The sequence below is a fragment of the Homo sapiens genome, chromosome 21 (genome assembly GCF_000001405.40).
Source record: "Homo sapiens chromosome 21, GRCh38.p14 Primary Assembly".
Classification (NCBI taxonomy): Eukaryota; Metazoa; Chordata; class Mammalia; order Primates; family Hominidae; genus Homo; species Homo sapiens.
In genome coordinates, this window is record NC_000021.9 from 13,693,252 (window position 1) to 13,765,340 (window position 72,089).

Here is a 72,089-nt window from a genome sequence, read left to right on the forward strand (position 1 = left end):
CTCAGATCCTGGGCTGGAAGGCTGTGTATGAGGATGGTGGGTAGAGGAGGGTCTGTTTTTCTTGCCTTTAAGTCATTACTTGTCATTTTGGGGCAGGAGCACAGGCTTTGAATGCCGACTGACTGGACTTTAATCCTGGCTTTACTAGCTGTGATTGTGTGACCTCGTACATGTTACTTAAACCCTCTGTGCCTGTTTCTTTATCTGTAAAATGGAGACAATAAGATGACAAAGGACTGTGGTAAGAATTAAATGCTTTAAAAAAATCGCAGTTTGTATTAAGTCCTCAATAGATTGGGTTTAGCATCATGAGTGCATGTGTTTCTGCAGCAATGCTCATCTTGGGCTGGATGGTACCTACACAGAGAAAGACTCTGGCCTCTTCTCACCCACATGTATCTGTCTTATGCCTGGTTCCCATTCCCAGATCCTTGGAAGATCCATATTGCTGAAATGGTGAAGGGTGATGGGCACCTCAGGACAACTAAGCGGCTCCCCAAACATCTTCCCCCTCCCAAACTCTCCTGTGGTCTTTAGCATTTAACAGGAATCTCTCGACACTCTCAAGGGGTGATCTTCTCATGGAAGACCAGTGGGGAGGAGGCTGCAGGAAAGGTCAGGCACTGTGCACTTACTTCCCTGACAGCTGCAAGTGGTTCTGTTTCCAAGCCCATGGGTCACTATGAATAAGGCAAGTTATATGACATAATAATGTGATTCTTTGGTGCCTCAGTCCACACTGGCACTTTAATACTCCTAGAGTGGATTGCATGGTGGTCTATCAAAAGATATGTCTACCTGGAACTTGTGAATGTGCCTTTATTTGGAAAACAATCTGCAGATGTAATTAAATCCAGCACCTTGAGATGAGGGCATCTCATCTTGGATTAGGATGGGCCCTAAATCCAATGACAAGTATCCTTATAAGAAAAGCGGCAGGTAGGGCAGAGTGGCTCAAACATATAATCCCACCACTGAGGAAGGTCAAGTTGGGAGGATCGCTTGAACTCCAGGCGTTCAAGACCTGCCTGGGCAACATGGTAAGACCCTGTCTCTCCAAAATATATATAAAATATAACAGCCAGGCATGATGGCACCTGCCTGTAGTCCCAGCTACCAGCTAATCAGGAGGCTGAGGTGACAGCATACCTTGAATCTGGGAGATTGAGGCTTCAGTGAGCTGTGATCATGACACTGCCCTCCAGCCTGGGTGGCCCCTGGCCCCTCCACAACCTGCGCTAGAAGAGCTGGGCCCTGGCTCTGGGCACCATGCAGCCTCTAAGGTGGGGCTGAGCGCCAGTTCCTGCCCTCCTGCAGCTGGGGACCAATACCCTGACTTAGGCGCTGTGGAGGCTTCTGGCCCAAGGGTCCGCACTGCTGGTGGCACTGGCAGGGTCAGAGTTTGCCACAGCTGCTGCTGCGCGCCTTGTGCAGGTTACCACTGCAGCTGAACCTACAGCAGAAGCAGGCAGGGCTGGTCCCAGACAGCCTGGGGGTCTCTAAGTGCAGGGCCCTTTCACCCTAGAGTCAGCTCTTTCTTGCCGGCACCCATAGCGGGGTGTGCAGGCGCTGGGTACAGGGCAGCAGCCAGGAAATGGCTGAGCGGCCTGTTCCCGCCCTCCTGCAGCTGGGGCCTGACCACCTGAATTAGCCGCTGGGCGAGGTCTGGCCCTGGGATCCGCCTGGCTGGTGTAGGAGCACGGTCTGGGGTTGCCTCCAAGGCTGCTGCGTGCGCCATGTGCAGGCAAGGGTTTCCCAGACAGCCTCAGGGTCATGGAGTGGACCACTGTCCCAGCCTGGAGTCCGCTCTTCCTTTGCCTGCTCCCAGAGTTCCGGGTCGCGGGCACTGGGAACTGTGCCGCCAAGGGGACTGGGCCGAGGGCAAAGGTTTCTGCCCTGCTGCAGCTGCGGGGCTGACTGCCTGAATTAGGCGCTGAGGCGGCGTTGTCCCTGGTGTCCTGGCTCTTGGTGGTGCAGGCAAAGTGCCCGGTTGCTCTGCTGCTGCGGCGCCGTTGTACAGGTGGCAGCTGTAGCTGAGTTCTCAGTAGGGGCCGGCAGGGTTGGTCCTAGAAAGCGTGAGGATCGCCGAGTGCACTGCCCTCCCAGCCTAGGGTCCACTCTTCCTTGGCCCGAGCCCAGAGCTCGGGGTTTCAGGCGCTGGGCCCTGTGCAGCTGCCCAGAATAGGCTGAGCGGCAGGTTCCCGCCCTGGCAAGGGATCCAGCAGTGGAATCCTCACTGCTGTTGGCTGCGGGCAAGGTCAGCGGGGTTTCCATCGCTGCTGGTGGGAGCCACCTGGCGGTGGTAGCTGCAAGTGAGCGCGTGGCAGAGACTGGCAGGGCTGGTCCCAGACACCCTGAGGGTCTCTGGGTGCATCGCCCTACCACCCTAGGGTCTGCTCTTCCTTAGCCTGCTCCCAGGACGCGGTGTACGAGGGCTAGACTCTGAGCAGCCTCCAGGATGGGGCTGAGCAGCGGATTCCTGCCCTGCTGCAGCTACAGTCTGAATTAGGCGCCACCGCAGTATCTGGCCCTGGGGTACGTGCTACTGGGTGGCATGGACAGAGATGGGGGCTGCCACAGCTGCTATGGGGCTGAGCAGCCGATTCTCGCCCTGCTGCAGCGGGCGACCGCTGCAATCCCCAGCGCTATGGGACCGACCACCTGACTTAGATGCCTTGGAGGCATCCGGTCCTGGGGTCTTGCTGCTGGTGTCTGCGGGCAGGGTCACGGCTGCCACTACTACTGCTGTGCGCCATGGGCAGGTGCCAGCTGCAGCTGAGTCCGAGGCAGATGCTGTCAGGGCTGGTCTGAGGTTGCCTAAGGGTGGCTGAGTGCACCACGCTTCCACCCCAGGGTCCGTTATTCCTAGGCCGGCTCCCAGATTGCAGGGTTGTGGGCGTTGGACACTGTGCAGCCATGAGGATCTGGTTGGGTGCAGATTCCCGCCCTCCTGCAGCTGAGAAGCCAATCTCATAACAGGCGCTGCAGTGACCTCTGGCTCTGCGGTCCGCGCTGCTGCTGGAGCTGGCAGAGAACAGAGCTGCCACCGCTGCTGCTTCCAGGAGTGTGCAGCTGGCAGCTGCAGCTGAGCCCGTGGCGGAGGCTGGAAGGCCTTATTCCAGAAGCCTTGAGGGTCCCCGAATGCACCGCCCTCCCACCCTAAGGTCCAGTCTTCCTTGCCCGCGCCCAGAGAGTTGGATTGCAGGCGCTGAGCACAGTGCAGGTGCTGGGATGGGGCTAAGCTGAAAGTTTCCGCCCTCTGGCTGCTGCGGGGCCGACAGCCTGAGTTATGCGCCGCGGCGGCTTTTGGTCATGGGATCCGCACTGCCGGTGGCTTGCACAGGGTCGGGGGCTGCCACAGCTGCTATAGTTCACCGTGTGCACGTGGCAGCCGCCCCTGAGCCCACCGCTGAGGCTGCAGGGCTGGTCCGGTCCCAGACGGCCTGAGGGCCATTTGCCCGCGCCCAGATCCGGGTGGCTGCGCTGGGCACTGTGCAGCCTCCCGGAATCCGCTGAAGGGCACGTTCCCGCTCTCCTACAGCTGTGGGCCGACTGCCTGATTTTGGCCACTAGGTGGAGTCTGGCTCTAGGGTTTCGAGGCCGCTGGTGTTGGTGGGCGGAGTCCGGGTTTGCCACCGCTGCGCTCCATGAGCAGGTAGCAGCTGCAGCGGAGCTTTAGACCGAGGCTGGCAGGGCTGGCCCCAGACGGCCTGAGGGTCAGGGAGTGCAGGGTCCTCCCACCCTAGGTCCGCTCTTCCTTTCCCCTTACCCAGAGCGGGTTGTGCGGGCTCTGGGCTCTGTGCCGGCGCTGGGCTCTGTGCAGCCGCCGAGATGGGGCTGAGCAGCGGATTTCCTCCCTGCTGCAGCTGGAGGACGATTACCTGCACTAGCCGCTGAGGCGGCATCTGGCCCTGGGTTACTGCAGCTGGTGACGCGGGCAGGGTCAGGGTTGGTTGCAGGTGGCAGCTGCTGCTAAACCCATTGCGAGCCTCAGGGTCACCAAGTTCACCGTCCTTTCATCATAGTATCTGATCTTTGGCCCGCGCCCAGAGTGCGGACTGGCCTGCGCTGGGGACTGCATAGCTTCTGGGGGCCGGTCAGCGCCAGTTTCACGTCCTCCTGCAGCTGCGTGGCCTAAGGTCTTAGGCGCCGCGGCGCTATCTGGCCCTGCTGTCGACGCTGCTGGTGGTGGGGACAGGGTCAAGGGTTGCCACTGCTGCTCCCGTGCGCCATCGGCAGGTGGCAGTTGCAGATGAGCCCACAATTGAGGCTGTTGGGGCTGCTCCCAGGTTGTTAGAGGGTCGCCGAGTTCACCGACATGCCACCCTAGGTTACGCTCTTGGCCCGCACCCAGAGCGCCGGGTTACGGGTCCTGGGCCCTGTGCAGCCACGGGGATGGTGCTGAGTGCAGGTTCCCGTCTTCCTGAGATGCGGGGCGACCACTGGAATTAGCCTCTGTGGTGGTATCTGACCCTAGGGTCCGAGCTGCTGGTGGCGTGGGCGGGGTCGAAGTCGCCTCTGTTGCTGCGGCGTGCCATTTGCACCGTCCTCTGGTACAGGCTGGTCTGTGCTGTGCATGGTCAATGTAGTCTTCTCTGGGCATTCTTCACAGATATCTGCTGGCATGGCTCATCTTCTCTTTGATTTTGCATGTATTGTCACCCACTGATGAAGTTTCTGGTCACCTGCCATTTTCCTCTAGCCACCAAGACCTCACATTCTGAGGCCAGCATGTCCCACCAGGGGCCTCCACTGGCCCTGTCAAACCAGTTGTGAGTCCCCCTCCCACCAAGCTTGGAGAGACTGGCTTTTCAGACAGCACTCACAAGCTGAGAGTAAGGGAATTGATCTCTTAGGCACTTCCCCCTGTCCTGCCACTCTGTCATTCCTGGAACACCCTATGTGCACTAGAGAAGTAAGACATCAGCCTGCATATTTTCTCATCTTTCTTTAACTGTCTATTTTTTCCTATCTATCTGTATGAGTGAGTCCCAGGAAGATGTTGGGGCTGAATACCTGATCAGAGACACAGGCAGAGCCATAGTCACATCTCCTGGGAACTTTCTTCTTCCTGTGTAATTAAAAGCTCTTCTCTTCCTCTTGTTCATAGAAATTCCCCTTACACTAAACCTTTGACTGAAACCATCCCCTCAGCTTGATAAAATTTTAGACAGGATTATTTCTGATTCTTGGCTCCTGGCCTCTTTTATTAGCATATTTTAGAAATGTTATCATTGTAAATTCTCTCTCTGCCTCTTTGATATATAAATCTTTTTAAGAGCCCATCTGCCAGTTTTACACTTCAGAAATGTCCATTTCAAGGACCTCAGAGCCATTCCTTTGAAATGTAATCCTCAAGAAAGATAACACCATTATCTCCCAGACTCCATAAGAGAGTAAGAGCCAAATTATGGTGGGCATATTGCTCTGATTTGTAAAATTACCTTCTGTCATAAAGATAAGATAGTTTAATGTTCCTTTGGAAAAAGACAACTGTCAAAAACAAGTGGCCTATGATCACCCCCTCATCCCAGCTCTTAAAATCTCTACTGCTGTTTGTTTCAGTGGAGCTGAGTTCAGACTAAGTTCTGGCCTCTTTGTCCTTTTGCAATAGCCTTCAATAACAGCTTTTTTATGTGTTTAACTTTGTCTGGTGCAATTGTTTTCTTTGACACTTTCCACCCTAACTAGAACTTCCATTAAAGTCATAGTAGGATTCAAGGCAGCCAAACTCGACTCACATACGTAAAAAAACTTCTTAGGATGTAGAAACCCATATTCTCTTCAATAAATTGTTTCTTCAGACCATTGCCTTATTAAAAGTTTCTAGTTCTTATTTTGGCATTGAAAAGCAGAACACCAATTTTTAAATAAGTCTCTGCTCACTTTTAATTTCTGCTATAACAATTTTATTGCTTTCCATGGCTGAACAACGAGAAGACCAGAACACAATTTTAAATTAAATTTTATTTAATTTTTACTATTACAATTTTATTTCTTTCTCTGACTGAAAGAAGAAAACTCGAATAAAGTAGTCTAGTGTATAAAGTGAAGACTAGAACAAAGAATAATGTCTTATTAATACATTTCAGAAAGTTACCTCCATTTAACATCAATGGTGTCATTTAATATTCTTAACTTTCCTATCAAGTAGATGCTATTATTATCTCTATTTTATAGGATATTAAGTCTTATATATTATACATAACCAGCTGAAGGTCATGTAGCATGTAGATATGATAGGAATACAAAGAAACAATGACATTAGAAGCAGAGGAGGGAGAAGGATTACAAGGCTAAACCTAGGTCAGTTAAGAGAAAAAGAAAAACTAGGAGAAGACAAATTCTTGTTAGAAAAAAAAAATGATTGAGGCAGAGCAAGACAGTGGTGCAGACCTCTCCAGCTATCGTACCCCTATAGAAACATCAATATGAACAACTGTCCACATGTGAAATTACCATTACAAGAGCCAACAGAACCTCAATACATGAACAAGGTTATGAAGCACCTTTAGCCTGTGAAGATGGGTGAAACCATGGCTTATGCAGTGAGAGAACCAATACTCTGTGACTGTGATACTCTTCCCTCAGGCCGTTATGGTACCATCTGCAGAAACTCCCACAGGGCTTATAGTTTTTACACTGAAGAAAGTGAGCAGGAGTTTGATATTTGTTTTTTCCACTATATTGAGTTCTTTCACAGTAGCCTCACTCCTGTATCAGCCCACAAGTGGCACCATGAGTGCCAAAAGGGAAGAACCACCTGAGGCATGTTAATGACATAAGAGGAGGTGGGGCCAGCAACAGCCACCATGTGAAACATAATACACAGACTCTACAGGCTTGACGGCCTGACTTGTTCTCCCCCATAGCCAGGGGCTCCCTGTGGATCACCCATGGGCCCAGCCAGCAAATGTTGCATCAGTGGAGCCATTGGAAGACTTACGTCTAACATGGGATTTGGGCTCTCTCTAACGTTAAACTGGAATACGATGATAAGTCCACTCAAAATTTCTTAATAGGCCCACTTAAAAGTAGTCACAAGCAAACCCAGACTGAGAAGACTCAAATAAACATCTAATTCATCAATGTGTAGACAGAGATGTATATCTACATATAATAATGATAGCTTAGGAAAAGTTCCCTCTCCAAATGGACAAAACAAGGTGTCAGCAACTGAACTTAAAGACATACAGATGAATGATCTGGCAGGCAAATAATTCAAAATGGCTGTCTTAAGAAGAGCCTGAACACTGAGAAGCAGAGACACAATTCAGAAATTTACCAGAGAAATTCAACAAAGAAATCAAAATAATGGGAAAAATCACATGTAAACCCTGGAGCAGGAAAGTTCAATGAACACATTGAAAATCCAACGGAAGGCATCAACAGAAGGAAGAACTGATCAAGCAGAAGAAAGAAACATTGAGCTCAAACAACAGGCTCTTTGAAAATACATGGTCAGAGTAAAATGAAAAAAAAGAATGAAAAGAAACAAAGAAAGTTTATGAGATTTGTGGGACACCAACAAAAGAGGAAATCTACATATCATTGGTGTTAAAGTGGAACTAAGAATGAAAAAGAGATAGTTTATTCAAAGAAATAACAGAAAACTTTTTAAACCTGGAGAAAGATTAAAATGTTTAGGATGGTCAAAGTGCCCAATCATATTTAATCTGAATAAGACAACCAAAGACATATTATAATTAAACTCTCAAAGGTCAAAGACAAAGAGAAGACCCTGAAAGGACTAAGAAAAAGGAAACAACACATAAGAGAATTCCATTATGCCTGGCAGCAGACTTCTCAGCAGAAGCACTACAGGCCAGGAGAGAGTAGGATAATAGATTCAAGTGCTGAATTAAAAAAACTGTCAACCATGAATAAAGTATCCAGCATAGCTATCATTTAGAAATAAAGGAGAGATTGAAACATTCTCAGACAAACAAAAAGCAAAGGAATTCATTGTAATCAAACAAGCCTTACAAGAAATGCTAAATATTGTTCTTCAAACTGAAAGGAAATGGCAGCAATATGTAGCACAAAAAATCTGAAGGTATAAACCCACAGATAGAAGTGAGGATTCAGACAAATTTGGAATGCTCTAATACGGTAATAATTGGATGTAAACCACTTATATATCCTTAGTAGGAAGGTTAAAATACAATACAAATAAAATAATAATTACAATAATTTGTTAAGGAATAGAAATATACAAAGATGTAAATTAAGACATCAAAAATGCAAAATGTGAGGGAGTGATGAAGTTAAAGAGTAGAGTGGTTTCTTTTCCCCTTTTTTTGAATCAAAATTAAGTTGCTATCTCTTTAAAATAACTTACTGTAACCATAAAATGTTCTTTGCATGCCTTGTGGTAACCACAAAGCAAAAACTTTTAATAGATACTTTAAAAATTAAAAAAAAAAGAAACCGAAACACACTGATAGAGTAAATCACTTAATCACAAAGGAAGATAGTGAAATCAATCAATCAATCAAAGTATAAATTTTTAAAAAACATGAAAACAAGTAATAATATGGCAGGACCAAGTCCTTGCCTATGAATAATTATCTTGTATGTAAATGGATTATCCCATTTAAGACATATAATGGCTACACTGATTAAAAACAAGACCTAACTATAAACTTTCTACAGGAAATTCACTTCATCTGTAAATACACACATAAATTGAAAGTGATCAGATGGAAAAATATATTTCATAAATATGGAAACCAAAAGAAAGCCGGTATAGATATATTTATATCAGATAACATATACTTCAAGCAAAATCCTATAAAAACAGACAAATATGGCCATTATATAATGATAAAGGGGTCAATATCACAAGATAATATAATTGTAAATATATATGCCCTCTATATTGAAGCCCCTAAATATATAAACCAAACATTAATAGATCTAACAGGAGAAACAGCAAGCAATAAAATAATAGTAAGAAATCTAAACATTCCACTTTCAGCAATAAACAGATTATCAAGACAGAAGATCAACAAAGAAACATCATATTTAAAATGAACTCTAGACCAAATAACTTAGTAGTCATTTACAGAACATGTTATCCAACAATTGCATAATTCACAGTCTTCTCTACTGCGCATGGAACATTTTCCATGATGGATCATATATTAGGCACAAAATGAGCCTTAGCAAATTCAAAAAAGATCAAAATTATATCACGTCTTTTCTGACAATATAGAATAAAACTAGAAATAAACAACAAGAACTTCAGAAATTGTGCAAATACATACAAATTAAACAATGTGTCCTTAAACAATGGGTTAAAAAATAAATTTTGTTTCATTTTAAAATTTCTTAAGACAAATGAAAATGAAATCAGAACATATAAAAACTTAAGAAATACAGCAAAAAAAGTCCTCAGAGGGAAGTTTGCAGAAATACATTTCTATATGAAAAAAAGAAAACTCTCATTAATAACTTAAGAATGTATTTCAAGGAATCATAGAAACATGAACAAACTAAGCCCCAAATTGGTAAAAAAGAATACAAATAATAAAGAATAGAGCACAAATAAACAAAATGGAGACAAAAATATGAAAGATCAATGAAATGAAAAGTTATTTTTTGAAAAGATAAACACAATCGATATGTATTTAGTCAGATTAAGAAAAAGAGAAGATTCACATAAATAAAATCAGATGAAAAAAGACATTGAAATGGTTACTACAGAAATACAAAGAATCATGAGAAAGTACTACAATTATATGCCAATAAATTAGAAAACATAGAAGAAATAAATAAGTTTCTGAACACATATAACCTATCAAAATTGAAGAATGAAGAAACACAAAATGCAAACAGACCAATAACAAATAATGAGATTGAAGCATTGTCTCTCAATACAAGAAAATCTGGAGGGCCTGTCACAGTATCTCACACATGTAAACTCACACTTTGGAGGCCATGGCAAGAGGATTACTTGAAGCCAGAAGTTCCAGATTAGCCTGGGGAACATAGTGAGACCCAGTCTTTACAAAAATAAAAATAAAAATTAGCCAGGTGTAGTGGTGTGCACTTGCAGTCCTAACAACGGGAGGATGAGGCAGGAGGATCACTGAAGTCCAGGAATTTGAGGCTGCAGTGAGCTATGATTGCACCACTGCACTCCAGCCTGAGTGACAGAGGAAGACCCTGTCTCTAAACCAAAAATATTTAATAAGAAGAAGAAGAAGAAAGAAAGAACAAAAGAAAGAAAGAGAAAGAAAGAAAGAAAGAGAAAGAAAGAAAGAAAGAAAGAAAGAAAGAAAGAAAGAAAGAAAGAAAGAGAAAGAAAGAAAGAAAAGAAAAGAAAAGTAAAGTTCAGGATCCGATGCTTACACTGCTGAATTCTTCAAAACATTTAAAGAGGAACTTATAGTAATTATTTACAAATTATTACAAAAAAAGTGAAAAGGAGGAAACTCTTCCAAACTCATTCTATGAAGACACAATTACCATATTCCAAAATGAGACAAGAACAGTAAAAAACTAAACTACAGGCCAATATCACTGATGAACATGAATGCAACAATTCAAAACCAGCAATGCTAGCAATCATAATTTGGAAGTGCATTAAAAAGATGATTCACCATAATCAGGTTGTATTTGTTCCAGGGAGGCAAGGAGGGCTTATGATATGTCAATCAATAAATGTGATACACCACATTTGATAAGGGAAGATAAAAAAATAGTCATTTAAATAGATACAGAAAAAGTATTTGACAAAATTCAATGTTTTTTGTAAACATAAGATCTCTTAACAAATTAGTTATAAAAAGAACATAGCTCCATAAAATAAAGGCCATATATGATAACCCACAGCCAACATGATACTGAATAAGGAAAAATTGAAAACTGTGTCTCTAAGGTCTAGAACAAGACAAGGATGTTCACTTTAATAACTTCTCTTCAACATAGCACTGGAAGTCCTAGCCAGAGCAATTAGGCCAGCAAAAGAAAAGACATCCAAATTGAAAAACAAAAATAAAGTCAAATTGTCCCTGTTTGCAGATGACATGATCTTATGTATAAAAAACCCTAAATACTCTACTGAAAAAACAGAAATAGTAAATGAATACAGTAAAGTTTTAGAATACAAAATCAGCATAGAAAAATCAGTCGCATTTCTATACCCAACAGCATACCATCTGAAAAAGGAATCAAGAAACCAATCCCATTTAAAATAGCTATAAAAAAATGCCTGGGAATAAACTAAGCCAAATAAATATGTCTAAAATGAAAACTATAAAACATTGATAAAAATCAATTGAAAAAGATACAAATAAAGGGAAAGTTATCCCATTTTTATGAATTAGAAGTATTAATACTGTTAAAATGACCATCATACTCAAATCAGTCTATAGGTCCAATACAATCTCTAACAAATTTCCAATGTAATTCTTCAGAGATGTTAAAAAAGGTTTTAAAAATCGTTCTGCGGATGTTAAAAGGATTTTTAAAACGCTTTTTTCGTTCTGCAGGCGAAGGCTGTGGCCGTGCTCCCGCCGGCCAGTTCCCAGCAGCAGCGCATTGCCCCTGCTCCACGCCTTCGCTCCAGGCCCGCAGGGGCGCAGCCCCGCGGGAATCAGCACTGAGCCGGTCCCGCCGCCGCCCCAGTGTCCGGGCTGCGACTGCGGGGAGCCGATCGCCCAGCGATTGGAGGAGGGCGACGAGGCCTTCCGCCAGAGCGAGTACCAGAAAGCAGCCGGGCTCTTCCGCTCCACGCTGGCCCGGCTGGCGCAGCCCGACCGCGGTCAGTGCCTGAGGCTGGGGAACGCGCTGGCCCGCGCCGACCGCCTCCCGGTGGCCCTGGGCGCGTTCTGTGTCGCCCTGCGGCTCGAGGCGCTGCGGCCGGAGGAGCTGGGAGAGCTGGCAGAGCTGGCGGGCGGCCTGGTGTGCCCCGGCCTGCGCGAACGGCCACTGTTCACGGGGAAGCCGGGCGGCGAGCTTGAGGCGCCAGGCTAGGGAGGGCCGGCCCTGGAGCCCGGCGCGCCCCGCGACCTGCTCGGCTGCCCGCGGCTGCTGCACAAGCCGGTGACACTGCCCTGCGGGCTCACGGTCTGCAAGCGCTGCGTGGAGCCGGGGCCGAGCGGCCACAGGCGCTGCGCGTGAACGTGGTGCTGAGCCGCAAGCTGGAGAGGTGCTTCCCGGCCAAGTGCCCGCTGCTCAGGCTGGAGGGTCAGGCGCGGAGCCTGCAGCGCCAGCAGCAGCCCGAGGCCGCGCTGCTCAGGTGCGACCAGGCCCTGTAGCTGTGACTTGGCTGTGGGGCTGGCCCGCCTCCCTGACCCCTGTCAGGCGGAGCAGCTGGAGCTGACCCACGGGCCTGGGCTTTCGAGCGCTTTGTCCAGGCGCTAATGATGGGAAGGTGAAAGGTGGGGGTGGCCACACCCTGCAGTCAGGGTGGCAGGTGTCAGAGGCCACATGCAACCCACTGGTTTTGTCTTTTCCAGGATGCTGATAAGTTTCCCGCGGCCCCCGGAGCAGCTCTGTAAGGCCCTGTAATTGCCTTTCGTTCCCTTCTGCTCTATTGAGGAGTGGGAAGATGACAAAGTGTTTTTGCTCAACCCGAAGGAAAATGCACATGGGAGGACACACCGGGTTACTATTTGAGTAGCCCAGACAGGAGAGCAGCGGTCTGCTTCAGCCATGAGACCACCTCAGGCGAAAATAGACTTGTGGTTGTTTTACTTCTTTTCACCAAATGGGTCTTTTTGGGGTTTGTGGTGTGTCCCATGTAACGATGATCTCTTGGTTCCCCTTTCTCATTCACACCCGGGAGCTGAGGTGGGGGGTGGGGGGCAGGGAGTGGCCACCTGCGCCAGGTGTGAGAGAAGCCACACCTGAGACCAGCCCCTCTGTCCTCCTGCCTCTGCATCGAGCGTCCCTGCAGGAGGCAGAAGGGGTGAAAAGTAGCCTCGATATTAAAGTGCTTGTGTGTCCCTGAGGGGGTAAGCAAGTCACAGTCGGGACACTGGTTCCTGTCATCAGGTGTAGCACAAAGAAGGACCCCAGGACATGGGGTGCAGAAGGGAGCACAGAGAGGGTGGGTGCTACTGGGGTGCACAGGCAGCTTGAGGAGGATGCAGATGGCAAACTTCCCTTTGTCACGCCAGGTGCATGTTTAGGGCCGGAGGACCACCAGATCCCCAAAGCCTCCGGTGCTTCTGAGGCAGAGGAGAGGCAAGGCCAGTGGCTACCGGTGTCCAGGGACCTGGCAGCCACCACTGAGGCCTATCTGCTTGTCCCTCAGCCCACTGGCGGCCACACTCCAGGTCTCTGGGCTCTGCCTAGGACGTGTGTTTGGGCTTCTCTCCCGAGCAGAAATCATCTGCGTACCCTCTGCATCCCATGGATTTGCTTTGTTTCTGAGGGAATAATTAAGGAATGTTAGTATGACATCCGAAAATAGCTAATTATGGTGAAGAGCTAACAGGGCGATCTGGGAAGTTGTGGAGCTCTAGTTAGTGATGACAGAAGAGGAACATATTTGACTGTTTTGTGCTACACCCAGGTTCTCAGGAGGTGGCAAGGGAGGAGACTTGGCACTGTGCCATGCTCAGAACCCCTGGTCCCAGGGACTCTGTTTCCCTGTGGGAGTTTGGATGAGAGACAGTTGGCTGGGAAGCTCAGGGTGGAGTGAGGAAGAACAAGTTGAGGTTCTTGGGTTGGAAAGATCTAGTACCCCAGGAGGGGCTGGATGTGGCCTGCGCCCACCCCAAACTCACACACTCTGTCATGCTCACACAGACACACACACTCACACACACTCATAGGCCCAAGCTCACACACCACACTTACATGGCTTATTCACACACTTACACACATTAACACACATACGCACTCATATTTACACATCCACACGCAGTTATATTCCACATACACACTCATACTCCCAAGTTCAAACACCATTATTTCTTCACAAACATTCACACAATAACTCACATACACACTCTCACACATGTACACACTCACCCACACACTCTCCATTACACACATTTACCTGTCTGTTCTCACACACATGCACAAACACAAAGCCAAATTAGAGCCATTTTCCTGGTCCCACACAAAGAAAACTGATACCTCAGTTTCTTGGTCTTGACCAGAACTGGGTGCATGATTCCATCCAACCACAAGGTGGGGTGGGAATGAAATCCTATCACGTCCTCAGGCCGTGGAGAAAAAAAAAAAAAACTATGTCAGGCCTCTCTAATGCCTCCCACAAATGAGCAGGAGGGATTGAAACAGAAAAGGGGTTCCTCCTGACATGTGGCATTGATGGAGCCCGGTTCTGCCTCATGCCAAGCCCTGCCTTGCCCCTCGATGATGGAAAATGGTTGTGTGTCTTGTTTCCTGGCCCCCATCTCTGTCTCGGTACAGAGTAGAGATTTGAGTCTCAGTTTCAAAGACAGGAGTCCCACTAAGCTGACCCACCCACTGACAGATGAAATCTTGCCATCTGCTGACCAAGTTCCCCAAGGCCCCTTGAGACTCAATTTCTGAAGAGGGTCTGCTCAGAATTCCCCGTCCCCATGATCTGCCCGGCTGTCGGGACACTGGTGAGCCTGCTCAGTGGGGAGTCCCTTTTCAGCTCAGTCAGCAAGCGGCTCTTCTCTATAAAGAGGCAGGGGATGAACCTCCTCTCTAGTTTTAGCAGCAGAGGCCATGAGACCCATGGCAGAGGCCAGAGCTGTGCAGGCTGTAGGAGGTACCATGTCAGGGATTTCAAACGGAGGAAGGTACTTTCCAGAGAGTACTGCAGGGAACCAAGCCATATCCACCGTAGCTGCAATAAAGCCTCTGAGGCTCAGCTTAAACTCAATCTTAGAAATGAAGTCCCAGCACAAGCTTTGCAGGATAAGCAAAATCTAGAGAAGAGAAAATGCAGACCCAGTCAATGATAAATATAAGTCATCTGGACCAGCACAGAGCAGATACAGTGCCTTCTCCACATGCAGTGAATGAGGTTCTCACGTCTGTTAGTGTGTGGAATTGAACATCAGTATCAGAATCATTCTGTGTTACCTACAGCTGGTTTTATGTTGTTATGCCTGTCACCTGATGAATGTGTATCTTTAGCCAACCCTTTCACCCCAAAGCTCCTGCCCCAACCCCTCCTCCTGGAAGTGCCCATCGCTGGTCTCGGCAGGAGGCTGTTCTTCCCAGCCTGTGGGGTGGCCACCTTGCAGGCTGTAACCCTCTACAAGAAATAAAGTCTTCTCTCCTTTTCCAAATTTCGATATTCACTTAATCCTTAGCTTCTATTTTTCAAGATTTTAAACTGCTTTTAGGTCATGGCCTCTTCTCTGTAGGGTCTGGAGGCTGAGAGATGTTCAGCAGGAAAGAGCTGCTAACTAATTCCAGTAGCACTGCTCTTCTGCCTAACGGAGGTGTTTAAATGTTGATTTTGGCAAAATCTATGAGCAGGTTGCTCCCCATCTCCCGAGATCTCTCACAATACTTTGTAAAACCCAATTTAGCGCATCGTCTGTGAGAGCAGCTTTTACTGGTTCTGCAGCGATCTTCCTTACTCATAATCTATTGAAATATTGTAAAGCGATGCAGATTTGTGGCATGTGAGGAGAGCATGTAGACACACACTCCGCTGTGATTCAAAGTGCCCTAACACCTTCCTCTTCCCTACAGGCTGTGATAGGAGGGTGCTCTGGGTCACTGAAGAAGGGGAGTCATAAAGGAGCAGAGGCCCCACGTCGTGAGTGCCATCTCTCCTTGAGTGTGGCCTCTTGTTCTAGCCCACAGGCCCACCATGGTCTGACTAAATGCTGGCACTGCTCATACATCCACTTTTAAAAATTGAGTTGAACATGAGAACATGATCATTCATATTTTATCCATTTGCATGTATTCAATAACATCCTTTCCCTGTTCTCATCTCTGCTTTACTGCCTTTTTCTTTAAAGAATGAATGTTTCCATGTTTTATATCCACAGAATTTCTGGCTTTTCCCTTTGGAGTCCAAGGAGCAAGGGCAGAATGAGGAACAGGATGTTTCTTACAGACTCATGAGGCCGCAGCACAGAAACTGCAAGAAATGTCAGTCATAAAGTGTCCCAGTGCATTTTAAATTGATGATTATTAAAATCCTTCTTTATCTATAGGGGATCTAAAAAATTAAACAACTCATAATTTAAACACGGTTGCCAGGTAGCCTGAGTCAAAAATCAGGAGAGGCTCTGTGGTCTGAAGTCTCCTATTGCTCACCTTGATGAGGGTCTAGTTGCCTAATGGGTTGGTGTAATGATGTCATTCAACACAAGCAAAACACAACTCCCTTGGAGTTGTTCAAAAAATCAGGAAATAGAAAAAAAATAAGGGAGAATAAAATATTGACAGGAGAGAAAAATGAAGAGTTACTTGGAGATTTGAAGGAGGTGAAATGGGCAAAAAGTAAATTTAGCAACTAGAATTTAAAGTCAGTGGATAATTAAGTCGAATAATTTATTCTTATGTCCATGTACTTTGGTTTTAAAGTTTTGATTAATACTCATTCAACACTAATTTCTAACAAATTAGAATATTTCCACATTGTCTATTTTTACCAGTGAGCTTGTAATAAAGATCCGCTAGTAATTTTAGTACATCATAACCTTTCAAAAGAAGCCCATAGAATAAACTAATTTTTAAAGAGTCACATTTTATTCAATGTCTATTTATACATGTTACTAGCAATAAACTCTTTTATCTTTAATTTTGAGAAGCTTTACAAATACAGAAAAGTAGAATGACTAATAGAGCCGGTAGCCAGGACTCAGATTGGAAAAATAGGTCTAATCGGTTGTTACACTGTGTTTATGTCATACATTTCACTTATTTTTATCAAATAAAAATTAGAATTTATAAAATGTTGATTAAAAGGAAAACAGTAAAGTTTAGTCCCATGTTTCTTCCTCCAAATCTCTTTGTTCTACATTAACAGGTCAGGAGAAGTATGGATGGGGAGGCTGGAAAAGGGGCATCCTTCCCCATGCGGTCCCCAGAGCCACCTTCTCCAAGCAGGACTTGGGGAACAACCTCCTCCATCCAGGACCTAAGGGGTGTCCTTTTCTGTGCTTCCTTGGATGGCAGCCTTTCCTGTGCAGTCATTCAGAAAGTCAGGCTGACACATGTTGTCGTCTTGAACTCTGGGTGAATCCCTTCATGTTTATAGTGATTTACCATTAAATCACTGTGCCGTTTTTTCCTAAAATATATGGGGCGTGTTTTTTGTTCTGAGTTATCTTAGTCCTTTGGTCGCTAGCTCCAGTTTTTTGTAATTTCTTTTGCAACCTAATATGTGTCCCATTTGGTAAGTATTACATATACTAGAAAATGACGTATATTCAGCATTTGTTGTGATTTTAAAACCTTTTATAAACACGTAACATCTTTGTCTATTTCCCGTTTAAATTCAGAAGTATGGGTTCCAGCGTCCCTCTCTAGACCTGCTCTATCCTGTTAGTTTCTTTGTATGTCCTGGAGGCGAGGCCAGCATTGGACTTGACGTTGCTTCACCTACTCGGTTCTATTGTCCATCCATGTGCAGTGTCTATCCTGTTGTTTATTATTTCTTCCTTAAATTTTATTTGAACTAAATTAATTTTGTGATAGCAGCTTGCTTTCTGTGAATATTTACTTAAAATTTTTATAAAATTTTTATTTTTTTATTTCTTTAATTTGAAAGTGCTGCTTTGTTATTGATAATTTTGTATTTTAATATATGAGGTTAATCCCTCTATGTTTGGTAGGAAAAAGTGATATATTTGAACTTATTTCTATCATTTGATTTTGGATTTTGTATTTGCAAAGCTTTATCCTCAATTCTCTTTTCCTTTTTTCAGATTTCTTTTCTTTTCTCTTTTTTTGGGGGGACAGAGTTTTGCTCTTATTGCCCAGGCTGGAGTGCAATGGGGAGATCTCAGCTCACCACAACCTCCGCCTCTTGGGTTCAAGCAATTCTTCTGCCACAGCCTCCAAGTAACTGGGATTACAGGAATGGACCACCATACCCGGCTAATTTTGTATTTTTAGTACAGACAGAGTTTCTCCATGTTGGTCAGGATGGTCTCGAACTCCCGACCTCAGGTGATCCACCCACCTTGGCCTCCCAAAGTGCTGGGATTACAGGCATGAGCCACCACGCCCGGACTTCCAGATTTATTTTCCATCAACATTTCATTTTCCACTTCCTTCCTATGCTGGCTTGCAGGCTTTCCAGGCTATTTACCTTTATTTAGTGTCAAAAATTCTTTTGGGAACTTTTGAGTTGTCAACCAATAGTTGTAAGCATATTGGATATTGCTGTTTTTCTCCTGGTGCTCTGGTTATAATCTCTCCTATTAATACCTGTAGTCTTATTGTTGTAGTTATTTTTTCTATTGATTTCTGAGATATAATAATTAGAATTGTCAAATTGTGGATTTATGCATTTATCTTTTTAATTCAATAACTTTTGCTTCATGTATTTTGCTGTGTTTCTTAGGTGCATGCATGCTTATGCTTATTAGGTTTTCTAAGCAAATGGGCTTATTGGTATAAAACATCCTTCTTTATCCCTGGTGATGCTTGTCTTTCTTGCAGTGTGTCTTACCTGCCATTAATACACTGGCTGCAGTTTTTGATAAAAAAGATTGCATAGTGTATATTTGTCCATCTTTTCAGTTCGAATCTATTTATATCTTTATCTCATAAGTGTATTTCTTTTTAAAAGTGGATATTGAGGTTTCCTTTTTACCTACTTTGACAGTCTGTGTTCCGCCTTCCTGATCTTCTTCTGGATTATTGCAGTTTTGGTTTGTTTGTTTGTTTTATGGGGTTTTCTTTTTTTTTTTTAGTATGGATTTTGTACCCTGTTTTTTTTTTTTAACTATGACTTTGTTTCATTTATTTATTTTTGGTGAGTTGTTCAGAAATTAAAATATAAATACTTAATGTATATTAAATATCATAACACTGTATATAAAATATAAAAACCTTACCTTACCATCCTCTCATCTTTTGTGCCATGTTGTCATAGATTTTTCTTCTGTACGTGTTGTAATTCCTGGAGGATGTCATCCAAACAGTAATTTCCCCTCCACATATTTACTATTTTTGGCACATTTTCATCTTTTCTGTGAACTAGAATTTCCAATTATTATTTTTCTTCATCCTGATCAAGTTTCTTTTGCATTTATCGTGGTTTGGGTTCGATGGCAACACAGTCTCACAGACTTTCTTTAACTGAAAATGTACTTTTCTCAACTTCAGTTCTGAAGGCTGCTTCAGCAGGTTCAGAATTCTAGGGACACTTTTGACTTTGAACAGCATCTCTGGGTACCATCTAACATATTATTATATCCAGTTGTGTCAAATCTGTCATCGGCCATAGAACCCTTTGACAGGTGCTTCTTGTTGCTTCAGTTCTAAGTATTTCATAGTCTTCAGAGACATGGAGAAGTAGCAGTGCTAGTAACAGTACTAGTGAAACCAGGTTAAGCCCTAAAATAATTAAGAAGCCATTGCATGCACACACGTGAACGTTTGACTTCAGCTAAAATGCTTTCAAATGTACTATTTTATCTTTATACAAGGCCATAACACAAATTACAATTTTAAAAATACTTTCACTTTACATATGTGAAAACTGCAGCTCAAAGAATTTAAAAGACAAGATTGAAATCCCATGAGTAGGTAAAGATGGTCAAGTCTGGAGCCCGCATGTCTTGGTGCCCCCCACACCCTGTTACAGAGAGTGCGAGGCTTCACCAGAAAGCTCTTTCGGCTCAAGGATTAGCTCTGGGGAAGTGCAGCAGGCAGGCCTGCTTTGCAACCTTTTTTCCAGCAGAAATCCAATGTTTGTTCACGTTTCTAGTTCTTTTAGTTTTGTTTTGTTTCTTACCAGTATGGCTCTGGGAGTTATTTACAAAATTTAATTTTAAAAGAGACACTCCCCATCATTAGGGTTCCTTGGAAACTTATAAAAAAATAAATAAATACTGGTAGATGAGAAACTTCTGCAAAATTGTTAGTTATATGTGTAATACATCTAATTGTAACTAAAGAAATGTGTATTACGGTAATAATTTAATTTATTATTGTCATTTTCTTGCCAGATTTGAGGGCATTTTTTTAAGCTCTCCACATGTGGTTTACTGTGGACCAAACACTGGCAGCTTCAGGCTTACAATCTGCTGACAAATCCTTCTTAGTTCGTTCACTTTGAAGAATGTGAGCATGCACTGCTCATGTGCGTGGCAAGCATGCAACCTGATCAGGAGAAGGACAGTGGCCACTCACGTCATCAGGTGAACTTGTGACGAGGCCATCAAGAGGCTGCACATGTGCTCCAGAAAATGAAATTCCCACTATCAACCTATTTTCCATTTCCACCCAATGGCCCACCCCTGCTCCAAAGCCGTGTCTCCACCTCTTAGGAATGCTTGATTTTCAGTATTGCTGAACAGGGGTCAAAGAAAACAAACTGAACAAAGAAACAAATAAAGCCTTTAACCCGGGAGCAAAGACACAGCACCTCCCCACTCCGCAACAGCTCCAGAGCTGCACAGCTGCTGCCAGAGCCTGAGCACAGGCCTGAACTCTGGCCCATGGATCTCACCAATGCATTTCTTCCCTCTGTGCCAAAAAAAGTATCGATAAATGGGATTCATTTACTTGGGACGTAAAATAATGTATACCTATAGTTTTCTCCCAGAACTGTGTAAACCGGCATGCTGTCTGCCACAATACAGTCCTCACCCTGCATCAGGAGCTCAGATGGGGGAAGCCAGCAGGGCTGGATGCCTGAGAGTCACAGGTGCTTGGAGGGGAGAGAAAAGCACCACGGAGAGCCAGGCCCTGCCTACAAGTCACATTTCTAGGGGTCTAATGGTCTGGGCAGGCTGGGAGATGCTCTCTAAAGGAAAGGCAAGAAATATTGCCCCACGTCTCCCACCACCAAACAGAAAGTGCAGGTGGTCAGCCCCAGGGCTCACCTGCCCTTTGCCAGGGTCATGAGTCAGGCCCAGGCTGCGCCCTCCACACAATCCTCAAGGAGAGTTCCTGCCAGGCTGGGACAACTGCACTGGGACCTGATGCCCTGGGAAGGACAGGGTTGCATTTAACAGAAACAGCTAAACCTGAAGGGATGAGTTTGCCTTTCCCCGGGGCCATGGGATGGTTTATAGAAAGTTCTACCCATCAGGACAAGACCTCACATGACACCATCAGAGGAACTGATTTCACGCCACAGAGGGAGGAAGAGGGCACATGCCATAGGTCCACTGGTCACAGCACACACATGCTCCTGGGAGCTTCAGACCCAGCAGTGTGGCACAGGTGCCAGGTCAGGATGTGGGAGGACACAGTGTCTGCATGAATCTGTCACCTTTGTTAGCTGCCTTGTCCCACCAGGTAGAAGATGTGGCAATTGGAGCACAGCAGTAGGAAGCCCAGTGTCCCCCAACCTTCCACATCATACCCAGGACCTCTGAGGTGCATCTATATCCTGCACATCTAGGCTCTGAAAAGCAGGAGGTCCTGGTTTCCACAGCTGTGGGGCTTCTAGCCAGGGCAGGGCCAGGTTCTCTGAAAAAAACAAGCTCTGGGTGCTGCTTTGTCCTCAGGCTGCTCCTCCATGGGACCTGCGGGCAGAAAAATGGGTACCACCTGGACCATGGTGTCAGCAGGAGCAGGGCTGCGCTGCCTGGGGAAGAAAGGGCTCCACGCAAGTACCTCCTGGTACACAGCACTTGATGGCATGTGGACAAGTGCGGGAGCCCTAGACCAAGGACTCTGTGGTGGGCAAGGCTGAGGGCCCCTTAGGGGTGAGGGCCTGGGTTACACCACCAGGGGGTCACCAGGACCCTCAGCAGAAGGTGGAGGGGGTGGTGATCATTACCTGTGCAACCCTGAGATGGGTGGCAGCCACAGAACCTAGGGTTCATTGAACCCCCCTTTTGTAACTAGTGCCCAGGAAAAGGCCTAGAATTTAATAAAGACAAGGCCCCTGTCAGTGGAGTGCTGGATGGGGCGCACCCCCTGGGGCACACCTGAACCTCCCCCAGGGCCTTGGCTGTGAGCTTTGATTGTAGACACACCTATGCCACGGCCCCTTCAGACTGCTCCCTTCACCTCTGAAAAACCAAACAGGATGCTTCTGTTCCTGGAAACGTGAATGCCCTTCGTGTGTTTTTTACTTTGACTAGAAACTCATCTGCAGCTGAAATATATGCAGAGACCTCGTGTGCTCCCAAGATTTCCAGGCATCTCTGAGAGTTTGCTTTTCAGTTCCCAGAAGGTGTGAGAGCTCCAAAGCATGTGCTGCTGGTTTCTCAACTTAGTGTATTTTAGCTCCCTGTGGACAGCATGTTTCTAGCCCCCTTGCACACGCTTGGATCGGATTTTTGAAAAAGCCAAGGGTGGGAGGCAGAATGATGTGGAATGGGCAGAAACTATGACTAAAGGCTGGCCTCATCCCAGGAGGAGATAGAATGCATTAGCCCAGTGACAGTGCCAGGGAACCCATGCGGCAGCCTAGGGAAGGTCATGGAATGGAGCTGGGGTTTCGGCTGTCACCATCCCAGGGTTAGACTCAGCCAGGTGAACAGCTGATTCTCCTCCACAGAACCCTTGGGCTGGCACAAAACATGCAATTCACAGTGAGAGAAAGACCATTCCTGTCCACCCCTTGTAGCCTCCACACACCTGAGCCCATACCTGACATATCCCAGAACAAGACTCCACAGCCATGCATCTGTTCTCTCCAGGGCATTTCATGATGAGAGAGGGATTTACTTAATATGATGAAAATAGAAGAGGAAATGACCTTGACAAGTACATAGTTCCACACCCGCCATCCAGGGCCTAGGAATAGTGCTCAGCCAGGGCCCGGCCCTTCTAGGGCTCTGGGAAGCTGCAGTGAAGGTGGGGTTGGGACAAGCAAGAGTGGCCATTTGCAGGCAGTGTGGGCACCAGGCCATCTGCAGGGGAAAAGCCCAGTGGGAGGATGAGACGACAGCAGAAACCTCGCAGGGGCTATGCACCCCCTCCCCGTGGGAAGGGGATACCCTCCCAGGTGGAGCCACTGTTTACATTGAAATCACTCAAGTCCATCACCAGGAAACACAAAGAGGACTGTCTTGCCAGAGATTAGTGATCTGGGACTTAAACAAAATGCCAGTCAGCAAATGAGAGGATTCTTAGTTCCACAGGCCTCATGTCTATAGTTGCAGTAAGCAAGACTGAACTCAGCCATGCTCACCTGCAGACACTGAGATGCTTGCTAGGAGGCTGTGGGGTGGAATACAAGACACGAGGGCTGACAAGGATGGGAAGAGCATCCCTTTCCTGGCTAGGGGCCTTGGCCAATTCAAAAATAGATAACATGGGGTCTCAGAGCTCCTGAGGCAAGAGCTACGTAGGCATTCAGAGATACCTGGATGATGGCATTGTCTTCAGTAGAACCTTGAAAAAGCACCAGGGACTCCCAGGCAACTTAGCTTAAATCTGTCTTGAGTAGAGCTGGTCTTTGGGATCTCCATCAAGTGGGTGATGCCTTTACCACCATGATAGCACATTATAAAGTTGGCCTTGCTAGCAGCAGGGACAGGCCTGATGTCACTGATCCTGAGGCAAGCATCTTATAAACCCATATAATTTAATTTTGCAAAGGCTCAAGCTCATCACTGAGATCATCCTTTGTATGATGATCCATGAGGCCACCGTGAACAGCATGGATGGACCCAGGCCATGGAGGGGCCCTCTTCATCCTGGATGAGGAGCCCACAGTGGCCATTGCCCCTCAGTCAGAATAAAATCAAGACAAAAGCAATCAGAAGACCCATACACCATGAGGCTGAGCCATTTTTCAAAGATGTCAAAATAGGAAAATACTAAAATGGAAGAAAACCCAGAATCCCATCCCCTGACTTGCTCCAGAGGCCTCCCCAACTCCAGGCCACCAGGAGCAGGGGCCCTGCAGAGGAACTCTCCCTGGGTAGAAATTCGCTGGTTTTTGCCTTCCACCAGATGTTGGCAACTTCAATTTCATCTTTTTTGGCATTAGAGCTAATGTTAAAATGACTCAGGTCAAAAAAGAGTGATGTGCTGCAGCCCTGACAATGCTCCCAGTGAGAATTTGTGCAAAACTCTTCCCTGGATCTACAAAACCAGGTCCAGGCAGGGTGTTGGGGCTGTGACGACTGCATCTCTGCCTCCTCCTCTCTGCAGTGCGGCCTCTTCACAGGCAGAGCATTCATTCCTCTTTAGCTTCTCACCAGCCCAGGATGCAGGGAAGAAGTAGCTTATCAGCACAGTCTTGGAATATTTTTACCTTACCAGCTGGGCTCCTATGAACAATGTGTCCAGCTATAGGTAAACAATGTGTGCAAATAATGTGAGAGTGACAGCACCATGTCAGAACCATGCAAGAAGCTGGCCAGAGGCACAAGCAGCAGATGGGATGCTGATGGGGGTGACCAAAATACAGTATGGGGCAGCTGCGTGCCATGATCAATCTGCAGGGGTAGGGAAAAAAATAACTCTCGGCCTGGCTAACATTTGCATGTGAGAACATTGACCCAAGTCCCCAGGAGAACGTTGAAGAGAACCGCGGCTTATTGTCAAAGGGAAAAGTAACCGCAGAGTTTTCTTTCTGCTTCTAAGCAGATGGGAGGGGTGTAGCCTGCAGAACCAAGGGTGTGGGGGTCCTAGAATGTTGTTGGTGGTTGTTCAGCAAAGGGCTTCACTTCTCGGCCTGCAGAACTTTCCGCCCGTGAGTGTGGGTTACATCTATACATACACAGGAAATCATATACTCCCACTCAGCCACCCACATCTAAACATGGTAGTATTAGGAAAAATAGGAAAGCAACATCCTACTAGATTACATTGTTTACAGTGAAACCATTTAAACCCCTGACCCTCTGTGTCACCAATTAACACTGCGTGTAAGGAGAATGCCTGCCCCGTGGGGGTTTGTAAAGACAAAATGTAAAAATAAAATGTAGGCTGGGTGCGATGGCTCACGCCTGTAATCCCAGCACTTTGGGAGGCCGAGGAGCACGGATCACGAGATCAGGAGATCGAGACCATCTTGGCTAACATGGTGAAACCCTGTCTCTACTAAAAAAATAAATAAATAAATAAATAATAAATTATAAAATAAAATGTAGTGTGCTTGGTAAACTAAAGTTCTAAATAAATATTAGTTGTTACTATTACTATGTCAGAAGTACTAGTCACAAGACTGGAATACTTCACTTGAATAAGAACTCAGTGCAAAGAAGTTGGACAAATCGGTGAGTTTGAAACTGCAACAGGACTAAAAATATGCCAATTAATTTATTAATGTATTCATATTTATTAACTTATTTATATTCAAATGAATTAAATATTTAGTGCATGCTTGGACCTGGGAACACACAGCCATCAGTGCCACACGAACTCTGTCCTCACTGCAGTTGTTTTCAGATGACCTCAGAGGAAAATAAGAGGGAAACCACTGGCAATTTCCTTCCGTTGATACCTTAGCTGACTACATAGCTCATGTTAGGTCGGTCTTAATGAGGAAATCAGAATATTCGGGGTTTCAGTATTAAAACTACAAATCTCTATAGCAAGCATTCAGAGCTCTTTGGATTAGACATCAGTGGCTGCAGTAATGTTACCTGAGAAACCCACACACTTTCTGAACACTGGCATGAGTATCCTTTCCTTTCGGTCCACTATATATGGAAAAACACTTTCACCCATCACCCTAAGTGTCCCAAACTGCAGAAGAGGCAGATAGTAGCCAGCTAGTCCCTGTCAAAGGCCCATTGCCTTTTTCTGGGTCAGCCTGGTCCACCCAGCCTGAGGTGCTCTCTGAGACAGCCTAGCCACCACGCCACATGCCCTTCAGCCTAATCAGAGCATCAGGATGCTGTGCACGGCCATTAGCTGGGGTGACTCAGAATTATCTGCTGTAGAACAGGGCTCTGAGTGAAGGATGTGGTCACTCAGACCACGTAGATGGTTCAAGCTCTTACTCCTCTGTCAGCTCAGAGCCTGCACAGTGGAAAGGAAGTGCATCTATTGATTTCTTGGCCAAAAGAACTAGTTAATACATTTTTAAAAACTTTGACATTTTGTTTTAAAGCAACAGTGGGCCTTGTTTAACTAAAATCTCATTTCTCCAGCCTAATTTTGCTGGAAAGGCCCCAAACCAAGGCAAGCCCCTGGAGGAGAGAGAGCAGCTAGGATGCTGGCACCAGATGGCTTTGTTCCCCAGCCTTCAATATACTCAGTTAGAAAATAACCACATCAGAGGTTTGATAAGATTATCCCCCAGGCCATTTTTCAGGTCTAAATGTTACCATATTTTATACGAGAATACGGTATTTGAATCAACTCTCAGGGGACCCAGCCTTCAGGAGACACTGAAGGAATACAGACATTTTTTCTAGCTTCAAAAGCATGGTTTGCAAACTGGCTTGTTCTTTGCCGGAGAAAACCACACACGTGGCCATTGACGCCCTTGATTGGCAGAGTTGATGGGATTTTCTCTGGCTCTCACCTTGAGGGCATCATCAGCATCCTGAAGTCACTTGCAGGCCTCTGTGCAGATGTCCTTTCGAGGGGCTTCAGGCTGTGGAAGTGACCAGTGAACACAGGACCTGCCTGGACTCCCAGCCTCACAGCACAGCACCACAGCCTGGACTGCCCTCTGCCTGATACTTGCTTGGTTTGGAACTTTACTCCATCAAAGCATCCAAATAAAAATATGTAGACTCCCCACCCTATCCCATCTGCTATAGGGTTCTAATTCCCCCACAGCCATCCCATCACAGTGCTTTCCCCCATGACGGGGGACCCCTGCCCTGGACTCCATCCCTCCCCTACTGGAAAAGCACAGGTGCTGTGGCATGAGTTCAACCGACTGAAATTCCCTGATCTTCACAGTAATAATTCTAAAATAGGGCAACAATACCCCTGTCAGTGTTCTTGGAAGAACCTCTCATTACTTGAGGCCCCAGAAATGCAAACACCCTCCTGTTTTCCAGTGTGCTGTCAACCCTGGCATCAGAGCTGTTCCTGCCATGGACACTGGTAATTGACTTACTGGAGAAAGTCAAGCTTTTAAGTCCCAGGAATAAAGGGTTCCTATTTCCTTAAGCTGTGTTTATTTTTACACCATTGCTGGTAGAGTCAATGTGTACTGAGTGAAGATGAGGCAAAAGTGTCAAAGAGTGATTTCCAATAAGATGAAAAGTGATCTGCAGTTTCCACTTCCTTAACCAGCAGGAAACGTCTCTCCTGTAGCATCGGACAGTGGAGGCAGTGGCGCTCAGTGTGGGGCCTCCTGGCTGAAGGAGGGGACAATATGGTGTCCCATCTCCCGAGATGCTGTATGCACCTCACCTGGCTGGTGATTTACTTGAAAGAAACCCATGTGTGGAGTAGGGAGTGCTGCCTTTGGCATCTACCCATGTCCTGCTCTGGACTCTGCCTCTTAGCAAGGGTGACTTGTGGGCCCAACTCACCTGGTGGCTGTGAGCCACTGCACTCCAGCCTGGGCAACAGAGTGAGGCCTTGTGTGAAAATAAAATAAAATAAAATATAAAAATAAAAATGAGCCAGGAATGGTGGCTCACGGCTGTAATCCCAGCACTTTGGGAAGCCGAGACAGGCGGATCACATGTGGTCAGGAGTTGGCGACTAGCCTGATCAACATGGAGAAACGCTGTCTCTACTAAAAATACAAAAAATTAACCTGGTGTTGTGGCTCATGCCTGTAATCCCAGCTACTCAGGAGGCTGAGGCAGGAGAGTCGCTTGAACCCAGGAGGTGGAGGTTGCAGTGAGCCAAGTTCCCGCCATTACACTCCAGCCTGGGCAACAAAAGCGAAACTCCGTCTCAAAAAATAAAATAAAAGACTTTAAGTCATTCATCAATTTTATGTATCTACTATTTCTTCTCCCATTCCATAAAGCCTACAGTCATACAACAGAAAGGGAAAATCAGGACAGCCACATATAAATAAAGGTGCAAAGTTGAGGCAGGAGTGGACCTTAAGGGCCAAGCAGAGGTCATTGCTGAGCCCTGGTCATTTAGCCCTGGGCTTTCTGGAAGCCAGAGTGAAAAGAGAGACACAATCAGCTGCATAAGAGTTATCAAAAAGCAGGAAGCGCGCTGGTTTTCCTGGTACTAAAGCAAGGGCTTTCCAAGAATTTACCTCTAAAGTAATTTCTTTTGTTCTTTCTTTTTTCTCGCTCTGACACCCAGTTGGAGTGCAGTGGCACAATCAGGGCTCACTACAACGTCTGCCTCCCAGGCTCAAGCCATCCTCCCACCTCAGCCTCTCAAATAGCTGGGACTACAGGCACGCACCACCATGCCTGGCCAGTTTTTTGGTATTTTTTGTAGAGGTGGGATTTTGCCATGTTGCGTAGGCTGGTCTGGAACTCCTGAGTTCAAGCAATCCACCCACCTTGGCCTCCTAAAGTGCTGGGATTTCAGGCATGAGACACTGCGCCCAGCCTAAAGTAATTTCTTACTTGAGATTTTATTTCAGGCTACTGTGTCATGCACTGGGCAGTACAGCCTGGTGGGTGAGAGCACAGTGGTTTTTTTTGTTTTGTTTTGTTTTGTTTGTCTTCTGGGTTTGGGTTTGAATTTTAATACGTGCAATTTATTCTGTGCTTCACTTTCTTCATCTGTAACATGGAGATAACGGCGTCTACCTATTAAAGTTGTGAAGATTCAATTAGATGAGTTGTATGAATAAGTGTTAGCTGTTATTTTATTTTATTTATTTTTTTGAGACAGAGTCTCGCTCTGCGCCCAGGCTGGAGTGCAGTGACGCAATCTTGGCCCATGGCAACCTCCGCCTCCCGGGTTCAAGCTATTCTCCTGCCTCAGCCTCCCAATTAGCTGGGATTACAGGCGCCTGCCATCATGCCCGGCTAATTTTTGCATTTTTAGTAGATCCGGGTTTTCACCATGTTGGCCAGGCTGGTCTCGAACACCTGACCTCTGGTGATCCACCCGCCTCAGCCTCTCAAAGTGCTGGGATTACAGCCGTGGGTCACTGCGCCCAGCCAGCTATCAAGAAATCCGACTGCCTACTACTTAGCCTGCACAGTTTCAGGTGCTGGGGAAATAGTGATGAACAAGACAAACAAGATCCTCATCTTCAAGTAGCTTTTACATTCTAAGTGGAGTGAAAAAACAATAAACATTGAAAATAAATTTCAGAAAGTGCTGTGGAAAAACTTTACAACAGATGCAGGAATAGATTTCATTTGACTAGTTCTCCCAGTTTCCAGAAAAATCAAGGGTAGAATGTTAAAAGGCAACTCAGAGGTGAATCTGTTAGGGCCTACGGTAATGCAATCCTGGTTTGTGGAATTCCGCAGGCTAGTGTGGGTAGGTTACAATTTTGGGGGGAGGGCTTTATTTTGTTTGAAAATTCACTTCTTCCCGCTAAGCTTTTGATTAGGAGCTGAAGTTGAATCAGTTTGAAATTGTATTCTGGATCGAGTGCGGTGCTTCATGCCTGTAATCCCAGTGCTTTGGGAGGCCGAGGTGGGTGGATTGCTTGAGCCCAGGAGTTCGAGACCAGCCTGGACAAAATGGCAGAAACTCCATGTCTACAAAAAATACAAAAATTAGCCGGGCATGATGTTCTGCGCCTGTAGTCCCAGCTACTCAGGAGGCTGAGGTGGGAGGATCGCTTGAGCCCAGGAGGCGGAGTTTGCAGTGAGCTGAGATGTCACTGCATTCCAGCCTGGGAGACAGAGCCAGACTCTGTCTCAAAAGAAAAAAAGAAAAAAAAAAAAGAAAAGAAAAAACGAAATTGTATTCTGAATACATCTTCTAAAACACTACATTTACTTGCACTATATTAAACTGGTTTTATCCTGACCACAATTGCAGGTGAAAGATACCACTGTTGTTCTATTTTTCTGGTAAGTAGAGTGAGCCATGTCTTCCCCAGGGAAAGACGCCTCCTAAAAATTTGTAGGACCACCTTTGGTTTTCTTCCAGATATTTTTTTTGTCATCGCTTTTCCTGCGCCCAATTCCCATCTGTCTAGCCCTTCTGCCTCCGCTGGTCTTTTTCGCGAGCCTCTCCCCAGCCGCAGGTATTCGTCTGGGCTGCAGCCCCTCCCATCTCCTGGGGCGTGACCACCTGTCCAGGCCCCGCCCCCGTCCAACCCGCGGAGACCCGCCCCCTTCCCCGGACACCGGGTTCAGCGCCCGAGCGTGCGAGCGCGTCCCCGCTCGTCGCCCGGCTCGGCGTCGGGAGCGCGCTCTGTGTGGTCGCTGCTGCAGTGTTGTTGTGGCTGTGAGAAGGCGGCGGCGGCGGCGGAGCAGCAGCCGGACCAGACTCCCTAGTAGCTCAGGCGCTGCCCTGCGCCGGCCCTGGCAGGGAGCCTGGTGAGATGGTGGAGGAGGAGGCTGTGCCGTGGCTGGCCTTGCTGTGTCCTGCTGCCTGGTTAGAACCCCATCCCCGTCCCCCGTCTCCTCCGGGGGGTGAGGAGGAGCTGGAAGAGGGGCCGGCCTCTGTCCGGCCCGGCCAGGCGGCAGTCACCCTCTGAGGAGGCAGCGCCCGGGGAGGGGCCTCCCAGGCGGCCGCCGCCGCCAGGGGGAGGCGCTGGGAGTGGGAGTGGGAGCGGGACCTCAGCTGCCAAGCTCGGCCCGGACCCTAGGTGCGGGGGAGGCGGGGTCCCGGGCTCGGGCTGCCTGCCCGGACCTGGCGGGGATGGGCCCGTGCGGCTCCGGGTGTGGGACGTACCCTCAGAGCGCCCGGGGTTATTCCCACTGACTCCAGGGAGGTGAGTGTGCGCCCTTCGCTCCCTGCCGTGTCTGTGAGGGTCCATCGTTGCCGGAGACTGGAGGTCGGGGGCCATGGGAGCCCCGGGGCGAACGGTGCGGACATGGGCCTTGTGGAAAGGAGGAGTGACCGCCTGAGCGTGCAGCAGGACATCTTCCTGACCTGGTAATAATTAGGTGAGAAGGATGGTTGGGGGCGGTCGGCGTAACTCAGGGAACACTGGTCAGGCTGCTCCCCAAACGATTACGGTGTTATTTCTCCGGTAGAAATTTTGCTTGGTGTATGGCACTTCCGGACCCATAAGATGATGTCAGTTGTATTTTGGGCTGGAAAAATTATGTCAAAATTATGGGGTAGATTTTATGGACACATTAATAGACTCCCCTGGAGTTTGATAATCTCACTTGTGAGTTTTGGACATGAACTACTATTACATATTGATGTTCGAATGTCGTTTCCAGACCCAGACCTAAATTCTTACTGTTCTAGTATCTTGATATCCACTTTGTTTTCTGACATCTATTTTTCCACAACCCAAACAAACAAAACCCCAAAACCATATACTTTTCCAGTTGAGGTTCAACTTTCTCACAGTAAATCCCTGCCCATCTGGGATTACAGGAGTAATAGCAACACAGTGTGTGTTTATAGATAGCAGCAATAATACATTTATTATATATAATATAATAAATGTATTAATATTATATATTTGTATATATACAAATATATATAATTACATATATTTATTAAATATATAAGTAAAAATTTATTATATATAAATTTTAATTTATATATAAAATTACATATATAGTAATATGTATTGAAATACATATTACTATAAATGTAATATGTATTGAAATACATATTACTATAAATGTAATATGTATTTCATTTGTGTATATGTCAATATACACAAATGGAAGCAATGACTACGTAATAAGTGCTAAGTCTTTTTTGTTCTTGTTGTTTTGAGATCAAGTGTCACTCTTGTTTCCCAGGCTGGAGTGCAATGGTGCAATCTCGGCTACTGCAACCACTGCTGCCCGAGTTCAATCGATTCTCCCCTCAGCCTCCCAAGTAGCTGGGATTACAGGTGTGTGCCACCACACCCGGCTAATTTTTGTATTTTTAGTAATTTTCCCCAGTGTGTGGCTTGGCTTTTCACTCTCTAAATGGTGTCTTTTGATGAACAGAAATTGTTAATTTTATGAAAGTTTAATTTATCAATTATGGTTAGTTATAGTTATGTACAATTTGGAAAATCATTGCCTATCCCAACATTATAAAAATAATGTCCTACATTCTTTTTTAAGAGGTTACATTATTTTACATTTCTCAGCAGGGTCTCAGATCTAGTTGATGTGATTTTTTCAAATCACAAACTCACTTTTGTATAGGGTTTGAGGAGGGGTCAAAATAAATTTTTCCTCATAGATATCCAGTTGATCCAGCACCTTTTATTGAAAAGGCCATTCCTCACACTAAATTGTAGTAGTGCTTTTGTCAAAAATCAGGTGACTGTATATAGAAAGGTCTGTTTCTGATCTGTTTTCTGTTTTATTATTCTAGGTGTCCATGCTTGTTCTAATACCTTACTATTTGATTTACTTTAGCTTTATACCAAGTTTTGATGTTTAATCATGTAAATCCTCAACCTTTGTTCTTTTTCAAAGTTATCTTGGCTATTAAATTCTTGGTATTTCTAAATATAGTTTTAAAACAGTGTCAGACAATGCTTTTTTATTATTTAAAGATGAGATACTAAGTACCTGAACACAATGACAAATTCTATGATCTTCTGAAACTAACCTCCGGGTGTGAGAATTTGAAGGTTAGTGGATAGAAGATGGCCGAATAGGAACAGCTCCGATCTGCAGCTCCCAGTGAGACCAACACAGAAAACAGGTGATTTCTGCATTTCCAAATGAGGTACCTGGTTCATCATCATTGGCACTGGTTGGACAGTGGGTGCAGCCCACAGAGGGTGAGTTGAAGCAGGGCAGTGTGTCACCTCATCCGGGAAATGCAAGGGGTCAGGAGATTTCCTTTACCTATCCAAGGGAAGCTGTGACAGACTGTACTTGGAAAAATGGTACACTTCTGCCTAAATACTGTGCTTTTCCCATGGTCTTAGCAACCAGCAGACCAGGAGATTCCCTCCCATGTCTGGCTCAGTGGATCCCACGCCCATGGAGCCTTGCTCACTGCTAGCACAGCAATCTGAGATTGACCTGAGAGGCTGCAGCCGGGTGGAGGGAGGGGGGTCTGCTATTGCTGAGGCTTCAGTAGGTAAAGAAAGCAGCCGGAAAGCTCAAACTGGGTGGAGCCCACCACAGCTCAACAATGCCTACTGCCTCTATAGGCTCCACCTCTTTGGACAGGGCATAGCTGAACAAAAGGCAGCAGACAACTTCTTCAGACTTAAACATCCCTGTCTGACAGCTCTGAGAGAGAAGTGGTTCTTCCAGCATGGTGTTGGAACTCTGAGAATGGACAGACTGCCTCCTTAAGGGGGCCCCTGATCCCCGTATAGCCTGACTGGGAGACATCTCCCAGTAGGGGCCGACAGATACCTCATACAGGTGGGTGCCCCTCTGCGATGAAGCTTCCAGAGGAAGGATCAGGCAGCAATACTTGCTCTTCTGCAGCCTCTGCTGGTGATGCCCAGGCAAACAGGGTCTGGAGTGGACCTCCAGCAAACTCCAACAGACATGCAGCTGAGAGGCCTGTTAGAAGGAAAACTAACAAACAGAAAGGAATAGCATCAATATCAACAAAAAGGACATCCACATTAAAACCCCATCTGTAGGTCACCAACATCAAAGACCAAAGGTAGATAAAATCACAAAGATGGGGAGAAACCAGAGCAGAAAAGATGAAAATTCCAAAAACCTAAGCACTTCTTCTTGTCCAAAGGATCGCAGCTCCTCACCAGCAACAGAACAAAACTGGACAGAGAATGACTTTGATGAATTGACAGAAGTAGGCTTCAGAAGGTCGGTAATAACAAACTTCTCTGAGCTAAAGGAGCATGTTCTAACCCACTGGAAGGAAGCTAAAACTCTTGAAAACAGGTTAGATGAATGGCTAACTAGAATAAATAGTGTAAAGAAGACCTTAAATGACCTGATGGAGATGAAAACCACAGCATGAGAACTTCGTGACGCATGCACAAGCATCAATAGCTGATTCAATCAAGTGGAAGAAAGGATATCAGTGATTGAAGATCAAATTAATGAAATAAAGTGAGAAGACAAGATTAGAGAAAAAAGAGTAGAAAGAAATGAACAAAGCCTCCAAAAAATATGGGACTATGTGAATAGACCAAATCTACATTTGATTGGTGTACCTGAAAGTGACAGGGAGAATGGAACCAAGTTAGAAAATATTCTTCAGGATATTATCCAGGAGAATTTCCCCAACCTGGCAAGGCAGGCCAACATGCAAATTCAGGAAATACAGAGAATACAACAAAGATACTCCACGAGAAGAGCAACTCCAAGACACATAATTGTCAGATTCACCAAGGTTGAAATGAAGGAAAAAATGTTAAGGGCAGCCAGAGAGAAAGGTCGGGTTACCCACAAAGAGAAAACCATCAGACTAACAGCGGATGTCTCAGCAGAAACCCTACAGGCCAGAAGAGTGGGGGCCAATATCCAACATTCTTAAAGAAAAGAATTTTCAACCCAGAATTTCATATCCAGCCAAACTACGCATCATAAGTGAAGGATAAATAAAATCCTTTACATACAAGCAAATGCTGAGAGATTTTGTCACCATCAGGCCTGCCTTACAAGAGGTCCTGAAGGAAGCAATAAACATGGAAATGAACAATCAGTACCAGCCACTGCAAAAACATGCCAAATTGCAAAGGCCATCTACACTATGAAGAAATTACATCAACTAAGGGGTAAAGTAACCAGCAAACATAATAATGACAGGATCAAATTCACACATAACACTATTAAATGTAAATGGGCAAAATGCCCCAATTAAAAGACACAGACTTGCAAATTGGATAAACAGTCAAAACCATCAGTGTGCTGTATTCAGGAGGCCCATTTCACATGCAGAGACACACATAGGCTCAAAATAAAGGGATGGAGGAAGATCTACCAAGCAAATGGAAAGCAAAAAAAGCAGGGGTTGCCATCCTAATCTCTGATAAAACAGACTAAACCAACAAAGATCGAAAGAGACAAGGTCATTACATAATGGTAAAGGGATCAATTGAACAAGAAGAGCTAACTATTCTAAATATATATGCACCTAATACAGGAGCACCCAGATTCATAAAGCAAGTCCTTAGAGACCTACAAAGAGACTTAGACTCCGATGCAATAATAATGGGAGACTTCAACACCCCAATCTCAATAGTAGATCAATGAGACAGAAGTTTAGCAAGGATATCCAGGATGTGAACTCAGCTCTGCACCACATGGACCTAAATAGATATCTACAGAATTCTCCACCCCAACTCAATAGAATATATATTCTTCTCAGCACCACATCACACTTATTCTAAAATTGACCACATAATTGGAGGTGAAACATTCCTCAGCAAATGTAAAAGTACAGAAATCACAACAAACTGTCTGTCAGACCACAGTGCCATCAAATTAGAACTCAGGATTAAGAAACTCACTCAAAACTACACAATGACATGGTAACTGAAGAACCTGTTCCTGAGTGACTACTGGATAAAAAATGAAATGAAGGCAGAAATAAATATGTTCTTTGAAACAACATACCAGAATCTCTGGGACACATGTAAAGCAGTATGTAGAGGGAAATTTATCGTACTAAATGCCCACAAGAGAAAGCAGGAAAGATCTAAAATCAACAGCCTAACATCAAAATTAAAAGAACTGGAGAAGCCAGAGTAAACAAATTCAAAAGCTAGCAGAAGGCAAGAAATAACTAAGATCAGAGCAGAACTGAAGGAGATGGAGATACAAAAAACCGTTCCAAAAATCAATGAATCCAGGAGGTGGTTTTTTGAAAAGATCAACAATAGATAGACTGCTAGCAAGACTAATAAAGAAGAAAAGAGAGAAGAATCAAATATGCTCAATAAAAATGATAAAGGGGATATCACCACCAATCTCACAGAAATATGAACTACCATCAGAGAATACTATAAACACCTCTATGCAAATAAACTAGAAAATCTAGAAGAAATGGATAAATTCCTGGACATACACACCCTCCCAAGACAGAACTAGGAAGAAGTTGAATCTCTGAATACACCAATAACAGGTTCTGAAATTGAGGCAATAATTAATAGCATACCAACCAAAAAAAGTCCAAGACCAGATGGATTCACAGCTGAATTCTACCAGAGGTACAAAGAGGAGCTGGTACCATGCCTTCTGAAACTATTCCAATCAATAGAAAAAGAGGGAATCCTCCCTAACTCATTTTATGAGGCCAACATCATCCTGATACCAAAGCCTGGCAGAGACACAACAAAAAAAGAGAAATTTAGACCAATATCCCTGATGAACATCAGTGCCAAAATCCTCAATAAAATACTGGCAAACCAAATCCAGCAGCACATCAAAAAGCTTATCCACCATGATCAAGTGGGCTTCATCCCTGGGATGCAAGGCTGGTTCAACGTACACAAATTAATAAATGTAATCCATCACTTAAACAGAACCAATGACAAAAACCACATGATTATCTCAATAGATGCAGAAAAGGCCTTCGACAAAATTCAACAGCCCTTCATGCTAAAAACTCTCAATAAACTAGGTATTGATGGAATGTATCTCAAAATAATAAGAGATATTTAAAACCCACAGCCAACACCATATCGAATGGGCAAAAGCTGGAAGCATTCCCTTTGAAAACCACCACAAGACAAGGATGCCCTCTCTCACCACTCATGTTCAACATAGTGTTGGAAGTCCTGGCCAGGGCAATCAGGCAAGAGAAAGAAATAAAGGGTATTCAATTAGGAAATTAGGAAGTCCAATTGTCCCTATTTGCAGATGACATGATTGTATATTTAGAAAACCCCACCGTCTCAGCCGAAAATCTCCTTAAGCTGATAAGCAACTTCAGCAAAGTCTCAGGATACAAAATCAATGTGCAAAAATCATAAGCATTCCTATAATGTTGCCGGAAGTCAGGGACCCCAAACAGAGGGACCGGCTGGAGCTGCAGCAGAGGAACATAAATTGTGAAGATTTCATGGACATTTATCTGTTCCCAAAATTAATACGTTTATAATTTCTAACACCTGTCTATACTGCAATCTCTGAACATAAATTGTGACGATTTCAGGGACATTTATCAGTTCCCAAATAGTACTCTTTGAATTTCTTATGCCAGTCTTTACTTTAATCTCTTAATTCTGTTATCTTCCTAAGCTGAAAATGTACATCACCTCAGGACCACTATTGTACAAATTGATTGTAGAATATGTGTGTTTGAACAATATGAAATCTGATTGTAAAACATGGGCGTTTGAACAATATGAAATCAGTGCACCTTGAAAACGAACAGAATAACAGCGATTTTAGGGAAGAAGGGAAGACAACCAAAGGTCTGACTGCCTGCGGGGTCAGGCAGAATAGAGCCATATTTTTCTTCTTGCAGAGAGCCTATAAACAGATGTGCAAGTAGGAGAGATATCGCTGAATTCTTTTCCCAGCAAAGAATATTAATAATTGATACCCTGGGGAAGGAATGGATTCCTGGGGGGAGGTCTATAAACAGCTGCTCTGGGAGTGTCTGTCTTATGCGGTTGAGATAAGGACTGAAATACGCCCTGGTCTCCTGCAGTACCCTCAGGCTTATTAGGGTGGGGAAAAGATCCCGCCCTGGTAAGTTTGAGGTCAGACCAGTTCTCTGCTCTCAAACCCTGTTTTCTGTTGTTTAAGATGTTTATCAAGACAATATGTGCACAGCTGAACATAGACCCTCATCAGTAACTCTAATTTTGCCCTTTGCCTTGTGATCTTTATTGCCCTTTAAAGCATGTGATCTTCGTGATATACTCCCTGTTCATACATGCTCTCCCCTTTTAAAGTCCTTAATAAAAACCGGCTGGTTTTGTGGCTCAGGGGGACATCACGGACCTATTGTTATGTGATGTCACCCCCAGAGGCCCAGCTGTAAAATTCCTGTCTTTGTACTCTTTTTCTTTATTTCTCAGGCCAGCCGACACTTAGGGAAAATAGAACCTACATTGAAATATTGGGGGCTGGTTCCCCCGATACTATAAACCAGTAACAGACAAACAGAGAGCCAAATCATGAGTGAACTCCCATTCACAATTGTTACAAAGAGAATAAAATACCTAGGAATCCAACTTACAAGGGATGTGAAGGACCTCTTCAAGGAGAACTACAAACCACTGCTCAATGAAATAAAAGAGGACAAAAACAAATGGAAGAACATTCCATGGTCATGGATAGGAAGAATCAACATCATGAAAATGGCCATACTGCCCAAGGTAATTTACAGATTCAATGCCATCCCCATCAAGCTACCAATGACTTTTTTCACAGCATTGGAAAAACTATTTTAAAGTTCATATGGAACCAAAAAAGAGCCCACCTAGCCAAGACAATCCTAAGCAAACAGAGCAAAGCTGGAGGCCTCACGCTACCTGACTTCAAACAATACTGCAAGGCTACCGTAACCAAAACAGCATGGTACTGTTACCAAAACAGGTTATATAGACCAATGGAACAGAAAAGAGGCCTCAGAAGTAACACCACACATCTACAACCATCTGATCATGGCAAACCTGACAAAAACAAGCAACAGGGAAAAAATTCCCTATTTAATAAATGGTGTTAGGAAAACTGGCTAGCCATATATAGAAAGCTGAAACTGGGTCCCTTTCTTACACCTTATACAAAAATTAACTCAAGATGGATTAAAAACTTAAACGTTAGACCTAAAAACCATAAAAACCCTAGAAGAAAACCTAGACAATACCATTCAGGACATAGGCAAGGGCAAAGACTTCATGACTAAAACACCAAAAGCAATGGCAACAAAAGCCAAAATAGACAAATGGGATCTAATTAAACTAAAGAGCTTCTGCACAGCAAAAGAAATATCATCAGAGTGAACAGGCAACCTACATATTGGGTGAAAATTTTGCAATCTACCTATCTGACGAAGGGCTAATATCCGGAATCTACAAAGAACTCAAACAAATTTACAAGAAAAAAAACAACCCCATCAAAAAGTGGGCAAAGGATATGAACAGACAGTTCTCAAAAGAGACATTTATGCAGCCAACAGACACATGAAAAAATGCTCATCATTACTGGTCATCAGAGAAATGCAAATCAAAACAACAATGAGATACCATCTCATGCCAGTTAGAATGGCAACCATTAAAAAGTTAGGAAACAACAGATGCTGGAGAGGATGTGGAGAAATAGGAAAGCTTTTACACTGTTGGTGGGAGTGTAAATGAGTTTAACCATTGGGGAAGACAGTGTGGTGATTGGTGATTCCTCAAGGATCCAGAACTAGAAATAACATTTGACCCAGCAATCCCATTACCGGGTATATACCCAAAGGATTATAAATCATGCTACTGTAAAGACACATACACACGTATGTTTATTGCGGCACTCTTCACAATAGCAAAGACTTGGAACCAACCCAAATGTCCATCAGTGATAGCCTGGGTTAAGAAAATGTGGCACATATACACCATGGAATACTATATAGTCATAAAAAAGGATGAGTTCATGTTCTTTGTAGAGACATGGATGAAGCTGGAAACCATCATTCTCAGCAAACTATCACAAGGACAGAAAACCAAACACTGCATGTTCTCACTCATAGGTGGGAATTGAACAATGAGAACACATGGACACAGGAAGGGGAACATCACACACCGGGGCCTATTGGGGGGTGGGCAGCTGGGAGAGGGATAGCATTAGGAGAAATACCTAATGTAAATGATGAGTTGATGGGTGCAGCAAACCAACGTGGCACATGTATACCTATTTAACAAACCTGCACTTTGTGCAAATGTACCCTAGAACTTAAAGTCTAATAATAAAAAAAACAAATTTAGTGGACAAAGTGAGTAGCTATCTTTTCTGCTTTCATCTCACTAAACCTAGTTTAATAATCAGATTGCAATAACATAATAAATTTTATAGTAAGATTGTATGTAATTACCTATATATTGGAAGACAAGGGAAAATTTATAACTGTGAGTGCTGATGAAGCTAACATATTACCTGCATTTTGAAGTGTGAATGAACATTCAACAGGAATGCACTTATTTCATGGAATAAGATGTAAGATGTAAGAGATATGAAAGAAAAATATGAGTAATGTAATAAGTAATGCTTTAAAAAAAAGTAGGGAAGCCATTAATGTACTGTGACTGTTACATTATGTTCAAAATGAGAACTAAAGCCATATTCAACAGATGCCTCCCACACTTTTATCATACTCTTCTTATATCTGTACTTTTTTTTTTTTTTTTGAGACAGAGTCTCTCTCTGTCACCAAGGCTGGAGTGCGATGGCGTGATCTCAACTCACTGCAACCTCCGCCTCCTGGGGTCAAGTGATTCTCCTTCCTCAGCCTCTCGAGTAGCTGGGATTACATGCATGTGCCACCATGCCCAGCTAATTTTTTGTATTTTTAGTAGAGATGGGGTTTCACCATGCTGGCCAGGCTGGTCTCAAATTCCTGACCTCATGAACCGCCCGTCTCAGCCTCCTAAAGTGCTGGGATTACAGGCATGAGCCACCATGCCCGGTCTTAGATCTGTACTTTCTAACAGAGCAACACAACCAGCATTTCTAACAAATGCTGCAAATCTTAAAGACGATGGTGTTCAGCATAATCTAAGAATACAGAGCATAAAAACCTATTTTGGAAAAAATATTAAAAGCATAATGGTAAAATTCAACACTTATTTTTAGAACCTACTGTGTGCCAGGCACTTTAAAAAATGTTTTTAATACAAGGATGAGCAAAATTGGTGAAATCTCTGCCCCTGTGGAGTGTCCAGTCTAATGAAAAAAACAGCAAGTTAAGAAGCAAATGCATAATATAGTGTTAGGTTGTGATAAGGGCTATGTGGAAAAAATAAAGTGTGGTTGAATATAGAATGACACAATGTGTGTGTGTAGAGAGTATTGTTGGAGAGAAGGCTCAGAAGTGAAAGAAATGATGAAAGAACCACACCAATATCTGATGCAAGAGGGAATAGCCAATCAGAAGCCTTAAGGCTGCAAGAGCTGGGAGGTTTAATAAACAGCAAGAAAAATAGTGCCAAAGTGATATAGAGTGGCAGAGGGAAAAGTAGTAAGTAACAGATACAAAAGATAAGCAGGGCCTAGATTCCCTGTGGCCTGGGAGATAATGGTGAAGACTTATGGATTTGTTTCATGTGGTGAAAATCTGTTGTAGAATTTGAGCAGGAAATGATGTGATCTGATCTACGTTTTTGAAAGAATCATTCTGGCTCCTGTTTGGAAAATAGCTGGGATTGGGTTGGAAAAAAAAAAAGTAATGGAAATAGAGGGAACAATCAGAAATGACTGCTGTAATTTAGAAGAGAGATAACGGAAACATGGCCTCGGGTAGTATCTACAAAAAAGGTGAGAACTCGATTTAGGATGTGTTGTGAAGGTAAAGTTGACAGGCTTTGCCAATAGAATGGATTTGGAGTGTGTAAAACATAGGGAATCCAGGCTGATTTTTAAATTGAGGGCCAGAGCCACTGGATAGTTAGAGATGATATTTCCACTAAGACTGGAAGTGAGGGGGAGCATCATATTTGGGGCAGGGAGGAATCAAAGTTTCTGTTTTGAGTGGTTAAATTCAGAATGCTTCTCAGATATCCCAGAGGAGGTGTTAATTTGGCAGTCAAGTATCTGAATCTGGACACAGAGGGGAGGTCAAGGCTGGATGTGTTAGTTTAGAAATAACCAGCATTTGGGTAAGATTAAAACCTATGATATAGGATAAAATTATCTAGAGAGAGCATTTACTCAGAGAACTCTCAATATTCAGGAACACAAGCCTATCCAGACTGGCTCAGGATAAATAAAGTTTTATGTAGAAGACAAATAGTTGCCCATGTAGAACCAAAGAAAAGGCGCAAATAAATACAAGCCCATCATCTCTCTTGGTTACATAGAATACATGAGGCAGTAAAGGATAAGGATTAAACTTTCAAGATGTGAATGTCTTGAATTCAGATGTCAAACAGAAATGAATTTGAATCTGTTTCCCACCAGCCAAATGAGTGTTTGATGAAGATGACCATGATGATGATAATGACTTACATTTCTTAATGTTTCCCGTATGTATGTAGGACTTTTAAACTTGTTCCAGTACAGGTAGGGAAAGAAAATTCACATTAGTTTATTCACACACATATAGAGAGAGTTGGGGTATCTGCGTGCTGCCCAGGCTGGGCATTTGAGCCCATTCCTGGGCTCAAATAATCCTCCTGCCTAGGTCTCCCAAAGTGCTGGGATTACAGGCATGATCCACTGTGCCCTGCCCTAAATATATTTTATATATAGCAGGTAATAAAACAAGAACATGAGGATTACAATTTTTAATCACAGAGGGAAAGATTTTGTGAGAATAACATAATTTCATATTCAAACAGCAAGTCTTTAGCTAATTCTTTGATTAAAGTATTGACAAAACCATTTTGAAAAATGTTTCTGAGGCACTTTTACCTGTGAAGTTTTGAAAGATCTACACTTTTTTTTTTTTAATGTTTTTTTTTTTTATTATACTCTTAAGTTTTAGGGAACATGTGCACATTGTGCAGGTTAGTTACATATGTATACATGTGCCATGCTGGTGCGCTGCACCCACTAACATGTCATCTAGCATTAGGTATATCTCCCAATGCTATCCCTCCCCCCTCCCCCGACCCCACCACAGTCCCCAGAGTGTGATATTCCCCTTCCTGTGTCCATGTGATCTCATTGTTCAATTCCCACCTATGAGTGAGAATATGCGGTGTTTGGTTTTTTGTTCTTGCGATAGTTTACTGAGAATGATGGTTTCCAATTTCATCCATGTCCCTACAAAGGACATGAACTCATCATCATTTTTTATGGCTGCATAGTATTCCATGGTGTATATGTGCCACATTTTCTTAATCCAGTCTATCATTGTTGGACATTTGGGTTGGTTCCAAGTCTTTGCTATTGTGAATAGTGCCACAATAAACATACGTGTGCATGTGTCTTTATAGCAGCATGATTTATAGTCCTTTGGGTATATACCCAGTAATGGGATGGCTGGGTCAAATGGTATTTCTAGTTCTAGATCCCTGAGGAAAAAAAAAAAAAAAAAAAAAAAAAAAAAGAGAATAGGCACAGAAGTGAATTTGCCTTGTAAACTTGACTTCTGAGCTGCATAAATATTTTACGTAATTACAAAACAAAAAATAAAAAAGCAATTTTTACAAATCTTGTGTGTTCAGTTAGGAGCACACCTTCACAGAGAGGAACTCTTCCCAATGGCTTTAAGGCACAATTGTTGTTGTTTTTAAAAATATCTTAAATAAATTTTTATTTTTATAGATTTAGAGGGTACAAGTGCAGGATTGTTACATGGATAAATTGTGTGGTAGTGAAATCTGGGGCTTTTAGAAGACACAGTAATTTGACTCTCCATCCCTAGTGCACAAAAAAGAATTAAACAATTTCCAGTATTCAGGATCCAAATGAAGTTCATACAGTGATTGTTTGAAATAACTTTTAAGTCTCTTATAATCCATATTTCCACATTTCTTTCTTTCTTTTTTTAATTTATACATTTTTCTGCTTATTGAAGAAAACTAGTTATCCTGTAGTTTTTCCTACAGTCTGAATTTTGCTGTTGCATCACCATAATATAGAAATAAAAATGATGTATGATATTTATGAGCTAATTGGAAATGTGAACATAGACTGGTTATTTAATGATATTAAGAAATTATTGTTTATTTTGTCAGGTGAGACTATACTGTGGTCTTATTAAAATGAGATATATACTGAAGAAAAAAAAAAAAAAAAGAAAGATCTACACTTGGTAAATTTAGCATCTTTTAATTTTTCTTCCCCTACAGTAATTACAAAATTCTGGAGGGGGAAAAATGTAATATTCTCCAGGAGTGAGAATGGAAGACAATACTTTGAGCTATACTAGACATAATCATTTTTGTACATGCACTTTCAGAAGAGGTCCCATGCTGTGGACTGAACTTGAAACGAAATACAGTAATTGTCTCTGGCATTAAATACCCATAGGCATATTTTTACAAGAACATACATTAGTATATGCCTGCTAGATACATAACAATGTGTGAGTATATTTTAAGAGAATCTTAATGTGACTAACAAATAGCAATCAAATTGTTCACAATTTCAGGCTCAAAATTGAAAAGAAGAGGAATTTTTTTTACTAAAAAATTATATACACAGAAAGAGTGATTCAAAGTTGAGCATTAATGCAAATTAGGATGAAATACGAGAAGTAATCCTTGCCAACCATCTGCCTAGCTTCTCCCCACTTCTACCCTTCCCTAGCAGGGGTGAGCTATTTTACCTCCTGGGGAGATGGGAAATGACAGAGAGTGAGAGGCTAATCAGAAGTTTCAAGCACCCCCTTCTCTAAAAGCAGGAGGCTGTTGGTGAGTACTGGAATTTTGTTTTTCTAATTTGGTCTTGAGGTTTCTCTCTGGAAAATGGCTGTGAATTCTAACCCTGCACTGAAAGGGCTCCAGTATTTGGGTCATGGATGTCTACAGTGACTTCTTTATCCTAGTGGATGGCCTAATGCCTAAGTGTTGCCTAGTGCCTAAGCGTCCAACCCATGACCAGGTGTCCCACTCACAGGAAACATGCTTATACCAGCAGGCACCCTCGTGGCTCTTGTCTGACCTATGTCCAGTTTATTTCTACCAAGATATCCATTGTCTAGGAGAGCTTTCCCTTGGAAAGAAACTAGGTTCAGGTGTGTCAGTCAGGTGAGATGCAGAGGAGGCGATGCAACAAAAACCACACAATAATAGGAGGAGTTTATTACTTACAGATTAGAGAAAAGGGCAGCACTCCTTGCAGAGCTGATGGGAAAGCAGAGCCATTCCAGATATACATGCTCTACCAGAACCACAAAGTGCAGAGCAAAAGAGAGAGTGAGGGACCTGTGTGCTAAAGCTTTTATTGGAGTCCAGGGTATTATTAGGTGGGTTTCCATGGGAGTTCTAATTTGCGAGTTTAAAGCAAGCTGTTCCAAGTCCTATGTGGCCACGCTGTTACTGAGAGGTTGTCGCTGCAGCATATCTGTACAGTCTATGGGGGATGGAGGAGTCAGTGGGGTAAGCCAATAGGTGGTACCTAACTGTCCCTTAGGGAAGGTGGTCAACAGCAGACAATTGTATAAGGGAGATATCTGGATTGACCATATTAAGGAACTGGGATGAAACAGAGAACTGGAAATTGTGCCAAGGGTGACTAAACCATGTTTCTTGTATGAGAAAGTCCAACTTATATTCAAAATGAATGCCAAGGCAATATAAAATTACAGGAATTCACTACCATGCACCCCCATGCTCCTGAATTTTCAAGTCCAGACTCCCTATATGTAGCTGATAATATGGGTGCCAAGTAATCTGGAAATTCCTGGAATTTCTGCTGCTAATTGGAAATCCCAGCCCATTTCTTTCAAGGTAATCTGTCTTTGGGTCCAAAGTCAGCATTTTATGACACTTAGGTGCTCTCATCAAAGGTGTGTGTATGAAATGGCTTAAGGAAAAAATAGACACAGAACAGCTTGCCTTTGCCCTGTAGAGCTCTCAGGTAGGTTCAACCCATCCTGGGAATTGGAGTGATTTCAGATACTCTGAATGCCTTTGGTTCCCAAACTGCCATGGGCTTGCTGGTGGAACAAAAACAGACCTTGATACCCTTACTATGAATTATATATATGATTGGCTAACTGAAAGCAAAACCATAATGGAACATGACTGCAGACACGTATATATTCTCCAGGGGTTCCATGTTTTGTTGGGGAAAACATATCTCACCAGGTGAATGGCCTCAATGGCTGAAGGCAGCATGAACCCTAAACTCTTAGATACTTGGATAATTCATTGGGAACAACAACAGACAGAGTTGAAGCTAGTCTTTAAGAATATTCCCTACAAGCCAGCACAGGCAAAAATCTTTCAGGTATAAAATTCTCTTCTTTCTTACTGTAGTGTATCTTTGGCAACATGGGTATACAGACTATGGAAAGCTTAAGAATGTAAGTTACATTTTAGTAGCTCTGTTGGTGGAATATATATGTGTCCAAAGAGCTTTCTTAATTGGATGTGGGCTTACCCTGTTCTACTTTAGTCCAGATTCCTTGTTATTAAGCTTTTTATTGCTGCAGCATATTCTCTAAATATAATTTACTCCTGATAATAATTAATCAACATTACAGAAGAAAGCTATAAATATAAGGTGATAATATAAAATATATATTTATATGTCATATATTACATAGTAAATAAAATACATGTTAAATCAAAATAAAATAGTATTATAGGCTAAAATATATATGTACACATAAACATTTAGTGTAAATGTGCATATAAAAGGAGAAAAAAGGAAATACATTAAGATGATAATACTGTAGGTAGGTAGGGAGATTTTGGTAGTTTACTTTTTCACATATTCCAAAATATTTAATTACTATTTTATAACTTACATAAATTGTAGAATAACTTCTCTTGTTTAGTAACAGCATAGAGAGGGGTAAAACTGGCAGAAATGGATATGTTTGATCAATGTTGATCCTTCAAACTACAGTGATCCACTTCTGAGAACAGGGACTCATATTTAATGAGGGAGTAAGCCAGGTTCTTACAGAGCGTGAGATTCAGCTTCTCCTGTCATGAGATGGGGTCAGGCTCTGGGCCAGGAGAGCAATGGCCAGCTTTGGAAGCTATATCTCAGGTCACATTCAAAAGCACACATTTCCAACTCTTTTCCCAACGCTGCTTTTGTCACATTAGAATGAAATTTGCCCTCTGTGTTGAAATATTCTATAAAAAACACAATCTTGCTTAAGTTAAAATTTAAAGTTAGCTTGTCTGACAGCTGGGATGTAAAGAGACAGTGAAAGGATTCTGACTTTTGGCATTGTCAGCAGTTTCCCTTGAGAGTGGAGCCCTGTCTTTCTGCAACCTGCAGCTCTCGCTTTCCTGCTGTGACTGAGCCAGTGGGATCGTCGGCCAGGAGAGGGCGCCTCACTCAGTGAGACATAAATCCAACGCACCCTATGAGGGCACTAGGAAGGTGAAACGCAATCCTCACCTACACTTGCTCTGCTCTCTGCCGTTTCAGCATTCCACCTTAGGGCGTCAGGCTTAACTTTGCAGGTGTTAAATCTCCGTGTGTCCATGAAACACTTCAAGTACTATTTCAGCAGCTTGGAGAAATCCCAAACACAAGTCAGGAAGTTATCTCCGTCAGAGGCTTGCCGCCTCACCCCTGCATGGCTCTCAGAGAAAGCTTCCTTTCTGTAAGACACATTCCAATCATCACACTGTGGCTAAAAGGCTAAATATAGGAGAGACATTTGCCAAGATATAGCAAAGCCGATGTTGGTTTGCCTAGGCAATTTGATAAATGATGATTGTGTGCAGGTGGTGCCTAAATAGACCATAGACTACATATTAAGATAACTTATGAGGTCTGCTGGAGAGAATGGGAAAGTGGGTGTGTGTGGATGTTTGGCACAGCCTGGGGCTATGGCTATAAGAACCTGAGTCTAGGATTTGCCATAGAATATTCTGTGAGCAAAAAAGACACCTACTTCTCAGTTATAATCCTCATAAGAATTTTTATAATATTTTTTAAGCTGTGCAATCCACAGCTGTGTAACTGAGAAAAATCACTTAACCTGTCTGAACCTAGGTTTCCTCAAATATATTCAGTCTGCACTCCCAGGACCTCACTTTAAGAGAAACCTGAATCTCTTGAGCACGAGCATGTGGATGGGTGTTATTCCCTTCCTGCACACCTTCTGTGCTTCAAAGAGAGAACTTATGTAACCTTTTTCCTCATGTATCCCTGCTTTGAAACCTGTAAATTTCTATCTTTCTCTGCCCCTTTCTGACTTCTTTTATTATTATTTTCAACCTCATCGATTTCTTCAAATTACTTTCCATCCACTAAATATTTCTAATGAGCCCTGTACATTTTTCTGTACCACTGTGGAAAAAAAGTAAAATAATTTCTGTCTTAACAAAGGATTGCCGCACCCATCTGGCATTAAAAGGAAGAAGAAAAAGCGGGACACATTAAAAACAATAAGCGTTGATTTCTCTGGCTGTACCTACAGACCTGTTACTGTGAGGCCTTTAATCCATCTTCACCGCCGCTTTCTTCCCTTGCTTTGTCTTTTAAAGTTTCAGGGGACTGTCACAAACAGGGTCTTACTCAGGGCCTCCTGCTGCTGCTCTGTGGCCTTGTTGAGCCCGTGGGGCTGGTTCCTGTGGCTCCTCCTGGCCAGTTGTCCACCGCAGGTGCCATGGATCCAAGAATTACCTCTGCTGGGCACCTCCCTCCCACACAATGGCACCCTGCTTCCAGGACATGCTGAGTCCTATCTCAAGGCATTCTTGGTCTTCCCTCAATGTTGCAGAGTAATATTATTTTATCTAGAACATTCCTGTGTTGAAGCTCAGTAAATGTCAGCACAAGTAGGCAAAAGTGTATTGCTTTGGGTGGTAAACTTTCTCCATGCTCTCCCCGGACCCCTTCTTATCCACTTTACCAGCCATGTGAATGCATCCTATAGCTTCTCTGTGCTTTGTTCCAAATGGCCTGCCCCTGTGACCTTCTTCAGAGGCTGACCATGGGCCAGTCCCTCCCTCCCAGAGAGAGCCTGGAATGCCTGGTAGTGTAGTTCTAGGGAAGCCTATAGCCAATGACTGTGCAAGATTCTGAAAGCCTGACTCCCTTTCCTCAAAATGGGGCAAATTCTGACATAATTTATGGTCTAGAGCTCCCCAAAGATCTGGCTAAGGCCAGGGAGTTGGCTAAAATTGTGCCTTTCTCTGTTCTTCATTTCCTTTTCTCTTGTGTTCTTCTCCTGGCCCTTAATAAATACCCTGTTCATGATCTGTGTCTCAGAGTTGGCTTCTGGAGGTCCAGCCTTAGGTATTTGGTTAGGAGTGCAAGGATGATTTTTGGAGGCAGATTCTGAGGATGGGATTCTAGAGTTAAGTCACCAGCTAAGTGGCAATAAATACCCCATCACAGGGGGTATGTGGAGCCCAGAGGGGCCCTGACACACTAGAGCATTGCAGTTGCTAAAACTTTTACCTGGAGCGAATTAAGATGATGTCATGGGTTGAATTATGTAACCTCAAAAGATGTTGAATTTCACCCCCAGTACCTGGGAATGTGATATTACTGGGAAATAAGATATTTGCAGATAATCCAACTAGAATGAGATCATTAGGGTGGGCCCTAATTCAATATCACTGTTGACCTCACAAAAAAAGTGAAATTTGAACATGGAGACATACATGCTTAGAGGAAAGATGGTGTGAAGACACAGGGCATCCACAAGAACAATTTGAGGCCAACAGGGAGGTCATGGAACAGATTCTTCCCTACGGTTCTCAGAACCAACCTTGCCGACACCTTGATTTTGGACTTCTAGTCTCCAGAACTGTGAGATAATAAATTCCTCATGTTCTATGCCACCCAATTTATTGTATTTTGTTATAGAAGCCCTAGGAAACTAATACAGAAGGGATTCTGACAGAACAGGTATGCTAGATTGTGCAATTTTCTTTGGCTTTTGATGGTACAAGGTAAATGGTCATTACAAAGGCTGTGGATGGGTTCCATGATAAATAGACTCCAGTTGGTCAGCATAAGGCAAAGTGAGAAAGTCAAAAAGTCCCTTGGCAGCTCTTAAACAAACCCCCTTTTTCTATAGCCAAGGGAGACCATGCTGAAGACCAGGCCAGGACCAACTATAAGAACAGTGGACCTTTGGTGGCTCAGGCCTGTAATCCCGGCACTTTGGGAGGCCGAGGCAGATGGATCACCTGAGGTCGGGAGTTCAAGACCAGCCTGAGCAACATGGAGAAACCCCATCTCTACTAAAAATACAAAATTAGCCAGGCATGGTGGCATATGCCTGTAATCCTAGTTACTCAGGAGGCTGAGGCAGGAGAATCACTTGAACCCAGGAGGCAGAGGTTGCAGAGAGCTGAGATCACGCCATTGCACTCCAGCCTGGGCAACAAGAGCAAGACTCCATCTCAAAACAAAACAAAACAAAAACAAAACAGTGGACCTTCAGGGACACCCAGTTTACATCCTCAGCAATCCCATGCAACAGCCAGGAACTTGGTAAGGAAGAAATGGCTTCTTAAGACTTGGAATCAGAAAATGTGAATAGATGTCATTGATAAATGTGAAACTGCAGCTGTCCCTGAATCCTCTGGGCCTGCAGAATGGGCCCACATCTTCTTTCTAGAGGGCAGAGCTCTCTTGCTTGAAGATTGGAAGCAAGTGTACAAATGTAAGCAGAGAAGCCTAACAAGAGATTAATTTTATGGCTTATATCTTTATTAGAACTTAAATCCAATATGTTTATTAGACCTTACAGTTCTGTCTGAGAGAAAAGAGGGATATGTTAAAGTCCTCACTCCACAAGATTTGTAACCATAGGCATAAAACCTTTAAAGGATATACTTTATGGCAGTGCATTCCAAATTTACACGTAAAACAGATTTCTGCTATTGCATTTCAAATTCAGACATAAAACAGATTTCCAACTTCTTTCACCTGTTGGGCTGGTCCCATGTCATATACTCAATGTGCAGTACTCACTTCTTTGAGCCTCAGTAACATGTGAGTAGAAATGGGATCATTGTAATAAATCTACTTGCATCAACATATGTTCCTTGTCTCATAACAGCCATTTATCCCCAACCTTAATTAAATATTTCTGAGGGGTAACTAAAGAATACTGGATTGCTGTTGGTTTCAGATGAAATCTGTGCAGAGTCTGTGCCATGAAGGGCTCTGCCTATATTTTGGTTACAAAAGTTATCTTATTTTGGCAGGGTGCAATGGCTCATACTTATAATCCCAGCACTTTGGGAGGCAGAGGTAGGAGAACTGCTTGAGCCCAAGAGTTTGAGACCAGCCTAGGAAACATAGAGAGATCCCATTTCTACAAAAAAAAATTAATTAAAAAAATTTTATAAATTTGTAAAGCTCTTTGTGCATATATTGCCTGATGTCATATTCTCCTCAAGCAGCCCCTGAGATGAGGAGTCATGTGGGAGTAATTTATTAACAAGGTGATCTCAAAGGAAGACAGGGAAGGAGAAGGGAAAGAAGGATATGGAAAAGAGAGAACCCAAGAAAGTGTGTGATTTTGTCAAAGTCCAGCTTCAGCCTCATCCAACTTGAGGCCAGGGAGTCAGATTGTCAGACACTTGGACCAGTCAGTCATTGCCTAAGAACTGCACAGAGGGTTAAAGCTCCCCTCTCCCAGCTCCATGCAGAGATCCTTAAAGACAGTCCCAGTTGCGGCCGGGTCTGGTGGCTCATGCCTGTTATCCCAGCACTTTGGAAGGCTGAGGCAGGCGGATCAAGAGGTCAGGAGTTCGAGACCAGCCTGGCCAATATAGTGAAACCTCATCTCCACTAAAAATACAAAAATTAGCCAGGTTTGGTGGCAGGTGCCTGTAATCCCAGCTACTCAGGAGGCTGAAGCAGGAGGATTGCTTGAACCCAGGAGGCAGAGGTTGCAGTAAGCTGAGATCATGCCACTGCATTCCAGCCTGGGTTACAGAGGAAGACTCAGTCTCAAAAAAAAAAAAAGTCTCAGTTGCAGGCCTTCGGAAGCAAAGCACAAAGCAGTTGGAAGAGGCTTACAGAAAGAGCAAAAGAATGTGGGGTATCTGTGTGTGCTGTCAACAGTGCTATTACTGTGAATGAATATCTGTGTCCCCCCAAAATTCATATATTGAAGCCTAACCCCCAAGTTGATGATATTTGGAGTTGGGGCCTTGGGGAGGTGATTAGGTCATGAGTGTGGAGCCCTCATAGGTGTGATTCCTGCCCTTATAAGAAAAGATGATCTCTCTCTCCGCCATCTAAGGATACAAGAAGACAGCATCTGCAAACCAGGAAGGGGGTCTTCACCAGTCACAGTCTGCTGACACCCTGACCCTGGACTATCCTAGGCTCCAGAACTCCAGAAATCAATCTCTGTTGTTTAAATCGCTCAGTCTATGATATCTTGTTATAGCAGCCCAAACTGACTAACACAATTATACATGTCAAAATCCTTTCTAATCTGTGGATCTGGGCTTTGCAACTTTGCATGTCTCACAGCCAGCAGAGGATTCTATTATTAATGGTAATCCATGTCAAATTTAATACTATAAGAATTTTTCATAAAATCAATTTGTTTTTAACCTTTTGGCTATCAAACTAGTTGTAATTTGAAATCCAAGACAATTAAATCTTTGTAAAATGTGGGTCTTTTTGTAAGATGACTTTAACCACAGAGAAAATGTAAAATTTTAGGAAGGGTAAGACATGTAGTTAGCACTGAGATTACTATGTGAGGCCTAATGTTATCTATGTGTAAGGCAATCATCAGTGTTACATTTCATTAGAAAGATGGCTTTTAAAAAACAACTAGCGCCAAGGTGGGCAGATCACCTGAGGTCAGGAGTTCAAGACCGGCTTGCCCAACATGGTGAAACCCCATCTCTATTAAAAATACAAAAAAATTAGCTGGGTGTGGTGGCAGATGCCTGTAATCCCAGCTACTTGGGAGGCTGAGGCAGGAGACTCGCTTGAACCCAGAAGGCAGAGGTTGCAGTGAGCCGAGATTGCTCGACTGTACTCCAGCCTGGGTGACAAGAGTGAAACTCTGTTAAAAAACAAAAAAAAGAAAAAAGAAAACTAGCCAGCTTCACAATGGAGGCAGTTCCATAATTTGTTGGGATTTTGGAATGGCAGTGAGCTACATATCTTTTCTTTCATGTTCTAACATATAGAAAACAAACTAAGTCTTTGTATATTAGCTAACTCAGCAGAACAGTCTGTGGGAGATTATATTGATCTTGAATACACAGTGCACATGTATTGGATATTGATGCATAATTTGGGTCTAATTTCTTCTCGTATCTAAATACTCGTAAACATTTAGAATGGTTTAAATGTACAGGCTCAGAATGACTTTAATAGGACCTTTAAAATTTATATTTATATATTTAAATAACTGCTGATGGCACTGTTGTTTATAATATTAGGTTTCTTGCTGACCTCTCAGAATTTTCCTTAGAGCCTGAGACAGGCCGACTGGTTGGTTCCCTATCTTAAGATTGTCTGAAGGAAAAGGATAAAAGCCCCTCAACTCAAACTCTAGCTTGTCTAACTCTCAGCCAATCAGCAATAAAAGACCAAGGAAGCTATTAATTGCAAATTTCTATTTCAGGGGGCTAGAGGCTTTCCCAGAGTCCCATATGTGGAGTCAGACTTAAACTCCAACCTAAAGTTATCTTTTCCTCATTTCAACACTAAAGTTCATGCCCAGGGGTGGAGATTTAAAATTCTAATGCTACATGCAATGTATGAAGAAACATGTTGAGCCATTGTGCAGGTGCTAGCAAAACTCTCCCTATACATTCCCTGAGGGAATCCTTCCCTATGGAAAGACCCTATACCTAACCGAACCACACAGTATCTTTGGGGAACAGCCCACTCCTTTTTGCTCTCTCATGGCTGGCTCCCTGAGAGGTAATAAACTCTCTTCATTGCTGCCTCTGGTGATCTCTCTTGATTTCTATCCTGAGAAATCACAAGATCTCAGGGCACTGGTAAGAAGCTTGTCACAGATTCTTTGAATTTCCTCAATGGTTCTGAAACAGGAGTGTTCCCTTGACCCCTTTGCAGGACTTGTGACATGAGTGACTTGTTTACTTGTTTACCATGCTGAATCCCTTATGGAAGGAAGCACATGAGTGGATGGGTGTGGGAACCAGAGCAAATGAATGTGGAACTGGCCTGTGGCTCCTCTCCGGCGGGAGCAAGCTTTGTGTGGGTTCTGCAGCAGTGTCAAAGTGTGTTACAATAGTCTTTTAGCTCTGCGGTCTGGGAGGGGCTGTCTGCGACCCCCAGAGCCCCAGAGGGCATGTGTTACAATCAGTGCTCCTTTAACATTTGCTGTCTGTGGATGGCTAAGTGTTAACCAGCTCAGTGGAAGGTCAGGGTGACAGCCTTTTACACTTTGCTGTCTTGGTACCTGAGTTCTGATCCAGCGTCCAGGAAGAATCAGGTCACATGAACAAATTGAAGGTGGTGAATGTGGAGGACTTTATTGAGTGGTAAAAGTGGGCCTCAGTGGGAAAGGGAGCTGGAAAGGGGATGGAGTGGGAAGATAATCTTCCCCTGGAGCCCGGGTGTCTCCAGCTGAACTCCTCTCTGACCATAGTTCCTGACCTCCAGCTGCTTCTTCTCATCTCAATATCCAGACACTTCTCTCTTCTGTGTGTGTGTCCACTGAGTCTGGGGCTTGGGGTTCTTATGGGCACAGGATAGGGGGTGGTGTGGGGTGGGCCAAAAGGCAACAATCAGGTGGGAAAACAGGGATAGTTCTCACTTTGGGCTGAGGGTCCAAGCTTGTGGGTGGAGCCCTTGCCAAAGATCCTGCCCTTTTCTACCAGTATTTGCCTGCCTTCTGTCCATTTCAGTTCAAGACAGTTTGTGCAATTTGGAAACAGCCAGATCTAAACAGTGTAAAATCTGGATAGTCAGGCAGAATAAGGCTGGAAAAAATATATAATTATATAGAATAAAGCTGAAAAAATTCGCTGAGTAATACTCTGTGTGTGCACCTACATGCACATGTAACAAAGTGATAATTTCTATTTCCTTAGATGTTTCAAAATGTATCTTGAACATATGACAAATATTTAATGTTTTCTGGGTGACTACATTGAAGCCCACCACTCACTTGGGACAGAAAAGTCATTTTTTGGTGTGTGATTATACTTGCTATCTTATGGTCACAACTTTTAATACTACATAGAAGCATTAATATTTTTATTTTTCCTTTAGATCCTTCACTGAATTCAACCCAGTCTACTCAACAGTTCACCAAGAGTCTTGCTATCTCCAATTTCAGGATATGCTTTCCATCACCAATACCCAGGTTAATGGACACTCCTCAACCCTTTGTCAGTCCCTGCCCAGTGTTGCCTTTGAGACTGAACTCTGGACAGCCTTTCCATGTTCTCTTTTCTGTAAAAAGGAGACTTTTTATTTCTGGCAGCACTTGCCTAGGAGATAGCAAAGTTAAATGTTGTGTTTCATCACAATCAGTCTCAACTAACTAAAACTAATTAAACACTAGGGATTTTGAGTAACCCACCTACCCTCACTAGACCCTTTCTTTATCTAACTGAAGATGTTCATGATCAAGAAGCAAGAGGCTGTCTCACAGATCTCAGCCTTGTATGAAAGGTAGTTCTCAGTGCTTAATTAGCACCAGCAGCATGGCCCTACACTTCATAGCATTTAAAACCTTCAGTTTTGCCCTTAAGTCCACCTATGCAGTTGTCCCCTAATAAGCTCAGCTCAGCTCCAGGCCACCCCTGGCTCTGTGGCCCATGGTTTTTGTATTATTCTTTGTCATCTCTAATTAGCCTCTTCTGCCTCACCACTACTTAATTATTTATCCTTCTCAGAACTTCTGGCGTGTATTGTACTATATTTTACTTTTAAAATATGTTGCCAGTGTTCTCAGTTTGTCATTTATATGACATGTTCCATGACAAAGTACATCCCTAATACAAAGCCTTAAGCAATCTCATTAAGGACAGATTGCTGATATCTAATTTCTTTTCCCATTCCTAGAGGCAGTGGTCTTCAAAGTGTGGCCTCCAGACAGCAATATCAATATCATCTGGGAATTTGCTAGAAATGTAAATTCCCAAGTCCCAGCTCAAACTCAATGAATCAGAAACTCTGGGTGTGGGGCCCAGCAGTCCTTCAGGTGTTTCTAACCACATATTCAAATTTGACAATCATTTACTCAGGGTCTCACCCTTGGTAGTATCTTAATAAATGCCTGTTAGGTTGACTCTGATAAGTCTTTCTCTCAAGCCATCTTAAAAAGCATGGAATCCAAAAATTCCAGGAAGAAATGAGAAAAAATGTTACAAAGAATGAAGTAGGGATTTTAGGTTTATGAGCAATTAGAGGGAACCGAGTCTTCACAAAGAAACACAATATCCTGATTTCCTGTCTCATGCTTGATTTTCCTACATTGTCTCACCTCAGCTGCGTGATTCCATGTATCTCACTAACCCTTCTGTTTGCCTTCTGTAAGGTTACATGTAGATTCTGAGAAAATTCTTTTTCAACTTTCTATCTCTTATTCCCATTTCACTCTATGTCTTCACAGAAAATTATCACTGCAAAGCTGAGCGGTTTCTGGAGAATCTTGGCTCATTCACTGAATTCTTTGGGAAGGGCTGCTTCCCTTTGCACATCTTCACTAAACTTGGACCTTTTTGATGACTCTCATTTTTTATCACCACCATAGTCCTTAGATGTCCAGTGGAGCAGGGAAACTGATGGTTTTCTGCACAGGTTGCTCGGGGCAAAGATGGAAGTTGGAAGTAAGGAAAAGCATGGAGTTGGAATTGTATGCTGAATGCTGAAGCAAAAGAGTACTCAACGTCTCTATGGTTTTGCTTTGTGCTGGGCCTTCCTAAACCTTGTGAACACCTGGTAAATGTTCATTTGATTATGTCAAGCTCTTTGGAGCAGTAGCTTTCAACCCTGATTAGGATGTCAGAATCCTTTGGAAGAATTTTTTAAAAATCTATGGGCATGGAACCCATCCATCAGTATTTTTAAAAATTTCCCAGGTGGTTTCCATGAGTAGCTAAGGTTGAGAACCGTGGTTTTGGATTTCCCACTTGATGATTTTAAACCATAACATCACTTTGCCTATTTTTCTAAATATTCCTCTTTCTACAGTCAGCTTTCAAAAGTCAGACTACAACTGAATCAAAGAATTATACAAGAAAGGGGAAACTGAGCCATCCTTCAGCAACTCCAGGAACAAATCAAGGTACATATAATGATGGGGTAGTAAATGCTAATACCGTCTATCTTCTTCCCTTGTATCTATCCCTGTTTTTGTTCCCCTCTTTCCACTCTGGCTTCCTATTCTCCCTTTGTGGCAAAATATCCACTATTCTTGAAGACAGCGAACCAGCAAACCTGCTAATATTAAAGCTTCAGTGACCCAATAGGTAGCTACACTTTGAGGAACATTTTCATTTCCAAAGAAATTATCTGAAGAGAAAAATGTCTAATTCAATGGGCTGAAATGCAAATTGTTATGTTTCAGGCTAGAAAGATATCTAACCCAAGGAACTTCCTTATCATGCTCTGGGAGACAGTAGGCTGCCTCATGGAAGGCCGTTATAGATGTCCAACTAAACATTGCAAAAAATAGAAGCATTGGCTTGGGACTGAGAAATGATATTCATTTGGTGCAAAAGTAATTGCGATTTTTGCCCTTGAAAATGATGGTTAAAACTGCAATGACTTTTGCATCAACCTATGGATTAGTAATTGATACACAAAGACATGACACATGAGAATACCAAGTGCACTGCTTGGCACATAGTAGACATTCAACAAATGCTTCTTGCTGACAACTTTTGCTTTCCTCCTCAATCACCCACTTTTTAGAATCCTTGAAAAAATCTTACAAATTTTTCAAATATTCAGGAAACTTAAATAACATCAGATTTAGAGAAGAATTATTGACTGTAGCCAATTTTTGGACCTATACATTTTTTAAACTATGTGATGGGAATCTCTTCATTTTTTAGAGCAAAATGGATGCATATCAATTACAAACCTTGCTAAATCATCCTTTCTATCTCTGAGGCAATAAAATTCATTATCCTGGTTAGTTTGAGGATATACTTAACCCATAAACACCAACAGCAAGTATAGATTCAGACATTTGTATCTATAATTTAGACAGTTTAAAATGCAATATTAAGTAATTCAAAAATTGTTCAAAGCTCAGTACCTTTTCACACATTAATACTTTGATTATCAACTTCCTTTTAAAGAGTGAGTAGAAAAGGTTAGTAAGTAGAAAAGAGTAAAAGAGGCCTTTCTTTCACAACTTGCCAAGACGTGCATTACTTATTTAAAATAAAAAAAAAATGCTGTTTGAAAAACAAGAAGGATGGCAAGAATGAAGCTCCTTCATGCAAGATACCTCTGACTACCCTCTAAAGACAGTTACTATGGCATGGTCATAGAATTACTGCAGGAAAAAATTTGTCCACTGAGGCTGCTTCCTCCAGAGGTAAGGTTTAACTTATGGTAACTTGCTATGGATCAACAGCTCAAGATGAAGTGTGTGGCTGGCAATTTAAGTGTAAAATTAGATTTCCAGTATAATCAGTCATCTGATAGCCCATCTAAATGTATTCTGCATTTGCACATTTAATTAATTATGTCTTAATTGAAAACATTTTGCTCATAATGATTGGTTCTAATTTTATTCCAAATTAAATTAGTAGGGGAGAAATTTAGTTTGGGAATTTATTGATTTATATATATATTAAAGAAAAAGTAAAAATAATGGATTTTCTCTTTTCTTCTTAAAAGGAAATATCTTTCTGCTCATTTAGAGGTGCAAAGGAAAACATTTAGAACTTTCCAGATGAATAAATTGCATTTCATCTGAATGAACATCTAACTTTGGAGATGGAGAGAACATTCTTTTGTATTGTTGTAGATATGCCTAGTATAATATTGGTATAATTAATTTTTCAGCTACAATGCAGATTCCTGGGTCAGTGCAAAAGACCTTGTTTATTTAGAAGTGATTATCTGAGAAAGTGGCTCATTAGTCTTAGATTCTTGGAATGCACAGTCTGGTCTAGAGATTAAAATAGCTATTTAAATTCCCTTTATGAAAATTGTGCCTGACAGGGCACTTCCATGTGCAGTGAGGTTTGTATTTGCACATCTAGAGCATCCAGGAAATCAGCAAAGGTGGGTTTTGTGTCTTTAGATATGCTACAGTTGATAAACCCTAAGATTCAGATATTAACTATTGGATAAGCTCTTGCATTTCCCATAACTTTAGCTTTGAAGCCATTCATTACCTTAATACTAAGGAAAGAATGTCAGAAAATCCAAAGAGAGAGAATTCTCAGTTATGATTTTTGGACATATAATTGGAAAGAAGTCAGATTTGGCTTTTACAATTAGTGCCATATAATGTCACACAAAGTATTTCCTGCAGTGTGCTCAAAGAGGTCAATTTGTGATTTATTTGCAAGTCATAGTTCTGAAATTACTGACTTGTGTGTGTAACAATTTAGCTTTAACTTGGGCACTTAATTTAGCATTAAATATAGCTCCTCTTCAATATTGACCCTTGCCCTGAACAAGATGTCATTTCATAAACCCAGTTAAACATGGTGCCTACTGTGGTTTAAATACCAAGACAGATTAAATGTATTGTCCAGTTTCACAGATCAGCAATGCTTCTCTTCCTGTATCACTAGCTCATGATAATAACATAAGGGACCAGTCTGTGCCAGTGGATGGGCCAGAATTAAAAGAAGATAAATATTGATGTCCTGCCTGAAAGAAAACTGGGCACCCAAGGTGTCAGAGAGTTGTCTGATATACTGTGACATGAATGTCCCATATATATAAATTGCAGCCTTTTTAAAATAAGGTAGAATTGTTTGTGGAAGATTAAAAACTCTCTTTCTAAATTGTTGAATTAAAATATTTAGTTAAATAAATCACTGCTATTTTCATCAATGTTGGAGTTGTTTCTTCAAGTTTGTGTGTTTTCTCAATTAGAAAAAAAGTCTAATTTGTTTAAATAGTGAGAAGTCAACATTGAACTGTTGTCTACTCAATAGCCACAATTCCTTATTTCTTGTTCACAATGAATAAGAAATTTGTATTGTTGCAACAAGTTCACAGACAATGGATTCCTCTCTCAATCTGAGAGGATGAGCCATGGTTGATCTAGGCCATGAATATTGTGGTAGATTGTATTGTGTGTTCCTAATTCTTTGTTCTCTGGCCAGGTGCAGTGTCTCACGCCTGTAATCCTAGCACTTCAGGAAACTGAGGCAGGCAGATTGCCAGAGCTCAGGAGTTCGATACCGGCCTGGGCAACATGGCAAAACCCCTCTCTACTAAAAATACAAAAAATTAGCTGGGTATGCTGGTGTGCACCTGTAATCCCAGCTACTTGGGAGCCTGAGGTGTGAGAATCACTTGAACCCAGAAGGCGAAGAATGCAGTGAGCCAAGATTGTGCCACTGCACTCCAGCCTGGATGACAGAGCGAGACTCTGTCTGAGAAAAAAATAATTAAAACAGATGATTCTTGTTCCCTCCCCATCCTTACCTTTTTTTTAATGAGGAAAGAATATTTCCCTGTATCACTGACTTTGGGCTTGGCTATGTGACTGCTCTACCCAATAGAATTTGGTAGGTTAATAGTAATAGAAGTAACTAAGCAGAACTTTAAAGAAGTTTCTCCTCTTCAACTCTTGCTTATAAAGCATTATAAAAATCAATATATATAAAGCATTATAAAAATCAAATGCTCTAAGTAGTCTGTGTCCTTCAACATGGGTCCAGGAATGAGAGACACCTGGAGCACACCTGACTCTCATCTGTAGTCTAAGGTAGAACTGCGGCAACCAATTCGCAAAATTCATGAGCAAGGAGTAAATGCTTGCTGTTATCGGTCAGTAACTTCTTGTCATGTTTCTTAAGCATTATTGGAGCAAAAGCAAACTAATACAAACGTTAGTGTAATTCCTTTGCTTGTGATTGATTTAGAGATGAATATTTGTCCTGTTTCCAGGTAATACAATGTATTTAGGAAGAATGCCAAAGGAGGGAGCTTATTAGTAGGATTTTGACCTCTAATGAAAATGATGGCCAAATATATGAAATTTTTTCTTTCTTTGGTTTTTATTGTTTAAAGACATAATTATTTAAGTTGTGTTAGTTGTGTGTGATCTTATAACTGTGAGGAATTACATAGAATGAAAATGGAATGTGCTGTGGTGGCAGAACAGAAAGAAGTTGGGTGATTGACATTGTTGAGCTCTGCAGGAAATCTGTTAGTCTCCATTTCCGGAGGTCTTGCTATGTAGAAAAATTGGATGACTTTATTGCTTAAGTCACTATAAGAATGTTTTCTGTTACCTGCAACCCAATGCACCCAACTAATAAAGTATGTTTCTAGAAATACACTTGCCTGCACTCATTTTTAAGACACACAGACCACATACACACGGAGAGATATTTTTAAAGGTCTTGTACTACATAAATTGTACTATTTTTTAATTTAAAAATATGGGCCAGGTGCAGTGGCTCACACCTGTAATCCTAGCACTTTGGGAGGCCAAGGCAGGTGGATCACAAGGTCAGGAGATCAAGACCACCATGGCCAACATGGTGAAACCCCATCTCTACTAAAATACAAAAAACTAGCTGGGCATGGTGGTGTGTGCCTGTAGTCCCAGGTACTTGGGAGGCTGAGGCAGGGGAATCACTTGAACCCTGGAGGCAGAGGTTGAAGTGAGCTGAGATCGTGCCGCTGCACTCCAGCCTGTTGACAGAGCGAGACTCTGTCTCAAAAAATAAAAATTAAAAAAAAGATAATGTGATTTTTTTATATTATAGCACATGTACAAGACTGAAATCTGTCTCATTTTTTAAAGTAACTGCCTAGTACTTTATGCATGAACATCCTTTGCCTTCAAATTGAATTTGAGGATCAACCTCAGCTATTTTCATAAAATAAATTTAAAAATATATAAAAAGATGAAAAATATGAGGGAAACATTAAGTGAAATGGAATTTGAATTCATAAGTTGTGATATCCATCTAAATGAGTCACCAAGAGTTAAAAGATGAAAAATGAAAACAAATACTCACGGAAATAATAGAAGAAAACTTTAAAAGGTAGAGAATAAACACATGCTGTAATGTCACTACCCACTCAGTGTTAAGTTAAATGGATTTGTTGAGAAGACTCCAAAAGCAGTTATAAATGTCGAGTATGTGTGTGCACATGTGTGTGTATATGTGTGCAACCCTATATAAAATATTTTAAAATCACTTTTATTGAAATATTGCATATGTACATCTAAGAACGAATTTTAAGCTTGATGAATTTTTACATTGTTGACACAGCCATTTAACTATCAGCTAAGAGAGGAAATAAAACATAACCAGCAACTCTCACCTCATTTTATATTCACTATCAATCCTTACTCTTTTTTTAATTTGAGACAGAGTCTCATTCTGTTGCTCAGGCTGGAGTGCAGTTGCATGATCTCAGCTCACTGCAACCTCTACACCCTGGGTTCAAGCAATTCTCATGCCTCAGCCTCCCAAGTAGCTAGGTTACAGGCACTCACCACCATGCCCAGCTAATTTTTGTAATTTTAGTAGAGACAGGGTTTTGCCATGTTGGCCAGGCTGGCCTTGAACTCCTGGCCTCAAGCAGTTTGCCCACCTCAGCCTCCTAAAGTGCTGGGATTACAGGAATGAGTTACTGTGCCTGGCCCATTCCTCTTTTTTAATACCCCAAAGGCAACTGATATCCTAATTTCTCACACAAGGGATTGGTTTTGCCTGGGTGTTGAACTTTATATAAAGGGACTATCAGTACATTATTTGCCATATTGATCTACGTTATTTTATGTAACAATAATGCATATTTATTCATTGTTCCATAGTATTCCATGTAGAAATAGATCACAATTTATTTGCTATTTCTTCTCTTAATAGATATATTTGGGTTGGCTTCTGTTATTGTTATGAATACGATGCTTTAAATATTCTTTTTCTAGTAAAAATATGTGCAGATTTATAGCTGAACAGAAAAAGCTTTGTCTTTTAACCTGGATATCTGGATTTTTTACTCTTGGTGAAAATAACTGCAATGACATTTATCATGTATGATTTAAAGTCAGGAAATGCCTCCTGGTAACCTACAGGGTCAGTTTTTCACTGATGGGTTACAACTGGCCTAATTGGTTTGACAAACCTAGCTTGATTACATGGACAAGGAGACATAAAAGGCTTGTGGAGAATTTCTCCTCGAAGCCCTCCTGAAAGCATGATTCCTAGCACAGAATCTTGGTGGTTGACACTGGAGACAGAATGCACACTCTGTGTCTGTGAATACTTGGAGCCCTGGGTAGCTTTCAATATGGGATGTCTTTCAGACTCCCAGTCCATGCCCGCACTCTCTTTCACTTGCTGCACCATATCCTTTGCCTTTAAATAAAAGCCCCATGTAAATATGTTCTATGGAATGTGGTGGTTCCTTTCAAACATCCAAACAGGAAGCTTTTCAGTATGTATACATTTCTATTGATAATACACCTAAGAATGAATTTGCTATTTGCCAGTTCATAAAAGTATATATATTTATATATTGAGCTTTAGACAAAATTTTCAAGTAAAATACAAAAAGAAATTTCTTGAACCATTAGAGAATAAGTTACTGACCTGATTTCCAGTTACCACCAAATATTTTGGGGTTTATTCCTTACAAACAGGTTTCTCCTACATGTTCACAACACAACTGTCAGCATTGGTTGTATTCCCACTAATACCCTGTTACTGTCTAATCCTCAGACCCCATTCAAGACCCTGGCACTCTACATTAAGCTACCCCTGTGTGTAGTTACCTTCTTCACTCTACTCTGACTCCAACACCTCATGCTTGGCCACCGTCATTCTTGGATGCCATCCCTGGGCTCTGATCTACTCCCTAGATTATCATCCATTTCACATAGACACTCTTCTCATCCTTCCTGGGTTAAACCCACATGGGTGCTCACCCCACTCTGCTCAGTGAGGCTCTGACACTCCAACCTTGCTGTATCACTGCGGTGATGCCCTTTTCATCTTGCTTGGGTTCTGCCACCACTTCTGTGTGGACTCCTTCTCCTGTTCTTTGGCTTTGATACCTGGCACCTTGGAGCCCTCCTATACAGATGCCCCTTTCAGTCTATTTACACCAGAAAATCCCACAGTGACTTGACTCTTCTACATGCAAATCCTTTTTATCCCATTCTGTGCCACTGCCTTACATGGGTGTTCTCTTCCCACTAGCCTGAGGGGTTTAGACACCAGGTGATGGATAATACTTCTGTCTCGATGCTCCCTCACCTTGTTTTGATTCTGACACCCCACGTGGGTCACCTACATGCATTGAAGCCCTTACTCAGTTGTGGCTTCAATCCAAATGAGGCAGCCTTCCTCTGTAGATGGAGGAATTAACCATTTTTCCCTATTCTAAAAATTAGTCATTTCCCCAAAGAGCACGGGTTTCTTTCATGGAGAAATAGTGTTTGGATACAAAGGTCTAGAGGCTAGGTGTTCTACTAGGGTGTCATTTCTTCTAGATTCTTTCACTTCACAAAGCTAAGAAATACATATGCATATACCAAGCAAAACACACCATAAGGGTAAAATGATGACTTTTTTGAGGTTGGAGGTCACTATCTCTCCATCCTGTCTTCCTTAGAGTATTTCCTTGAAATCTTAATAGGTCCAAATAACAGGTTTATGCTTTTGATTTTGCAGTGGAAGAATGGGGACTTTCTGACCCTTGGAATTGTAAACAAATGCCTCCAAAACTTACTTGGGAGTTTTTCACAAGAGGACTATCTTAGGATGTAGCCCTTTGTCTCTTGAGGAGATGAGAAGTTATTCTTACTTCTGCTTTGCTAAATAAATTATGTGAAAGTCTGCCTAGACATTTTAGTCACTTTTGTAGTACCTACGTGCATAGAAATCTGACCATGTTCATGTAGTAATAAACTGTGTTCTCTTTTCTATGTTGGTTCAGAGAGGTCTTTGTTAGTGTTATTTTATTTCCAACAAACACACGGCCTATATTTCTGTATTGTTACTTTCTAGAGATGGATGACTTTGGATGGTCAAATATTGATAGAAAGGCACTAGTGAAACATAATTCAGAAAAAACACATTTACAGATTTGGTGACAAGAAATGAAGAAATTTTTCATGTTAAGCTCCAATTATCTCTGAAAGGTAGAAGGAAAGTCATTAGTTGAGAGTATACATGGCATTGGAGTTGGAAGTTTTGAGAAAAGTGGAGGCTTACAAAATTAAAATAGTTGTTTCCAATAAGATGAAATAGAACTGATTAAAGAACAAAGGAGACATGATTGCTGAGGAGTCTCTCAGATTAGTTCACGTTGATCACTGTAGTCTATTGTTTCACAATAACTCATTCCAAATCAAGCTGCATATTGGATTCACCTGGGATCTTTTAAGATATACCGATTTCTGGGTGCCACCTGCAGAGATTCTGTTGTAATCACTCAGGAGTCTGACATCAGCATCCAGATTTCAAAAGTTCCCCGAGTGATTCTAAAGCATCCTGAAGATCAAGAACCATTGACCCAGATAGAATGTTCATTGCCTTTATTGTTTTCCACAAAAACCTACCCATGTAAAGCATTTGTGAGGATATAAAAGTTTACTGAAAATTAGAAATTGAGAGTTGAATTGGCAAACAAATTTAGTCAAATTAAATTCTGAGTTTTAATGCTTTCCTATGGCCAACCCAAGAGTGTGGAACTTTCCTTGGGCCTTCACCCCATTGTCTCCAAACTCAAATCATTTCACTAACTCTTCTCCACCTTCCCAGTCTCTGCTTTCTGAATGCCACTTCCTAGTCTACCTGACTCTGGGAACTATCGGTTGGAGCAAAAGTAATTGCACTTTTTGCCATTAAAATTGATGTCGAAAACCACAAATTACTTTTGCACCAGCCTAATAAAACTTGTTACTCCATAACTCAGAGTGATTCAGCTCTCACTAACAACCTGGTGTTCTCCATTTTCCTTTAGCCTGGACTATAGCTATTCATCACTTTTGAGAATTTTTAAGAGGCAACATTCTTGCATGTGATCTGGTTTATAGAACCAGGATAAAAGGTCAGTGTTGACTCCAAAGTTTCCCAGGCCCGGGATCTCCTCAGAAATATGTGGCAGAGACAGACCTGCAGGATAAAGACAAGATATGCAGTCTTTTCTCATTCACTCCATTGATAGCTAGTAACAGCCGACCATATCTCAGTTGAATGAAGTTAAAAAGATAGATAGACAAATAGATACAGTAGAGTGTAGTCCATATAATGGTTTAGTATACATAGGAAGTACACAAATACAGTAACATCTGGACAAACTAGAGGATGGGAGAAGAAGGGAATTGAGAGAGTATTGCAAGAAGTGAAGAACCCAGGGTTTGAGCTAGCCTCCTGAATCCACATGTATAGAGTTGTAGAATTGGAGTACTACAAAGGATGTCAGAAATCATCTAATCTAGTCACCCTTTGTTACAGACTAGAAAGTAGAAATCTCATAGCCTAGGAGTTGAACTGAATTGAAGAAAGTCCCATAACAAGTCAGGGGCAGCGCCAGGATTAAATTGGAATCGGGGTTCATTGATGACTGGCCCAGCGATACTCCCTCAACAGGTAACGAATTTCTAAGGTTCTATGAGCACAGCTACAGGAGGGATTAGGCCAGCAATAGGGTCGCTGGTGGCAGTAGAGGCCTAAACCTGCATGGCTTACACCTCTGTCTGCAAAGTGACTGACTCATTCCAGGCCTATCTGTGCACTCTGCAGTACCTCTGCTCAGAAGGTGCCAATGGGGGAAATGCTAGATAGATAATTTGGCTTGAGCATAGAGTGTGAGGGAAGGACACATACTGAAAATAGGAAGGAGAATGAGAAACCTGAATCAAGAACCAGCCTAACAAATATTAGGCCTTTGAATTATAAAGCAGGCATATTGTATGGCTTTAGAAAATTACAAGATCATAAAGATGAGCAAATAAGACTAGAAAATTATGACTTTGGGACCTTGTGTCTGAAGTAAATGGAGAGGCACTTTGGGGAGTGGCAGGCAATGAAAACACATCTACCACCTGAGATGACTCACAGAAATTCAAAACAGCCTCTTTTTTTTAAGTCCAATTCAAATATAGTCAAGTGAGGGAGGGTACATCATTTATTCTCAACTCACTGTGTTTAGTTTCTTAAAAGATGGCCGAATTGTAAAAAAAGTTTTTGAATGGGGCAGTTCTAGTGTCAGTTGTTCTCTCTTTTCCTTTTTTACTTACCCACTACTATAAACTACCATAGATACATTCTTTACATTCAGTTAGTTAGTTTTACGTTTCCCAATTTCCACATTTGTAATTATAGCCTAGGAAGCTTCTTTGCTTGGAGAAAGATGTTCTTATATTAAAACATAAAACTCTTCCCAAGCATCCACTAGTTCATCCAGTAAGCAATTTCATCATTACATACCAGAGGTCAGTATTGCACTATTAATTTACATGAGTGATTAATTTTTACTTTCCCAGTAATAAAGATGAGAAACAAAATACCAAAGATTATTACTATATTAGAGCTTTGGTGTTAGTTCCTTAAGCAAGTATCATCTGTGCAGGCATGCACAGATCATGAATGGCTTAACAAAAATACGAAAGAAAAAGAAAAAAGCCATCACAATGAAGGTGGCCTTTGTTCTTTAGGAAGACATTCATAACTCATTCCAGGCATATTAATTATGCAACTTTTACACAAAAGTTACTTTATATTGAGAAATGTTCACAACTAGCAGTATTAACAGACATGCTGGCAGTGAATTAAAAAGATAACAATAGTTTTTAAAGCCTCATTCAAATCTGCATATCTACAATAGTGTATCAATTTGGGATGGCCAAAGTTATAGATAATTTGGATAAATAAAATAGGGGCTCAGCAGTAAAATAATGACTGTATCTCCAGAAGCTTTAAGATTAATGAAAAGAAGAAAAGACTAAAGGCAGATCAAGCTGTCATGCTGACTACAGACATAGTAAAGGCTTTCCACAGAAAGAGAAAATAGATTAGTCTTGTTTTACTCTGGTCAACAAAGGGTAGAATTATAGAAATGGAGATTGCAGCTGCATATAGATAGAATTGTTAAGACTCATAGCTATTCCAACATCTTTGCTTAGGGGGCCATAGGGAGTGCCAACATCGAGTATCAGAACAAACTAGATGAATGCCAAAATCTCTTATACTCTAAGGTTATATGAGAAAGTGATTTTGATGCCAAAGAGTAAATATTCCACAAATTCCAAACCTCCTTCCAGGCATATATATTCGAGTAGCACCTTCTTTAAGAAGTCTCCCTTAATCTGAGAACACAGTTTGCTTGTGTTTCTAATACTTTGACCATACATTGTCTTTTGTCATCTTTTGACCATATTGTACATTTATGTATTATTTAGCTTTGTGTTGTTATGTCTTATCTAAAACCAAGATTCTTCTTTTAGGAATACATGTTATTTTATCCTCTATGACACCTAGCACAATACAATGAAGTTAGTAGATACTCAGATAATATCTGTAGTCTGAACCTATTTCCTTATCTAAACAGTAAGGAATAAGAACACCCACTTTACCTGCCTCACTGAGCTGTTTTGAAGATCAGATGAAATAATGTGCCTGAAAGCACTTTGAAAAGTATAGAATGTTATACAAATGTAAGGCATTCTAATTTCAGAGGGAGGTTTTTCTCAGTTACAACCTCCATGTCAGCTCGAATAAAGGAACATTTTTTAAAACTTAATCTGAAAAGAAACTTGTCCCTTCTAGGCACAAATTATAAAACTCCCCAAAAAATGTTTGTATATATTTTTGTTTGTTTGTTCCTAAATAGTATAATGAGCTATGGTCTTTCAGGGAAAATGTTGCTCTGATACTAGTTCACAATGTAGAAAATTGCCCTTATGTACTTTCAGGAAAGAATTGCAAACAAATGAGCTATTTTCTTTTCTCAAGTAAAGTGACTTCCCAAGCATGGGTGGCAGCTGTTCAAGTCCATCTGGTCAAGAATTCACTAAGATCATAATGTGAAAGTTGCTCAAGTGCAGATTTGCACGACAGCCTGCAAATGTTCCTTTGGAGACGAAATGGTTTCTCAGGTCAATGATCTGCATATTTAAAAGTCTCTAGGACACCCTAAGATGGCGGCGAGGGAGACGGTGAAGGTTGGCTCCCGCCTGTCTGGGCTCTGATCCTCTGTCTCCCCCTCCCCCTGCGGCCGGCTCATGGCCTGGCGGAGGCCCGAACCAAAGACCTCCGCACCGCCGTGTACAACGCCGCCCGTGACGGCAAGGGGGCAGCTGCTCCAGAAGCTGCTCAGCAGCCGGAGCCGGGAGGAACTGGACGAGCTGACTGGCTAGGTGGCCGGCGGGGGGACGCCGCTGCTCATCGCCGCCTGCTACGGCCACCTGGACGTGGTGGAGTACCTGGTGGACCCGTGCGGCGCGAGCGTGGAGGCCGGTGGCTCGGTGCACTTCGATGGCGAGACCATGGAGGGTGCGCCGCCGCTGTGGGCGCGGACCACCTGGACGTGGTGCGGAGCCTGCTGCGCCGCGGGGCCTCGGTGAACTGCACCACGCGCACCAACTCCACGCCCCTCCGCGCCGCCTGCTTCGAGGGCCTCCTGGAGGTGGTGCGCTACCTGGTCGGCGAGCACCAGGCCAACCTGGAGGTGGCCAACCGGCACGGCCACATGTGCCTCATGATCTCGTGCTACAAGGGCCACCGTGAGATCGCCCGCTACCTGCTGGAGCAGGGCGCCCAGGTGAACTGGCGCAGCGCCAAGGGCAACACGGCCCTGCACAACTGTGCCGAGACCAGCAGCCTGGAGATCCTGCAGCTGCTGCTGGGGTGCAAGGCCAGCATGGAACGTGATAGCTACGGCATGACCCCGTTGCTCCCGGCCAGCGTGACGGGCCACACCAACATCGTGGAGTACCTCATCCAGGAGCAGCCCGGCCAGGAGCAGCTCATAGGGGTAGAGGCTCAGCTTAGGCTGCCCCAAGAAGGCTCCTCCACCAGCCAGGGGTGTGCGCAGCCTCAGGGGGCTCCGTGCTGCATCTTCTCCCCTGAGGTACTGAACGGGGAATCTTACCAAAGCTGCTGTCCCACCAGCCGGGAAGCTGCCATGGAAGCCTTGGAATTGCTGGGATCTACCTATGTGGATAAGAAACGAGATCTGCTTGGGGCCCTTAAACACTGGAGGCGGGCCATGGAGCTGCGTCACCAGGGGGGTGAGTACCTGCCCAAACTGGAGCCCCCACAGCTGGTCCTGGCCTATGACTATTCCAGGGAGGTCAACACCACCGAGGAGCTGGAGGCGCTGATCACCGACGCCGATGAGATGCGTATGCAGGCCTTGTTGATCCGGGAGCGCATCCTCAGTCCCTCGCACCCCGACACTTCCTATTGTATCCGTTACAGGGGCGCAGTGTACGCCGACTCGGGGAATATCGAGTGCTACATCCGCTTGTGGAAGTACGCCCTGGACATGCAACAGAGCAACCTGGAGCCTCTGAGCCCCATGAGCGCCAGCAGCTTCCTCTCCTTCGCCGAACTCTTCTCCTACGTGCTGCAGGACCCGGCTGCCAAAGGCAGCCTGGGCACCCAGATCGGCTTTGCAGACCTCATGGGGGTCCTCACCAAAGGGGTCCGGGAAGTGGAATGGGCCCTGCAGCTGCTCAGGGAGCCTAGAGACTCGGCCCAGTTCAACAAGGCGCTGGCCATCATCCTCCACCTGCTCTACCTGCTGGAGAAAGTGGAGTGCACCCCCAGCCAGGAGCACCTGAAGCACCAGACCATCTATCGCCTGCTCAAGTGCGCACCCAGGGGCAAGAACGGCTTCACGCCTCTGCACATGGCTGTGGACAAGGACACCACAAACGTGGGCCGCTACCCCGTGGGCAGATTCCCCTCGTTGCACGTGGTCAAAGTGCTGTTCGACTGCGGGGCCGACCGGGACAGCAGGGATTTTGACAACAACACCCCGCTACACATAGCAGCCCAGAACAACTGCCCGGCCATCGTGAATGCCCTGACTGAAGCAGGGGCCCACATGGACGCCACCAACGCCTTCAAGAAGACGGCCTACGAGCTGCTGGAAGAGAAGCTGCTGGCCAGGGGTACCATGCAGCCCTTCAACTACGTGACGCTGCAGTGCCTTGCAGCCCAGGCCCTGGATAAGAACAAGATCCCTTACAAGGGCTTCATCCCGGAAGATCTGGAGGCATTCATCGAACTGCACTGACCTGCCCAGAACATCTGCACCCTCACCTCTCCCCTCTCCTGCTGAGACGGGGGAAATCAGGCTGGGGTATAGCAGATGCTCGTTCTTGCCTCCTTCAGGCACCAATCAGGAGAAGGGTTCTGCCTCCCATCCCCTTTACCTGAAGACAGGGTCTGAGGTGTTAGCGAGCCTTTGGTGCTAGAAGCCTTCAGGGTCACATGCCAAGAGGACAGTCTTTCTCCGGGAAGCCCACTGACTCAGAAATTCTGAGTTAGGAAAAGACACAAGACCTTCCCCACATCCTGTCTGCCTGGGTTACGGAGGCCTTTGCCTTGTTACCTAGAGGCGGAGGGACTGAAGCCATTGCGTTCCTTCCTTGCTAGAAACACAGGAAGAAGTTGAGGACGGTCTGCCTTCCCTTGTCCTTTTACATGGCCAGGTAACTCCAGCTGCTGAATACAGTGTTAGGACTGGGGGCTCCCGAGATGAGAGTTTGAAAGTCAGGGAATGAAACCACCTCTCATTTCTTCCAGCATGATCACGACCTGCTCCTGTGCCACCATAGTCCCTGGCAGACAGGCAGGGCTCTGCTCAGGGCAGCCTGCCACTTGCATAGCTTTTGGTTAGTTTGGTGTTCTGTTTATTTAATAAGTGGGCAGGTTGCAAGCATTGCACAGGAATTCTGAGATTTTACTGCCTTTTTTTTTTTTTTAAAGAAAGTTGTTTGTTGGACTCCGTAAGTGAATTTCAAGCAGTGAGGATTCTGTAGTGCCTGAGATGGCTGAGGCCACAGGGAGTGAGCTGTATGTGTGAGGAAGTTGGTGAGCGAGATAAAAGTCCATGGTTTCGACCCCTAAAACATGTGTGACTGTACATTTTTATACATCTCCACTCTACGGCCTTTTACAGGCTTTCCAATTTTACAGGCCTTTCCAATTTTCCATTATCATTAGAAAGAGAACTGTGCTTCCAAACAGAAATCAGGAGTGACCACAAAGCCTGACAACACTTTGCCACCCAGCAAGAACT

General features: G+C 43.2%; 2 long non-coding RNA genes, 1 other non-coding gene and 2 pseudogenes across 4 annotated transcripts, besides 1 other annotated feature; all 5 read left to right on the forward strand.

Moving 5' to 3' along the window:
* Positions 11,602-12,267, forward strand: LONRF2P5 (LONRF2 pseudogene 5; annotated as a pseudogene).
* On the forward strand, positions 12,630-20,602 carry LOC107985482 (uncharacterized). The gene is made up of 3 exons (XR_001754957.1): positions 12,630-12,695; positions 15,966-16,068; positions 20,106-20,602. It is a non-coding gene; the product is annotated as an uncharacterized LOC107985482 (long non-coding RNA).
* Positions 25,877-26,171: an enhancer, noted in NCBI's record as "tiled region #13119; K562 Activating DNase matched - State 9:DNaseU". NCBI's record gives its function as "activates a minimal TATA promoter and a strong SV40 promoter by Sharpr-MPRA in K562 cells {active_cell/tissue: K562}" and the evidence as "EXISTENCE:reporter gene assay evidence [ECO:0000049][PMID:27701403]".
* LOC112268283 (uncharacterized) lies at positions 30,253-59,991 on the forward strand. 2 transcript variants are annotated; one of them, XR_007067922.1, is made up of 5 exons: positions 30,253-30,468; positions 30,805-30,983; positions 31,806-31,900; positions 54,927-55,020; positions 56,856-59,991. It is a non-coding gene; the product is annotated as an uncharacterized LOC112268283 (long non-coding RNA). The 2 variants fall into 2 exon arrangements; XR_007067923.1 differs by lacking the exon at positions 31,806-31,900 and having other exon boundaries at positions 56,275-59,991.
* On the forward strand, positions 30,938-31,023 carry MIR8069 (microRNA 8069). The gene has a single exon (NR_128718.1). It is a non-coding gene; the product is annotated as a microRNA 8069 (primary transcript).
* FEM1AP1 (fem-1 homolog A pseudogene 1) lies at positions 68,964-71,277 on the forward strand (annotated as a pseudogene).